Source organism: Phocoena phocoena, chromosome 15 (assembly GCF_963924675.1).
Source record: "Phocoena phocoena chromosome 15, mPhoPho1.1, whole genome shotgun sequence".
Taxonomy (NCBI): domain Eukaryota; kingdom Metazoa; phylum Chordata; class Mammalia; order Artiodactyla; family Phocoenidae; genus Phocoena; species Phocoena phocoena.
In genome coordinates, this window is record NC_089233.1 from 20,376,218 (window position 1) to 20,445,555 (window position 69,338).

The window sequence follows — 69,338 nt, forward strand, 5'->3', positions numbered from 1 at the left end:
TCACCAAGGCCAGTGAGAGCGACCCCGACTAGACCCACAGCTCTTCCTCTCCCGCCTAGTGCTCACGAGCAGCAGCGTGGCAGGAGGGAAGCCAGGAAAGGAAGTGGTGATGAGGTACAAAAGGAGGAACTGACATCTTTGGGTTTTTAAAACATAAATTCCAATCTAGGAAGTGGGAAAATAAAAAGGGAAAGAATTCATTCTGAATCAATGGACAGAGAAATATGGCTTACTAACCCCACATTCTGCATACAATTTCATATAAGAGAGGGAAAAACCCACCCCAACTCATCACAACGCAGTCCAAATGTTTGCAACCAAAGAGTCATGAAAATATTTCAGGTGAAATCACTTAAAAAAAAAAAGAAAGAAACCAGAAAGCTTTTGATCATTGCTTTCTAAACAAAATTGGTAGATCTACTCTCAAACACACTTAAGAGTATTCCACACAACATGTTCAGAATTCAGATTTATTGATTTCCACCATATTGACTTTTAAAAATGGTATGAAGCTGACTGCAAGAAAGGGAACTGGTGATTTTAAGTTAAAATTAAGCTAATGGTGAAAGTACATCACCTCTGGCTTCAGTCACCACATCACCTTAGATTGGATATAGATTTTTTTTGAACAAAGTTCCAGAACTCTGAAATCCAGGGATGCTGCAGGCCTCTCCCAGCAATGTCCTTCACTTTGGGTCAGTCTCCTGGGCCAGAGGTGAAAGTGCTTTCAAAAATACTGCCATTTCCCCAGCACAGTGTCTTTGATTGCATCCACATATTGAGTTGGAACCCAGTACACCCAGTAGTAAGAGGCTTCCGTGGGGCCCAACTGAAACGCCTGGAAGGGAAAAAGGAAAACCAAGCGGTACTTCAGAGGTCGGGAGACTGAGCAGACAGCACAACAAACAAGGGGAGGGCTGAGAAGTGAATTAATTAAAAGGGGAAGGGGAAAAAAAAACTGTGCACATGGGGAGCATTCTCCTGTCAAAAATAAACGGATAAATAAAACATAAAAAGGTGGGAGAGTTAAGCACAGCCGATCCTAAAGCGGTGGTTCCCGAACTCGCGCGTGCCGCAGAGCCAGCTGGGGGCTTGTTAGAACAGAATGCTGGGCTCCAGGCCTTCAAGTTCCTGGTTCCAGAGAGGTGGGGCGGGGCCTGAGGATCTGCATCTCTAACAAGTTCCCAGGTGATGTAATACTGCCCATCTAGAGACCAGTTTGAGAACCACTGCCCTAGGATAACTGTCACACATGCAGGAGGAAACAGACATGAGTGTTCAAAGCAGCACTGTCAGAAATGATAAAAACCTGGAAACAACCTACATATCCATCAGTAAGGGAACGCAAAATTAAAAGTGACCTACTCGTATGAATACTAGATTTACTTTTACAAGGTATGAACTGGATCTAGAGTTAATACAGACAGATTGTAATGTCGAACCAAAAAAATGCAAGTTGCAGAACGATACATACCATGATACCATTTATGAAAACTGAAAAAACACAAAACAATACTGTAGCTTGGTCATGGATATACGTGAAAATAAATGCACAGAGATGGGAAGGATCCACGTGATAAATCATGATAATGGCAATGGGGGGAGGGGAAGACAATGGGGACATATTCACTGCTGGTATATTTTCTTTTATTTAAAGCAAGATTGAAAACAAGTTACAAAATATTTACAATAGTCACTTCTTGGTGATGGATATATGGGTTTGTTATAGTACTCTCAGTCCTTTTCTATGCTTTTTAACATTCCTCTAAAGTGACATTCCCCCCCTTTTCTAAGGTGACCTGTGAATCTAGCTAGTGAGATGGCATCTGCAAAGAGGGAAATAAACACTCTCATTAGGACAAAGGCCAAGGTGCTACTTAATGGCGTTTAGAAAAGAAAGGGGGCGATTAGAACCCACCTCTGCCAGCAATGACTCCAGAGAGAGATCAGCATTTAAACTAAATACAAAGGCATTAGCCGTCCACACCACCTCCTTAAAAGATGTCCAAAATGGTCCACTCTACTTGTTTGAAATCCTTCTTCCCAGGCTGTCTGAAAACTGGGACTGCAAACCCTACTGGGTCAAACTGGTGAGACAGATGTTTCGAAAGGGAGTGAAGGGGCCCAACTGAAAATATTAAAATCCAACTTTTAAAACAGAAAAATTCACTGAGCAGGCAAAACAAATCACCTGCAATCCTTTAAAGACTACAGAGACTAGGGGCGGAAGGGCCGCCCGAGGGCCTGAAAGGAGCCCATGTCATCGTCGCCACTGCCCGGAGGACACCCATGAGCTGTGCACCCAGGGCTGCATGGCCAGCCATGGCCTGACGAAGCCCCTGAGCTGACAGACCCCGACAGGGCAGCAGAGGGGACACGACTGGCTGACCTCCTAGAGCCAGGGGACCTGTCATCTGCCCAGAGAGAACCGCCATACCTCGAGATCCCCTTTTCCCGGACCTCCCAACACCTCCCTGTGCCGTGAACCCTGGAGGCCAACCCACAGCTCAGACCACTGGCTCCTGCTCCTCCCTGGGCTGGGCCGCCGCCGCCGTGGCTACATCACTGTCACCTCCTTAGCGAGCAAGGGAGGCAGCCCCGCCCGCACCCTATCACCGCTCAGCTCAGGTCCCTGGCACAGCAACTTCGGAGCAAGGTGGCTGAACTTCCTTTTTAAAGCAGTCCCTTCAACAGTGCTGGGAAGACAGGTGTCTGCCTAAGCTGCTCGGGGAGTCTCGCCACGGAACTCCTGCTCTGTTCTGCAGACCTGGGGAATGCCTCCAGACGTGCTGTCTGGGAAAGAGCAGCCGCTCTCTTTAGAGCACAACTCCTTGCTTAACCAGGTCACAGACTCCACCCTCCCCACAGGGTCCTCGGCCACTCGAGGGCTGCCCTCTGGGATAAGCAACATCACTGCAGAAAGGGGCAGCCTGGTGCCCTCACAGACGCCAAGGCGAGTGGGAGGTTTTGTGTCATACGCAAGACAAAACTTAAAATGAAGACCCACAAGCCATTAACCTCCTCTTTATATTTATTTTCCTGGTCTAAAAACAAAACATTACAGATATGAGAGATGCAGCAGAGATAAAGTGTCTCCCCTTTAAACTGCTGGGGGCGGGGTGCGGTTTGCAAAATAAACAGAACGAGGAATAGGTCACGGAATAAGTTCTAAGAATGGGAAGACAACATGAGGGTCTTAACCCTGCGCGTCTTCTCAACACTGAGTACTCTCCTCAGTGAAACATCCATCCCCTGTTGGAGGAGCAGAAGCAGGAGTCTAGGGAGGGCCAGGCCACGCCGGCTACTTACCATCATGTGGTAGTCTTCGTGTCCTTCGATAGGTTCACTGACCACATTTTTAATGGAACCCATGGGCAATTTCTCAGTCCGCTCTAAGTTAAGAGGGATTACAGTGATTATTAAAGGCCCCCCTGCTCTACTCCTGTGACTCAGTAGTCCCTCCTCAGGGCTGGTGGCTGGGGGAATCTCTCCCCACCCTCTAGGGACGACGGGAAAGATCTGGTCAGTGCACCTCCAGCCCTGCTTGGGAGTTGGGAACTTCTCAGGAGCAAATGGGGAACTGGACTTGACAGAGGTATATTAAAGGTTTCTGAGAGCAGAGGTATAGCTTGCCTGGTGTTACCCTGTAACGTCTGATGATTAGTAAACACCCACGAAATTCCTCTGCACCCTTATTGCCAAGCCCAGCCCTGGCTGAGGTCTTTGGCACCTGGGATAGCCAAGGGGACCAAAAAGAGGCAACTGCATGCCCCTGTGACTTGTACAGGAAGGGGGATGCTTGGGGCTTTAAGACCAGTTTCTATCCCTTGATCCTGCTCACTCACCCTCCCCCCCATTCCCTCCCTTGGTCCCCCACCCCTCCAAATACACACACTTGAAGAAGTTCTCTGAGAGCATTCATAACCTCTTACGATTAACACTCTAAATGCCACTTATCACATGGGGTGAGAAGACATTTTGCAGCAAGTTTAAGGATGGCAGGTAAGAAAGGAGGCAGCGAGGGATGCCTGGAGTGAGATGAGACTGGAGGTGAGCCGAGGGCAGCAGGACAGGGCTGGCGGCAGGAGAGGTGGGGGCACCTACACAACAAAGCCACCGCCCAGAAGCAGCAGACACCTCAGGGAGGAGTTCTCAGCACATGGAGAAACCAAGCTGGAAAACTCATTACAGGCTTTGCAGAAAGCAAAATCTGGAAAACGAATAAGTTGACAAAACAAACCAGGAACTCAGAGCCCTGACCTGTCGTCTAGTTGGTGACTCGAGACATGTTACTTCCATCCTGTGGGCCTTGGTCTCTGAAAAATGGGGATGAGGAGATGGGACCTGAAGATGTTCATTCAGATTTTGACTTTCAGTGGCTCTAAAACAGTGACCCACAGGTAGGACCTGACCAGCACTTATCTTTAAGATGGAAACTTTTAAAAACATCAGCCATTTTGAATTGTCCAGAGATTTCACGCAAAAATATGAACTTCTGGCTTCTCTTGAAAACACAGAAGATTCAACAATCCTGGGCCCACATTCCTGAGCGACAGCAATCAGCTAGATTAGAGACTCGAGTTCCCTACGAGCAGGGCACATGTTCCCCCGAGGCGGCTCCACGTGGTCACAGGTCCCAGTTCCTGCCTGGAGCTCGTTCTTCCCCCTCCACTGGGCCTGAGGCTGTCAGTGCTGCCTTCTACACACGCTACCGCAGAAGCCCCTGAGTGCCACTCGGTAAAGCACCCCATCGAGAAAGAGGCCAACTAGCAGCTGGGATGGTCACGTCAGCAGAAAGATGAAGCCAGTGGCTGGCAGCCAACTCCCAGAACAAGCTGTCCTCCTCGGACAGTGCTGAGGACACCCAGGTGACAGGACTACTGGGCTCCCAAGTGAGAAGAAAGCCTGAGGTACACTGACACAGCAGTCTGGGTGGGAATGGAAAGCCCGGTCTTGGTCAACCCTTGAAGACATGAATGTTCACAGCCAGGCTCTTTAACAAGGCTAGTGAGTAATGCGGCTCTCAACAGCTCTGAAGCCCTGATACATCAAGATTCTTCTAGAGCTCTGCCTTTGTGCCAAAGCAGAAAGGCAGCTGCTCCTACAAGCTGAAATAAAACCTCTAACTCACGTGTGGGAGGTTCTCTTTAGCCCCTGCAGTTACGATGTTGGTTCCTATACAACTTCATAACCTGAAAACACTCCCTGAGGAACCAACGAACACTGACACACTTAGTCCTCGTCCAGCTCCCCTGCCTGCACCCACCCTCTGGGCCAGCATCCTTAGCCCCTGCCTCCCATTAGGCTGCCCGAGTGAAAGTGCAAGCCTAGGAAGAGGCAGGCTCTCAGCAAGTCAATGCAATGGTGGAGAACTAAGCAAAATCACCTGCAAGGTCATGAATAAGTGACGACCTGACAGAGGCAGGGCAGCTCACAATTAAAAAAAACTGATGATGTGACAGGCTCTGCAGAAGAGAATGACCTGCTAAAGGGTTCAAAGGCCCCTGGGAATGCTGGGAAAGCCCTGAAATATTATGCACAACTTGCTTTGCCCATGCAGTTAGAGTCGAAAGTGAAATGAAGACTATAGCAAGGAATCATAAACTTGTTAGAAAACTCAAGCATTTTGGCCATTTCAGTCTTTGTTCATTTTAAGAATCAAGATAGGGTTGAAAACAAGAAAGATTTTCATATTTCACATGATTAAAATCTCACTCCCCATCACCCCTACTCCAATTATTTTCCATAAAACTTTGGTCCCATTTTAAGCAGAACCATACTAAATGGCCTGTCTCTGAAACCAAGTAACCTCAGACGATGAGATCCCCTATACTTCTCTTTACCATTTACCTCGAACACTGAATACCTACAGTGCTGGCCAGAAACAGGTGAATTAGGCATGTTCGGTTCCCTCCAGGAATCTAACAGGGGAACAGACAAGTCAGAGAGTAATGAGTGCTCTGCGGATATAACGGGGCTCTCTATGAACAGAAGGGGCAGCAATTCATTTGGAGGGTGGGGGAGATATCAGGGAAGGCTTCATTAGGAGAGCACATTTAGGTAGGACCTCGGAAGACTTTGTTAACAACAGGAATGGGAAATAGGCATTCTGGGTAAGGGCACAGCAATGAGCAAAGACATGAGCTGTGCAAAGCACGGTGGGAAGCTCAGGGAGTGATGCAGTTGAAGTACGTAGGGCACAACAATGCAAGTGGGGCAGGAAGTGAGGTCAGAAACTTAAACTGGGCCCCATCGTTGAGAATACGGGACACTGTGTTTAGGCATTTGAACTTGGCCTTAAAGAGCGCAAGGTTTTTGAGCACAGGAACCAGTGAGGAAAAACCAGTACAGAAGATGGGCAGGACAAAAGAGATCCCAGATGGGGCAGGGATATAGGTTAATTTGCTTTAACAGACCAAAATTTGAGACGCTAGGAGTTAACAGGCACAACAGAGTGGCAAAGAAAGGGACACAGATAATTCTGGAATGTAACTGACAAGATTTTGAACCATCTGGGGGAAGGGAGAGGGAGGACAGTCAGAGACACTTCCCAGCAAAAAGCAAGCCTGATTCACAGGCACAGGCAGGGTAGGGGCGGGGAAGCAGAGGGCAACCAGGCAGGGAAGGAGGGGCAGGTCCCTAGTACAGGGGCAAACTCTGATCTACAGGAGCCAGGCAGGTGACATAAATTAATAAAGCTGGCTACAATAAAAGATAAATGAAACAGTGAGGACTACAGCATGGACCCCCTGAAACCACTGCTCAGCTCCGTCTGATCGTTGCCATGTGAAAATGCAGGTCCAGAATGGCTAGATCTTTTGCTTCTTTTCAAGAGAAGCACAAAAAAAAAAAAAAAAAAAAAAAATCAGATCCAGTGAAACCTCCCGATTTTCACAGATTGTGTGTAAACTCATAAAACCCTTGTCTGTGGACTAGACCTGGCCCTAAGGCCACACGTTTGGAACCTCTGGTTTTGGCTGCAACTGAAGAGCCAATGTCTGATGGATTGGTCCTGAGATCAGACTAAAAAGAATGAGGGAAGAGGGTCCAAATAGAAGGCGAGCATCAAAAAGCAAAACTGAAAGCCAGGAGCACACAAAGCACAGTGGAGAAGGATTTCAGAATGAGGAGCAGAATTGCACCCAAGGCCACGCCCTGCAGGGTACGAGAGGCAGTGAGCCAGGAAGAGGTGAGAGCAGTCCGTACCTTTAGTGCCGATCCACAGCTGGTCTTGTTCTAGCTTAAAAGTAAGTCTCACTTTTCCCCCGGACTTATTGTACATGCCAGATAAGGGTACAGCTGGCAGGCGCTCCTGGAGACACAAGAGCATGGTAAGAGAGGGAGGAACCAGAAACAAGGCGAGACAGGAAAAGAAGACGGGACAAGACTCGAGGACCTGATTGCAGGAACCTCGGGAAGTCAGAAGGTGAGCCTGGTTCCTTTTCAGAATGCTCACAAAGGAGTTCGGCTTACCTGGGCACCCTTAACAGACGGCATCACATCTTCAGGTTTTCCTTTATCCAATACTTTCCTGTGTTGCTATAAGTCAGAAGAGATAATTAAATGAAACAGCTGACTGCATTTTGGTCTATTATTACCTCTTTGAAAAAGAGAAAAGAAAGCCTTAATGTTTTGGTTCAAAAGCTTTTTGTGACTACAGATATGGGTCCTTTGACACTACAGAGCAGTGCTGTCCAGGAGAAATTTCCATGATGGAAATGTTCTCTATCTATGCTGTCCAAAACAGTAGCCATGAGTCACCTGTGGCTATTAAGGACTTGAAACGTGGCTAGCATGAGTAAGGAACTGAATTCTTAATATTACTGAATTTTAATCAGCCACATGTGGCTACCACATTAGACATCAAAGCTCTAGAGCAATCAGGATTTCCAGATTGCTAATTCAAATAAACTCTACTTCCTTCTCCCCCTCCCCCGAAATCACCACTGAAAGAATTAATAAACATCAAGATAAGACAGCCACAAAGGGTGCTTGCTCTCCTGGCATGTACAAAACAGGACAGCCGTTTCTGTCAACTTAAACTCCCAGAGAAACCTATAAGGATGCTGATAATCAGCTTAGCTGCCCTAGAAGGGGCACTCCTTCAACAAATGGAGACTCAGTCCATTGCACAAATCTTCCCCATAACCCCACCCTCAACCCCAGCTAAACAGAAAGCTCAGGAGCCACATTTCCAAAGAGAAATGCTGATAACTCTAAAGCCTGACATTAAGAAGTCTCTAACCCCACTCCCACCTCAGGAGTCTGAAGCAGCTCGTTAAGGGTTCTAATTAGGCTCATGGCCCCCTAAAACTGTTTCTGTCTGGCCCAAATGCCTGAGTCTTGTTTCCTCTCCATCTGTGGCTTTACAGGTACAGTCACTGTCTGGTCAAGCTAGAACTGTAGGGTAACAAGTGGGTAGAGGGTAAACATTTAATCGAAATTAAGGACCAGGTGGCCAAGAGCCAGCTTAAACCCGCACCGGCATGGTGGAAACCCTCTGGCAGGAATAAACTCAACACTGCCAGACTACTAGCAAAAGGCCACTCTACATATCAGCCCTAGATTCTTGAGCAAGCTGATGAAAAGCCAGGAGAACGGGTCCCTCTCAGTAGGCCACGTTATGCCTCATAACCGGCATCAGGAACAAAGCTGCGTGGATTAGAAGCCTAACTGGACTCACACCTCACAAGTACCTTTTGAAGAATTTTCCCTTCACTGTGGAGAACACTTCTAAAGCCTGTTAAGCTACCGTTAGTAACTCAAAACCTGTATTTAAGAGGCATGTTATGCTCCAAGGGTGTAACCAGTGGGAAGGCTCATTCATGTCTGACATATTCCTATTTGACAAATTCATACACTGTGGCAGGGGAAGATATGAAAATGGAAATGCACTCATTTAGTTACAAGACATTATCATCCCATATTTAGAGGCAAAAGTGTCCAAATAAACACATTTTAGATGTTAATATAGGTTTACAGCCTCTTATCTGAAACCCTAAGGACAAATGTTTTGTACTTTATAAAGTCTAAAACTTTTAAGAATTTTATGCACGAAATGCAGTTTTTCTTTTTTTTCGTAATACAGTTTTAAACTACACTACATAATATTCTTTGTGGAGTCTAGGATAGTACCTTGTTACCAAATATGTTAATATTTCGAGGGCAAAACATGACTATTCACACTAATTCTGATCAGGTTTTGCTGCCAAATTTATAAAAGCACTTGGGTTTTCAGACTCTTTTGGGGTTCTGGAAGCACATATAAGGGGTTACGGACCTGTAACAGAAAATTGTGTCCTTCTCACGCTGTTGGCCATGTGCCTTGGTGCCTAAGGTCACTGAAACTGATGTTGGTCAAGGTTGGTTTACTCTCCTCAGGATACAGATTAAGTTGAGAATATCTATTTTCCTGGAACACATTAAGAGTAGCCAGGAGACTCCATAACTACAAGTGGGGTTAGCTGGGTGATAAGATCACAAGTGATGGTTCTTCCAATCAGTTCCTTCCACAGTGAAACACGTTTACTTTTCCCAATCACAAAAAAGAATCCGAATGGCTACAATGAGCACAAAACAGGCTGGATCTCTTCCATCCAAAATGACCAACAAAGCATGTAAAAATTCAGGCCATTTCACAGACCAGGAAGAGGGAAAAAAGAAAATCAGCAGAGTTATCTTCCTAGTCAGCTTCATTTGGCTTCCTGAAACAGTCAGTTTTAGAGGAACCTCTGAAAGCTATTGATTTCCATGCCTATCCAGAAAAGGGCTTGTTGGCGTGAGGGAAGCCACAAGCCAAAAAAACAAATGCAAGCACTTGTGTAAAATGGAGGATTAATTCCAACAGTGGCATTTTTCTCTGGCACTAAATAGGAGAGAAACCCACATCTGCTTCATTTTAGTACCTGGTCTAAAGCCTGCCTTTACAAAGGCCTTATCCTAAAGTAGATAGACTTGAGACACACTGACCCGCCAGATGAGACAAAGATGCAAATCTCAGGTAGTTGTCACCTCCACTCAACAGCCAGCCGCACCCAACTGCTGCCATAAATTTCCATCATGGGCCCTGTCCAAAAAGGAGCTTATTCTAGAAAGGATACAACCAGCCTAGGCTTGAGAGGACAAAGCCTCACACTTCCCAGGACCAACAATCACACGACAGACTCACTTTCTGCCTGCACAGAGGCTCCTTCTTGTTCTCTTCGGCCTTTGCGTCCTGCTGGGCAGCATCTTTGGGTGTGTTCACTGCTAAAACATCATTTATCGTGGAGCCAACCACCATGATCTTGGCTCCACTGGTGACTTTTATTTCTCTCAACGTCTTATCCTCAGGGACAAGTCCCTTATACATGACTTTCTGCATGGCAGGCGGGAGACCTTGAGAAAAGGTAGAGGACAGTGAAAGGAAGAAACGAAAAACATTCTTGCACAACAGACCCGAAAGTGAATACTGCTCTACTGCCAATTACTTTTGTGCACTCAGGCAATTCACAACCTCTCTGAGCCTCCAGAACTTCATAAGAGTAATGACAATAGTACCTTCTGTATAAACTCATTTTAAGGACTAAGATATGATAAATACGGAGCATTTAGTGCAGCACCTGGTATTTAATAACTGATTAATAAATATCAGCTATTATTCATTCCAAGTTGTTCCTCAACCATCTTGTGACTCAAGTATTAAGTGAGAGTCCACAAACCTCAGCGACATAGAAACCAATAAGGTTTCTGTTTTTATGGAGCTTACAGAATACGTGCAGAAAATGTAAAAAGAAAATCATTTCAGATGGCAAACTGCTGTAAATAAGAAAAAACTAAGTAATACGAGCATCTGTGAAGGGACCAGCATGAGAGCTAAAAACAGTGTTTCCTAAACTTCCCTTATTAGAAGTACCTGAGGCATTTGCTAAAAATAATTCCTGGCCACATTCCAGACCCACTGAATCAAAATCTCCAGGGGGAAGGGCCTAGGAGCTGTAAATTTCACAAGCGCCTTAGGTCATTTTATTAGAGATGTTAGAAGCACGAATTAGAAACTTGGGCCGAAGAGTCAGAAATGGACTTGAATCCCAGCTCAGCCACTGACTAGCTCTGACTTCGGGTCTCATTTTCCCCACCTGAATAACAGGCACATTACTACTTACTTGGGAGGACTGTTGTGAGCATTGAGAACGCTGATGCAAGGAAAGAGGCCAGCGCGGTGCCTAGCACAGCGTCAACACTAGGTAGGTGAAGTGGGAAAGGCTGTCAGAGCCACGGGGATTACCTGTAATCGAGTGAATCTTCTGTTTTAGCTCGGAGCCTGTGCTATCCAGGGGAAACTTCACGTCGTGCTTAGTCTTGTTCCAGATGATCTTCAGGTCCACCAACTCCCTGCCCGCGCCGCCGCCCGCGTCCTCGCCGTTGCTGACCGAGGCCTGGGCCGCGAGGTCCCCAGGGGGCTGGGCCGGGGCAGGCTGCAGAGTGCCTCGCGCGGCGCAGGAGTCCTCGGCCGCCGCCCCCGCCGCGGCTTCGGCCTCCAAGCAGCTGAGGGACCGCGCGGGCCCCTCGGTCGCCACGGTCTCGGCCTCCGTGTCCATGCCCGGTTCCTCCATGCCTGCAAGGGGGTTAGGGGGTGGGCGCTCGCCGCTGGCTGGGCCTGGGACCGGATTCTGCCCGGGCGCCGCCGGACCGCCGCTCCCGAGCCAGACTGCTCCCCCCGCCGCGCCAGGCCGCATCCCCCAGGGGCTCCCGCTTCACCTCGGCCCGACCCAGGCGCCCGCCACCCCCTCCACACTCACCATCCGGGGCTCCGGCCGCCGCCATGATGATTGTGTACAACACCCACCGCTCCCGCAGAGGCCGCCGGGAAAAGGCGAGCTGGCTGAGATTGGCCCCGGTAACAGCCCCTAATCGCGCACAGCCTGGCCGGAAACAGGTGGAGGTTTCTATGGAGACCCGCCTCCTCCGCTTCCCCGGCCCGGCCCCTGCCACGCTTTAGCTTTCAAGAACCCGGGGGGCGGGCCCGGGAAATCGCCCGCTCGCTGGACTCTGCCCCCTAGAGGCTGAGTGGGACCGCAGTCATGCAAGGGGGCGTGGGCTTGTAGGCTAGGGGGCCTGCGCCTTTAAGGGGCGGGGTTGCGCCTGCTGTGGCGGAAGCGGATTTGATGGGAGGAGTCCCCGGAAGTGATGCACGGAGAAGCCCACGTGTGCAGTTCTACTCCACATGGCTGTGCTCCTGAAGAGGTTGTTGCATCTCCGGAGGCCCCCGGAGGCCGTGGGCCGCCCCCTGGGACGGCGCGAGGCCAGCCTGGGCACTCATGCCGGGCCTGCGGTGCGAGTGCGGTTCGCCCCCAGCCCCACAGGTAACCTTGGCGGACGTGACGCTGCAGGCCGAGGCCCACCGTCTCTTGCCCGCCCCCCGAACGTTCCGAGCGAATCCCTTCCGGTGGAGTCAGACTGGGCGGGTAGTGCGGCCTCATTATACAGAGGCAGAAATAGGTTTACGAGAGGAAATTTTTCACGTTGCCAGGAATTTCGTGTTTATTGTACTGTACCATTTCTTTGGGCCCCTTTTTTCTTTTGTGTATATAGCAAATGTGTATTAAGTACAAAATGTTTTAGGCGCTGGGGTACAGTGGACATGGAGAAAGTAGGGCCCCCGCTCCCAAGAAGCCTACACTGTAGTGGCTGCAACAAACACGTATAAAAATAACTAGTTTTAAACAGTCACGTGTGTCATGCGGAAAATGAAGCAGGGTAGGGGACTGGGGGTTGGGTAGGATGCTCAGGGATGCCTTGCTGAGGAGGTGTCATAAGGGCTGAGAACCAGATAACAAGAAGGAGCTAGGTATGTGAAACCTGTAGAAGGAACCTTCTGGGCAGAGGAAATTGGAGGTACAAAGGCCCTGTGATTAGTATTGGAGCCTGGCAAACCAGAGAGTGAGGCAGGGGCCCATTGTATACCCTAGCGGCGATCTTGTCAGGGCCTCCGCATCAGTTCCCCAAATTCTTTTCTCACCAAGGCAACCTGCTTGCCCTCTTCACACCAAGCGTGCCTGTCATTCTGAACTCCAGAGTCACAGAGCTACCTTTGTGACAAGGTCTCAGCCACACAGAGTGACAGGGATCTTTCTCGGCAGGCAGTATCGTGTAGAGCATGCTTCTCAAACCACCCCTGGTGAAAGGACTCGTTTCTGATTTCCAGTCAATTATGGACTAATACTTCTATAAAATCAATATAAAGAAATTAGTAGAAAAAGGAAACTCGTAAAAGCATACAAAATATGAGACTGTTTATTGAATTCAACAGATATAAAGTTATTCTGTCAAATTGGTTGGGAACTGCCAACAGTTTGCAGACAAGCTCTGGTTTGGGTGCCAAGGCCTAGAATTGTCTGGGCCCAAATTTCTGGCTTTGCCACTTCCTGTTTGTGTGGCTTGAGAAAATTATTTAACCTCTCTGAACCTCTTGAGTGTTACCATCTGTCAAACAGGGCTGGTAATAGTACCTGCCTCATGGTTTGAGCTAATGCACCTGAGGCACGGGGTAAGGACTGGTACTCATGGAAAGCACTTAATAAGCAGAAGGCTCCATTATGATGATTTTAATTCTCCTTTCCTTGCTGATCTGTGGGAAGAGCCCATGTTGGAAAGGCTGTTGACTACAGATAGAAGAATGTAGATCATTATAATAACTAAAATTAATAGGGTACTCTGGTCAACATTTATGCCTCACAGCAACCTTGCAAGGAAGGTTTCTATTTTTTGTTGTTAATCTCTCTAACAAGTTAAGAAATCGATGCACACAAAAGTCAAGTAGAGTGTCCAAGGGGTAGCAGAATTTGAATCAAGGTCTATTTGATCTAAAAGGTCTTGCTTTCAACTACTGGACCCCTGTCCTCTATCTTGGGGACCTCTGGTTTTGTGGTGGCCTTGTAACTAGCTGAAGGTCACATACATAATCAGTGTTGAGCTGGAGTCTACCTGACTCCAGAGAAGCATTTCCTATCCCGTGCTGCCTCCTGTACTTGGAGATGCAGACAAGCTCATTGTGGAGACAGGGCCGTAGCCTGGCTGTCGTAGTTTATCTTATGACAGGGCCGAAAGCAAGCTCATCACATGAGATGAATCGTGCCGAAGCACAGCAGTAGAGAGCTGCCATTCGCTCAGGCAAAGCAGCGCCGTCTGTCCTGCTGTGGTAGCTTTTATTAAAGCGTTATCTATGTTTACATTTTAAGACTTGTTTTCTTAACATTTCAGAAATGCCAAAGCAGCAACATATGTTTTTATTGATTATACAAGCAATAAAGGGCTTTCTTGAAAACATGCCGTGCTTCGTCCTTGAGCGCAAAAGCAGCACAAGTTTCCCACCATTATTTTGATTATACTGAAGTAGCACAAGGACATTTCCTTGCGTTCCCACCATTCTGATTATACTGAAGTAGCACAAGGTCATTTCCTTGCGTTCCCACCATTCTGATTATACTGAGGACATCTCATGGATCAGTGCCCAAAGCACTCAATGCTTCTTCGCAGGCCCCCGGTTTGCTGGGGGGGCTCAAAGCAATCAGGACTGTTTACAGTTCTGGCTTATTCGCCAGCCCCCAGTTTGCTGGGGGTGGGGGCATGGGTCATGTCTCCTTTCCATGTCCTCAGTTATTCCACTACACCTGGCCCAAAGAAGGAAGGGTAAGGGGGGAAATGACAACCCTGGGAAAACTGTTCACTTTAACTTTTCAGTCAGGAATGATGAAAAAGTAAAATATTAAGAGTTTAAACTTGGGTGAAGAGAGATACAGTGGCATCGAATATTACTTTCGGTTAGTATCTAAAGCCAGCACTTAAAGTGTCAAGTAGACAAAATTTAAAATGTATGATGTGGATAGTCACGTACAGTGCATAGAGGGTATGGGCAAAATGTAATCTTACAGTACTTTTAATTAGTAATTAATTTTTTTTTTTTGTCCAAGGACTTCATTGAATTTGCATAAGTTAGATGCACATGTGATGTGGCTTCACTGAATAACTGTCTGCTTCTCCTTTGGGTGAAACTTGGCCTTAAGGCAAATGTCAAAGTAGAATGATGGGTGCAGTTGGGGAGATTTGGAGCCATTTTACCCAATGACATGCTCCAAAACTTCAGTGTTCTTCCACTTCCAGGATGAGGGTAAATGAGTCAACCAGCCCAGTCCTCTTCTGTGGCAACCTGCCTGCCTGGGTGCCTGACGGGGAGATGGGACAGGGTAGCGCCATTTCTTAGACTTTGATGTTCCCTGAGACCCTGTGTCACAAGCAGAACTTACTTGCCCCTTGTCTTCCCCATCTTGTCTGAGCTGTTCTCTTCTTCCGCCAGGCTTCTTGCACCTGGGCGGCCTCCGTACTGCCTTGTACAACTACATCTTTGCCAAGAAGCACGGAGGGAGCTTCATCCTGAGGCTGGAGGACACGGATCAGACCCGCCTTGTGCCTGGGGCAGCGGACAATATAGAGGACATGCTGGAGTGGGCAGGTGAGGCTGGCTGGGAGAGGCCCCTTCTTCAAGGAAGGAGCAGGGAGCAGGAAAAGGAGCCTGAAGGTTTTCTCACATGGCCCAGGGTGGAGAACGCGGAGCCCCTGGAGGAATGAGTACATTTGTGCTGCCTGGGGTGGCAGGTTCCACCTGGAAAGATGCTGAAGTTCCTGGGGCAGGGCAGAATAAAAAGCTCCAAGGCTGTTTTGAGATTCTTGTTTTTCTCTCAGAATCTCACTTCCTACTGGGAGCGGGCAGGAAACACAGGCCAAGTGGAAGATGGACCGGGAGTCTCCAGGGGTGTGGTAAGCCCGAGAAAGCGCCAGCCCAGTTGATGTGGGACTCCTGGCCCAGCTTGTCAAATCTTCTGATTTCCGGGAGGAGCCGGAACTCTGGGGTTTTTTTGTTTTTGTTTTTGATGACTACTTCCCATTGTTAAATCTGAGCTCAGATTTTTTTTTTTTAAACCACATTGTACGAGCCAAACAAAACACATGCAGCTTCTTAAGTCAGTCTCTTTAAGGGAAGTTTAGCCCTGAGGCCAGCTCAGCTCAGGGAGGACGAGGAGGAGGGTATTTGTGTTCCCCAGGTCAGTAGCTGCCTTCCTGTCGGAACAGGTATGACTATTTAAGCTCGCCAAGGGAAAATGCCAAAAACACCAAGTCTGTCTTGACATGTGTATTCTAGTCTCAGGTAAATCATTAACTAAATTTTGGGTTCCTGAAGGGCAAAAACTGATTTCATTTCTGTCCTCTACTGTAGAAGCTTGTAGCAGAAACTCAGTTGAGATTAGTTGAATAAAAGAATTCATGCACCAAAGTCGCTTACTGTGGTCCAGGTAGTGATAGTGTTCAAGTACGGAAGCAAGACCCTGCACTCAGTAAGTAGGGGAAGACAGATAACTAACAGGTGAATTCATTCTTACTACAATATTAAGTGATGATAAGTGATGTGGAGGGAAGGGTAGCAGGCGAGGAAACCAGCAGGGAGCAGGTCTTGGAGATGGGGGGGGGGACTTCCCCAGGGAGGGGACGGTAGAGCAGAGAGTTGCACAAAGTGAGGGGCCAGCCCTCTGGTTACCTAGGGGGAGAATGCTCAAAGCAGTGGGAATAGCAGATGCAAAGGCCCTGTGGAAGCTTAGTGCTGGATGTATTTGAGGAGCAGCAAGGAAGCCAGTGTGGCCCAAGCACGGTGAGGTAAGCAGAGGACCTGGAGACGTGAGGACAGGGAGGTTGGCAGGAGCCCGTGCTAGGCACGAGGGTACCGTGATGAGCAAGACTGCCTGAGGTGTCCTGCCCCGAGGAGCCCCCAGCTCGGCACAACGGTGTGAGCCTTCTGGTGAGGCAGAGGGCAGGGATCCACACCCCAGGTGGCTCAGTTCTGGAACTTCTTGCTTTGGGCATCGGTATGTAATTTACATAGGATGAAATTTACCATCTCAAAGTGGTCTTTAGTATATTCACTGAGTTGTATATCCACCACCACTCTCTAATTCCAGAACATTTCCATCACCCCAAAACGAAACCCTGCACCAGGCACTCCCTGTTCCTCCTTCCCTCCTGCCGCTGGCAATCACTAACCTACTTTCTGTCTCTGTGGTGTGCCTATTTGGGACATTTCATGTCTGGCTTACACTTAGCGTAAGGTTCGTGTATGTTGTAGCATGAATTGGTTCTTCTTTCCCGTTTATGCCGAACAGTGTTCATTGTATGGAAATAACACTTTTTACTTATCCATTCGTCAGTGATTGGGCACTTGGATTGTTTCTCCTTTTTGGTTACGATGAGTAAAACTACCATGAACATTTACATACTATTTTTTATGTGAACCTGTTTTCAGTTTTCCTAGTGGAGTCTCTCTTAAACCCTGGAGCATTCCAAATGCTGGACACGTTAAGGGTAGATCAGGAAGGAGCCCCAGATGCACCTAACCCACCGCCCCCTTCTCTGACAAATGAAGAAATGCTAATACCAACAGTACCAACGATGGTCACAGCCAGGACCTGCTGAGCACCGAGATGTGCCAGGCAAAGCGCCAAACCCTTCCCGTAGGCCGTCCCATTCCAGCCTCGTGATGACCCTCAGCAGAAAGTAAATGTTTGTTTCCTTCTTTTGTAAAGGAGGAAATGGAGGCTCTGGTAGGTGTCTTGCCTGGCCTCAGAGGCCAGTGACTTGAACCCAGGCCCCTCAGCCTCCAGAGTGTGTGGGACGTCGGGTGTGCAGGGTTAGCCCTGTCCTCTTCCTAATTTGTTTGAAAGCCATTTCAGGGCAGAAACGCCGTCATCCAGCTCTTCTGTGTCCACTCTACCTCTCCCGGAAGCGTTTATAAGTTAAATCTATCCTTTGTGACCTGAGGAAACCAGACCTGGGGTTGGCGGTTCGCTTATAATAGGTCACATTTAATCTAACAGCATATGTTGCAGCTGTTCTACACGAAACCATTGCACTAAGCACTGTGTAAGCACTGGTGCGTTTACGTCTCGGTCACTCTGCACAGTAGACTCTCAGCTCCACTTTTCAGAGAAGGAAACCGAGGCTTAGAAAGGCTAAGGAATGCAAGAGGCAGTCCAAGTGGTTAAGAATGCGGACTTGGGGCCAGCTAGCCTGGCTTTGGTCCTTGGCCAGGTGACGTAACACAGCCCCTCTATACCCCCATGTCCTGCTTACTGAACGGGGGTAATAACGGCCCCTACTGGGTGGGGTGGTTTTGAGCTTTATAACAGCGATCACAAAACATAAAAGCAGCCTGGAAGGTGCATGGCACTATCCCTCGTGACAGCGAGTCAGGGGCAGGGCCAGGAGCCCAGCCGGGCTGAGTGGGCTGTCCCTGAACTATGCTGCTTCTCCCAAGTCCCCTGTTCCAGACCTGCTGGCTTCTCCCTCCCCAGGGCAAGGATGGAGGGAGAGGACATGCCTGTAAGAGCATGGACCGTGGAACCAGTGCACCTCCATCCGACTCCTTATCCACCAGCCACATGACCTTGAGCGTTAACCTCTCTGCTTTAACTCTTCATCTGGAAAAGGGAAATCATAAGAGTAACAGGCTCATGGATTGTCAGGAGGGTTAGACGCTTTGCTATATGTGTAAAGCGCTTATAACAGTGCCTGGGAACCAGTGTCTTGTGCATCGTAGTTATTACCGTTTGGTGATTATTCTCTGCCTGTGTTGTAGGCATCCCCCCTGACGAGAGCCCCCGCCGGGGAGGTCCTGCAGGGCCCTACCTGCAGTCTCAGCGACTTGCGCTCTACGCCCAGGCCACCGAAGCTCTGCTGAAGAGCGGCGCTGCGTACCCGTGTTTCTGCTCACCCCAGCGGCTGGAGCTCCTGAAGAGGGAGGCCCTAAGGAACCGCCAGACACCCCGGTGAGAGCCCCAGCCTGTCATGGGTGCCTCCCCAGGGGTGGATGTGTTCGTTAGCTCTTGCTGTGTAACAGATTATCCCCAACTGGCTTATCTCAGGGTTTCTGTGGGTCAGGTTTGGGCACAGCTTAGCTGGCTCCTTTGGCTCAGGGTTGCTCTCAAAGCTGCATCAAGGTCTTGGCCAGGCTTGCAGTTACCTCGAGGCTGGACTCTCAAAGGATCTGCCTCCATGCCTCTCCGAGGCTGTTGCCTGGAGGCATCTGTTCCAAGCCATGTGGGCCTCTCCACAGGGCAGCTCACAGCTTGGCAGCTGGCTTTCCTCAGGGCAAGCCAGGGAGAAGGCAGGGGAGAGCGAGGAAGGTGGAAGCTACAGCTTCTGCATAACCTAATCAGGGAAGTGACATCTTACGGCTGTGTTGTGCTCTTTGCATCAGAAGGAAGTCACTAGGTCCAGCCCACGCTCAAGGGCAGGGAGGACACGGGAAAAACACCATGAGGCAGGGATCATTCTCTTCTTCCCCGCTCAAATGGTAGCCCACAAGATACGTGTCATGCAGTTTACAGATCCCACTTACTGTCTTGAGGATCGGTCTGTATGAGTCCATAAATTTTCCTCTGCTTGCATAGTATTCCATCACAGGGCTGTGTCATCACTCACTTGATCAGTTCCTTTCTAATGAACATTTATGTTATCTCTAATCTTTTGTTACTAAAAAAAGGGAGCGGTGATGAATAATGTTGACGTCCATCATTTGGCACATGTGCAGTGTGTTTGTTGGATTACCTCCCTAGATTTGGAATTGCAGGTCAATTTATAGCTTTGGTAGATGCTGTCTAGAGGCACTCTGCTAGCTTGTACTCCCATCAGCATCATAACATTCAAGTTCCAGTTTCAGTGAACTATTTGGACAAGGGCTTGGATGTTCATACAAGGTCGTGCCATCCGCTGCAGCATTGCCTTTTTAATCATAAACGGTCTACTTGCCCATTGACAGAAGATTATTTTTTAAAATTACGATCATGCCCTATCCTGGATCCATACAGCCATTTATTTATTTATTTAATACATTTATTTATTTTTATAAATGTATTTGTTTATTTTTGGCTGCATTGGGTCTTCTTTGCTGCGTGCGGGCTTTCTCTAGTTGTGGCGAGTGGGGGCTACTCTTCATTGCAGTGCGCGGGCTTCTCATTGCAGTGACTTCTCTTGTTGCGGAGCACGGGCTCTAGGCACATGGGCTCCAGTAGTTGCAGCACACGGGCTCAGTAGTTGTGCCTCGCAGGCTCTAGAGCACAGGCTCAGTAGTTGTGGCACACGGGCTTAGTCGCTCTGCAGCATGTGGGATCTTCCCAGACCGGGGCTCGAACCCGTGTCCCCTGCATTGGCAGGCGGATTCTTAACCACTGCGCCACGAGGGCAGTCCCATACAGCCATTTACGATTGAACGTTTAGCTCAGTGTCAAGGATGGTACTTACAAGTGTTACATTTGTGTATCATTTAGGATGCTTTTGGGAGCAAGTAACAAATACTCTGTTTAAAAGGGACAAACCAGAGCTTCTCAACTTCAATGTGCAGAAGAATCACCTGAGGGTCTAGTTAACGGCAGCTTCTGATTGAGCAGGTCCAGGGTGGGTCCAGCAGGTCCTGAGATGCCGCATTTCTGACAAGCTCCCAGGTGAGGCTGACGCTGGAGGTCCACAGACCACGCTTTGAGTAGCCAAAGCATAAACCACATAGACATTCATCTTCTTCTGCAGAAGTCTGCAGGTGGGTGACTCCAGGATGAAGCCAGCAGCTTTGAGAAGGCGGGACTCTATTTTGGCCTGTTGCTGCCTCCCTTGCTGCCCCCCTCCCCCATCAGTTACAAGTGGCTGCAGCACCTTGTGGCTCGCCCTCCTCTCACTTAGAGAGAAAATCTTTGCCAGAACCTTCATCCTCCGCTACCCCACAAGCATACTTTTTTTTGAATCTCAGTGATGGGTCAATGCTTTAGGGGAATGAGATTGCCTGCTTGACAAAATCAGTCATGATTCACCCCCTTGGGTGACATTTGACGTTTCCTCATTAGCGAGGAAGAAGGGAAACAGGCTCGTGACTGCTGTGCTATGTTATCTCACTTAGTTCTCCCACGCAATAACCTTATTATCCCCATTCAAGACTGAGGAGACAGCTGTAAGAGGTAAATGACTTGCCCAAGGTCATACAGTTATCAGAGGCAAAGGTAGGGCTCACGCCCGTCACCACTACTCTTAGTAACTCTTAGTCACTGTGCTGCTCTGCTTCCCAACAGGTATGACAATCGGTGCCGGAGCCTGAGCGAGGCACAGGTGGCCCAGAAGCTGGCCAAAGACCCCAAGCCTCCCATCCGCTTCCACCTGGAGGGGGAGGCACCAGCCTTCCAGGACTTGGTGTACGGCTGGAATCGGCATGAGGTGGCCAGTGTGGAGGGGGACCCAGTCATCCTGAAGAGCGACGGCTTCCCCACCTACCACCTGGCCTGCGTGGTGGACGACCACCACATGGGCATTAGCCACGTGCTGCGGGGCTCCGAGTGGCTGGTCTCCACCTCCAAGCATCTGCTCCTCTACCAGGCCCTGGGCTGGCAGCCCCCGCGCTTTGCCCACCTGCCCCTGCTCCTCAACAGGGATGGCAGCAAACTGTCCAAGAGGCAAGGGGACATCTTCCTGGAGCATTTTGCTGCTGCCGGCTTCCTGCCAGATGCCTTGCTCGATATCATCACCAGCTGCGGCTCAGGGTTTGCAGGTACCCACTCCCCAAGAGGTCCTGGTGGGACCATAGCACTGAAGAGCCAGGGCCTTGGGTCAGGCCGCCTGGCCTTCAGTCCCAGCTGTGCCGCCCACTGGCTGTGTGATCTTATACGTGTTCCTTCTCTTATTTGACAAGTGTTTATTGAGCCAGACACCGTATTACGTGCTAGGGCTACAAAGGTGAACAAGGTAGATGTAATCCCTGTCCTCAAGGATCTTATGATCTGTGAGCCTCGGTTGCCTCATCTGTAGAATGGGCTAAGTGTCTACCTCACAGGGTTAAGTTAGGGTTCACTGAGCTCCTGTCTATGAGGCACCAGCACAGTATCTGCCACACAACAGCACAAAAATTACAGATCCTGTGATTATTGTAATTACATTATTAGTAGAAGTACAATTAGGTACCCTGACAGTATTACTAGGATTACTATGACCCTAGTTTATTCCAAGCTGACCAAAGACTTAGGGCCCACATCTTGATGATGCACAAAATAGGATGACCTTTTGGAGGGGGGACGATTTCTGAAAATGTGGCCATAGTCTGCTTCCTGCTTTTTCTGCTCGTATCTCATTTAAACCTTAAAATATCCTTGAGGGGTATTTATTATCCCCACTGTTTGTTAGAAGCTTGTGAGGCTCAGAGAGATTGAGTAACTTGCCGAAGTCACACAGCTAGTGAGGGCTGTGGCAGAGGCTCAAGCCTAACCAGGATGCCCACTGACTGCGTGAGATGGGGCCACCGCTCGTGAGAAGCAGTTCGTGGCTCAGCTCTTCTCACTCTGGCTGCACTTTGGAATCCACCAGGAAGCTTGTGAAATACAGTCCTGCTCAGACCCCATCCAAAACCAGTCGAGTCAGGATCCCTGGGGCGCAGCCAGGCAGTGAGCAGGCTCTTCTTGCAGCTCGTGTCTTTGAGGGCCATGAGGGTTGATTTAGCCGGATTGTTTTCAAGCTTTTTGTTCTTTAGTGACAGAACCCTTTCTGCAAATGAAAGCTCACTCGGGCCCTTGGTATATAAAATAACTAGAAGTTGAATCTGTTTGGGCAGCCTCCCTTGTGATTGAAAGTAGAATGGCAGGGTGAGGGGGTGGGTGCTGAGCAGCTGGGCCTGCCTCACTTGCAGAGAACCAGATGGGCAGGACCTTGCCAGAGCTGATCACACAGTTTGACCTGACCCGGGTCACCTGCCACTCGGCCCTGCTGGACCTGGAGAAGCTCCCAGGATTCAACAGGTGAGCGGGGAATCTGGAGCACCCCCAGGAGAAAAGGGCTCACCGACTGATGCTGGGTCCCCACGGTGGAAGGTCTAGTGGGCTCTGGAGTCACACACACTTGATTTTGACTATGGGCTCAGGTGTCTGGTGCCATGTGACCACGGTAAGTCACCTGACCTCCTCAAGCCTCTGTTTTCTCTAAAATGTTTTCTCACCTTAGGCGATTGTTCAGTTAAATTAAGCCTCAAACTATTTTGCACATAGAAAGTGCTCAGTAAAATGGCAGGTACGGTGTTTGTGGTCACCATTATTCCTGCTCAGCCCCTCCCCCACCCAGCCAACACAGTAACTGAGTGCTGTCTCATGGCATCTGTTTTACATTTCAAGTAGTTCTTCCCTGCGAAACCTCCAGCCACAGTTACAGTTCGGATCACTGTTGCCACGTCTCAGGCTAAGGGCATTAGAGGGAAAGCCAGAGGACAGGTCCATACTTAAGGGCCAGGGACTCTTTGATGCCTTCTCTTGAGCCTTGGTTTGGGGGCAGGCTCTTCTCGGTGCTTTATGGCATGAGCCCAGGGGATTCACATCGACTGCGGGTGTGTCAAGGATGTTACTTCATGTACTTCCCGCATCAGACCTAAGGTCAGTTGTATGATTTTGCTCTAGTGTGCATACGAGGAGAGCAAGATGTCAGGAAGTTGAATAACCAGCCCAAGTTCAAGTTCACACAGTAATGGTGGGCATCTTTTTTTTAATTATTATTTTTATTTATTTATTTTTGGCTGCGTTGGGTCTTCGTTGCGGTGCGCAGGCTTCTCATTGTGGTGGCTTCTTGTTGTGGAGCATGGGCTCTAGGTGCATGGGCTTCAGTAGTTGTGGCACACGGGCTCAGTAGTTGTGGCTCACGGGCTCTAGAGCGTAGGCTCAGTAGTTGTGGCACACAGGCTTAGTTGCTCCACGGCATGTGGGATCTTCCCGAGATCGAACAGGGATCGACAGGGATCGAACTCCTGTCCCCTGCGTTGGCGGGCGGATTCTTAACCACTGTGAGTGGGCATCTCTTGAGTGGGGCATTCAGGAGCAAACAGCGTGCACATTGAATGCAGCCTGTTCTCTACCTTTCTTATCATGGAGAAAGCGATATCCCTGGGAGAAATGGAGTCGGAACAGGGGAGATACTTTGTGACCCATTCCAGTCCTCCGCAAAGCGTGAGGGGGAGCCAGAGGGAGACGGCAGTGGGCTTTTGCTTGGGATAGATGCCCTCAGTTTTTGTGCAGCCGAAGCTGTTCTCTTTAGTTGTTTCTGTAATCAAGCCACTGCTATGATTATTTCAGTAACAGTTGTAAAGATAGTAGTTGTCATAGCAGTGCTAGTGGTGTGGTGGAGGTAGTGATGGTAACTAACATTTATCTAGCACTCGCTACGTCCCAGGCCGTGGACTATCTCAAGCCTGATTTCTTTCTTCCCACTGTCTCATCTAACTACTAAGGAGGTCCTAGAAACAGTTTCAGTACAAATTTCATGTGATTTCTCTTCATGCGTTTTAGAAAGTGATGGTTTTGGGCCAGTGAGTGCTCCAGATGGCTTCCCAGACGGTCTCCTCCTTCCACCCTCTGTTCAGACTCCCTGCCCGTCTCCAACTGCCGGGTGTGGCAGTAACACAGGCCTGGTACTCAGCGCTTTACAGACAGCTCCTCGTTTACTCTGCCCAGTGCCCTGTGAGGGAGGCCCCGTTGTTCCCACAGTAACAGACGAGCACCCTGAGCTCCAAACGGTTGTGTAACTTGCTGCAGACGTCTGGCAAAGCTGGCTTCACCCACAGGCCTGTGCAGTCCCAGAGCCCATGAGATGATCATGAGTCCCTCGCTGCCTGCCTTTCTTCTACGTCAGGGACAGGGGGCCAGGCGCCTACAGAATGGCCCTCGGCCCCTCGCTGCTCGCTCTCTTGGGTCCCTCCAGTCGTGCTGGGGACAGGGTGAGGGCAGCCCAGAGACAGGACTGACAGGGCCTGGTTTGAGGCTTGGAGTCTTAGAGGCTTTGCTGCTTCTGAAGGAGGGAACAAGGCGGTTGGAAGAATTTTGAAAAGGGAAAGATTTGACCTGACAGGAAAACTTGAGCTTTTTAACTGTGAGCTGTGAATTCAGAGAACTGTGCCATCTGGACATGGCTTTGAATCCTAGAAATCCATATTCTTGACCTGTGCCCTTTTGCTCCAGAGCCCCACGCTTTGAACTCTGCGAGGAGGCAGGCACCGCCAGGTTCTGCTTTGTAAACTCAGGTGCCTGTTGAGGCCAGGCAGGTAGCTCAGAGGAGGGTGGTGGGCCATGTGAGAGGCCCTGGGGAGCAGAGGGACGGGCAGACCTTCGGCACCCTCCTCTGTGCTCCAGCTGGAAGGTGTCATTCTTCAAACCCCACCCACTCCACTGGGGAAGAGGGTTGTCGAGGCTGGAGATGCCCGTGGCAGGACGGTCCCTTGGCTTCCCCGGCAGGCTGCACCTCCGCCGGCTGGTGAGCGATAAGACCCAGAGACGCCAGCTGGTGGGGAAGCTACAGGCTCTCGTGGAGGAGGCATTCGGGAGCCAGCTGCAAGACAGGGATGTGCTGGACGCAGCCTATGTGGAGAGGATCATCCTGCTGAGACAGGTGTGGTGTCGGGGGCTTGGGGGGGACCCAGGGAGCGGGTGGCGCCCCACTCCTCCCCCTCCCGCTGCGTCAGAGCCCCATCCCAGGGCGTTCAGTGACCGCCTCTTCCCCCAGGGTCACATTTGCCACCTGCAGGATTTGGTCTCCCCAGCGCACTCCTACCTGTGGACTCGCCCTGCTGTGAGTCGAGCGCAGCTGGGTGCCGTCTCAGAGAAGGTGGACGTCATCGCCAAGCGTGTGCTGGGGTGAGTATCCGCAGGCTGAGTTCAGGGTTCTGCACCTCCCTTCCCTCTCTCCCCACCAGGGCCCCTTCACTCCAGGGCTCGGCTGTCAGGCCTGCAGTACAGCCCCAGAGCTAGCGAGAGGTTCTCGGTGAGACGATCACTCACGGCTCTCTTGGCGGAAGGGCTGACCCTGAGGAGCCCAGGCTCTCCCGGGAAGAGGCGGTGGTCTGGCGCTGGGATCGGACCCACCTGGGTTCGGTTCCTGCCCCACCCCTCGCTGGCCCAGTTAGTTCACTTGCCCAGGGGGCTTCGATTTGTCCAAGTCACTGCACGTCCTTGAGCTTCCATTTCCTCACCTATAGGGTGGAGATGATACTAGGTCTTATTTTAACAGTAGCAGAACTCTCCAGATTACGAGGGCACAAAGTGCAACCAAAACGGGCTTAAGCAAGGGGGGAATGATTGGTGTACGTAATTGCAGAGGCTAGGAGAAGAGCCAGCTTGAGGTCCAGCTTAAAGCTGGGGCCAAAAATATGGCACCAAGACCTAATTTCTCCCTCTGCCCCTTTGACTTTCTCCCCCACACTCCTCCACGCCCACTACTCCTTCTGCAGGGGTTCTGTATCGGGTAGATGGAGCGTGGGATGCTCTACCAGACAAGACAAGCGCCTTTCTCCCTTACCTGCATCCAGAGCAGGCAGTTTGGGCTGAAGAGCTTTCTCCACATCTCCAGGGTCCTGTCATCCCTGGGTTTTGCTCTTGTCCCCATGGTCCGTGGTGGCTCACAATTCAGCCAGAGGAGGAAGGAGGGAAAGGGAGAGGGGGACGGGATACTCCTCCCCCTTAGGGACTTGACTTAAAAGTGACACACTCGTTTCCACCCGCATCCCACTGGCCCGAACGCCTGTCTTACGGCCACTCCAAGCTACAAGGGAGTCTGGAAAATGCAGTTTTTACCTTGGGGACCAGGTGCCCAGCTGAAAATTGTGTCAGTACACGAGAGGGAGAAAGGATACCAGGGGTCAGAAGCAGCCTCTCACAGTCTCCACTGTAGTGGTTAAGACAGCAAAACCTTAGCTTCCGGCTCCAGCTGTGTCCTGAGATTCATTCTGATGGGGCCTGATTGGCCTGGTTTTTCTGTCTCCGAACTAGTCACTGAGGCCTGGAGAATATGATGTGCTGACTGGCTTAGGTTAGGTCATACGTGGGACCCTGAGTGGACCCCCCCCACCCCCACCCAGCCAAAGCACATGGGCTGAGGATGGAGCCGGGTAGTTCCACCGGGAGAGTTAGGGCCTGTGGAGAGAGTTACAAAGATTAAATTAGATAATAATAGCAAACACTCGTGTGGGTTTGCTTACACATGTGCCTACAGCATGCTGTGTTATATGTCATATACATTAGATGTGTACACGGATACGTGTGCATGCTATGTGTGTGTGTGTACGCTTGAATTCAGAGCAGCCTAATAAAGGAACTCCTGTTAGCCCCATTTTAACAGGTGAGGAGAGCAAGGCACAAAGAGGTTAAGTAACTTGTGTAAAATAATACAGCTAGTAAATCGAAGGAGCAGGGACTGAGACTGAAGCTGGCTGGGGCGAGAGACCGTATGTCCATCATATTCTCTATTGCTTACCTTTGGTGTAAAGTACTTGGACAGCCCCTGACAACGAGCAGCCATCACAAGTCTTCCCTCCTACTCAGCCCCCAACAGAAAGGCAGTCCCAAACAGCAGTTTCCTTTGTGAAATGTCTGTGTATCAAGGAAGTGTGTATACAGCTCCATTCTTCCAGTTTTTTGAATTTAAAACTTAATTGTTATTAATATATTCAAACCTCTTGAACCTCGAGGTTTAAAACTTAGAAATTATTTTGAAAGGTATATATCAGGAGTCCCATTTTTAATCCTTGTCCCCTGTCTGCCCCGTTCCAGAACCCTCTCTGGATGTTACTACTATTCATAATTATATCTAAATAACCCTTAGTTTTCAGCTTTTTTACATAAAAGGTACAATACAGGGAATTCTCTGGTGGTCCAGTGGTTAGGACTCAGTGCTGTCACTGCCAAGGGCCTGGGTTCAGGCCCTGGGCAACTAAGATCCTGCAAGCCGAGCAGTGTGGCCAAAAAAATACGATATGATAACACTGTTGTCTTTGGGTGGGATTTTTGTTTTATTTTTATTTTTTTAGTGAAGTATAGTTGATTTATAATATATTAGTTTCAAATGTACAACATAGTGATTCAGTATTTTTATAGATTATACTTCATTTAAAGTTTACAAAATAATGGCTGTATTTCCCTAAGTGTCTTTATGTGTTTTTTTGCTTGTTTGTCTGTTTGTTTTTCCCTTAACAATTTATCTTTAGATCTGTCCAGGGCTTAGAAGAGCATCCTCATTCTTTTCTCGGCTACAGCTATTCCCTTTTTATACCACTTTACCATGATTCATATAATTCATCTCCTATTGATGGACATTTGGATTGCTTCCAAATTTTGCAGTTACAATCACAGTGAGTAACCTTGAATAGACATCATTAAGCACCCTTACAAGTAAATCTCCAGGATAAATTCCCAAGAGGTATTATTAGTAATAATACTCTCTTAACTTAAGACATTCCACACGAGGCTGTTAGTTCTAGTTCACTGGGCTAATGTCTTACCTCCCCACCCCTGCCATGGGATTAGATTTTAGAGACCCTCTGGGGATCCCACTGAAGGCAGGAAAGCTGACGCCCAAATATTTAGAAGCTGCCGGATCTCTGGAAGTCCCTCTGTGCCCACACCAAGGCCTGGACCAGCTCTAACATGCCCTGGCTGCCAGTGTTGGCTGCCTGGGGCCTGTCACTCTCACCAGCTCCTTGGCAGCCTGCTTCCCCACAGTGACATTGAGGAGTGTGTTTGGTTTTTTCCCACATTACATTTTTGGGTTTTTATGAAGTATAGTTGGTTTACAATGTGTTAATTTCTGCTATATAGCAAAGTGATTCAGTTATACATATTCCTTTCCATAGTCTTTTCCATTATGGTTTTTCACAGGATATTGACTATAGTTTCCTGTGCTCCTGTGATGTTTATCCATTTTATATATAATGGTTTGCATCTGCTAGTCCTAAACTCCCAATCCTTCCCTCCCCCCACCCCGCCCACCCTTGGCAACCACAGGTCTGTTCTCTATGTCTGTGAGTCTGTTTCTGGTTTGTAGATACGTTCATTTGTGTCATATTTTAGATTCCACATATAAGTGATATCATATGGTATTTGTCTCTTTCTGAGACTTACTTCACTTCGTATGATAATCTCTAGGTCCATCCATGTTGCTGCAAACCACATTACATTTCATATTTTCAATATTTCCTCTTCTCCATTTCATAAATAGCAGCAATCATGTGGTCCGGTTTTAAGATGCAACAAGAATGATTATGTTTCTCAGATTGAAACTGAGTTGCTCAAGTACTGGAGTGAGTAAGGAAATCTGCACTAAAAGGCTTTTTGTTTCAATTCCTCATGAACCCAGTCCCTGAGCCGGTAGCCCTCCATCCTGAGCTGATGTGGGGAATGGAGTGTCTGGGCCCTTTCGGGAGCAGATGGTGTCAGAGGTGGCATCGAGGATCGTCTGCACTAGTGAAGATCTCCAGCCTCGGTCCCTCTTCCGTGTGGAATGACTCCCCCTGCCCTGCTCCCGTCTCTTGCTCTAACTCAGAATCAGGGCTGGGACGAAGTTTTTGCAAGTCGTGCTCTGACTAACTGGGGACTTTCTCTTGACCTCAAACATGCTTTGGGGAGAGGGTCTCAGCTGGACTGCCAGGAAAGTGGGGAATGGTTGCTGGCTTGTTGTAGTTCCTTAAGTGTTTCATTTGTGGGCAAAGAATGGTTGTAGCAAGTTGGCGGCAGGGACATTACTGGAGCTGGGGTCTCCTGATTTCCTTCTTTCTGCTCTTCTCTGCTACATCCCCCAGAAGTCTTGAAGCTGTGTTTCAGATCATTTCCCAGAGGGCTTCATTCTTCCATCCTATGTGTAACCCAATACTAAGTTTCTTTTTGGATCCTCTTGCAATGTCTCTGAGCTCTTGGATGTAATCAATATTAGCTAATATTTAACTTTTTATTGAAATATAAGAGCTCATACTTTCAAGTACTTACCATCTGTTCAGGCAATGTACTTAGTGCTTTACAAGTTTTAACTTAGCCCCACCATAGCCCTGTGAGGTGCAGACACTATTATTATTCCCACTTTACAGGTGAGAAAACTGAGGCATGGAGATTACATGGCACAGGTAGTAATCAGTAAATCCTCTTACGGTTTCCTCTTAGTTTCCCTATTTTATGCCCACTTGCTTGGATTCTCTGTGTTTGTAGTCTCTTGGTTGTTTCTTCCGCAGCTAGGATGGGGATGGGGGTAGTAGATATCCGCCACCCCCAAGGCAGGCTTGAACATTGGTTGTGCTGTTAATGTATATTGTAGCTGATGGATGAATCTTCTGAAGTCCTCCTTTCCACCCACTTGCCACTGGCCCATGCTGGCCCCTTATAGACTGGCCCTCTTCTAGGCTTTTAGAAGGACCCGGTATGAGTTTAACTCAGGACATGCTGAACGGAGAACTGAAGAAGCTGTCAGAAGGTCTGGAAGGCACCAAGCACAGTAACGTGATGAAGCTCCTCCGAGTGGCCCTCAGTGGACAGCTGGTGAGGCGGGTGGCTGGCCTGTGCCCTGGAGCCCTCATTTATCCACTCAGCTAACATTCACCGGCAGCACTAAGCTCAGTTTGGGGACTGCAAAGATGAATGGAACATGACCACCCCCCTCATTCAGTCATTCAACAGACAATACTTACTGAGTACCTACCGTGTGTAAGCACCATGCTAGGTACAGTGGATACGGTAGTGAGTGAAACACATGTGCTCCCTGCCTTCATGGAGCCGGCGGTTGACTGGGGCTATTGGACCTACCAACCCAGCAAGATCAGGCTTCTGGGACCCATCCTTAGAAATTAAAGCCCGTAAAATGCAAACTCTGCTCCTTGGGATGCAGGCAGCAGTGCTGGGGTTGGCCTAGGGTGTAACTTCTGCAGACCAAGGTTGGGTGTCCATTCCTCAGGCATCTTAAGGCAATGTTTTCTCTTTTTGTTCTTAGCAAGGACCTCCTGTAGCTGAGATGATGTTGTCCTTGGGACCAAAGGAAGTGCGGGAACGAATACAGAAGGTGCTTTCCAGCTAGAGAGAAGGTGTGCAGGACAGCAGAGGTGGCCACAGGAACTGTTCTTGTGGGACCTGCCCTCAGAGGGGAGGAGCAGGAGGCCTGGGGCCCATCGGAAGCTTGTGGAAGGAACCAAGAATGGACACACAACCTCTGGGTGCACAGGTGCATTTATGGCTCCACGCCAGGCCCATCCTTATCAGTTGGCCAGGGTCACCCAGCCCCCCTCACCTCCCTGACGCTGGAAAGGAAGGCCTCATGTATGGTTCTGACACCACAGTACACAGCAGAGGTTAGGAGCTGGCTCACTGAACAGTCGCAGCTCATGTTTTAGTCTGCTCGGGCTGCCATGAAAAAATATCACAGAATGGTGGCTTAAATAACAGAAAATGATTTTCTCACAGTTGTGGAGGCCAGCAGTCCAAGATCAAGGTGTTGGCAGGTTTCATTTCTCCTGAGGCCTCGCTCCTTGGTTTGCAGACTGCTGCCTTTTTGCTCTCTTCTCACAAGGCCTTCCCTCTGTGTGTGCCCTCGGTATCTCTGTTTGTCCAAAGGCCCTCTTAAGAGGACGCCAGTGAGATTGGGTTAAGGCCCACCCTCACGGCCCAGTTTGAACTTAATCACTTCTTTAAAGGCCCTGTCTGCAAATTTGGTCACATTCTGAGGTACAGAGAGGATAGGGCTTCACATGTGAGTTTTGAGGGGAACACAACTCAGCCCATGCATAACAGCTTGGCAGCAGCCTGGACTCCCGGGTCCCAGTTCTCGGGCCCAGTTTGACTTTGTTTTTTCGTTTTGTTTTGTTTTTTAATTTATTTATTTTTGGCTGTGTTGGATCTTGGTTGCTGCGCACAGGCTTTTTCTAGTTGCGGGGAGCGGGGGCTACTCTTCGTTGTGGTGCGTGAGCTTCTCATGGCAGTGGCTTCTCTTGTTGTGGAGCACGGGCTCTAGGCACACGGGCTTCAGTAGTTGCGGCACGTGGGCTCAGTAGTTGTGTCATGCGGGTTTAGTTGTTCCATGGCATGTGGGATCTTCCCGGACCAGGGCTCGAATCCGTGTCCCCTGCATTGGCAGGTGGATTTTCAACAACTGTGCCACCAGGGAAGCCCCCAGTTTGAGTCTGGAGCAATGACTGACAAGCTGGGCTGAAGTGGCTTGTTAGACTTTCTTTGGGGCTTATAAGGGAAGAACCCACAAATCTGCCCGGGGGAACACTTAACCTTTTATACTACTCTTCGTCCTCGGGCTTGGAGCAGCCTGTATCTCCCTTCCCTAAAGGTTGTCTCTTCCTCTTTTCCAGTTCTCTCCCGGTCCTTGGACTGGAGACCTCTACCCTGCCTGCTTTGCATCTTTTTCTTCATATTTGCCTCCTCCTTCCACCCATCATTTGTAAATCACTGTCTGTGGGTTTCTGAAATGAGATGTTCTTCCTGGGGTGAATAGGAATAGCTGAAGTGGAAGGAGGATGGTGGCCAGCTACAAAGACCCCTACACAGCTACTGGGCTTCCCCTTTGTAGCCCCCAGTCATCGCTACCTCCTGGCATTCACACCGAATAGGGCTGACGTCTGTGTGGTGTGTCATGGCTTCCATGTTGTTCTCTTCGATCCCTTACTCTGTGGGAAGCCAGCTTCCACACTGTGAAGACAGTCAGAGAGACAAGGATCGGAGGCCTTTTGACAATAGCCGTATGAATGGGCCATCTTGGAAGTCAGTCTTCCAGCCCCAGTCAAGCCTTCAGATGACTGCAATGCTGGCTGACATTTGACTGCAGTGTTCTTTCTTTTTTTTTTTTTTAATTGGAGTGTAGTTGCTTTACAGTATTGTGTTTGTTTCTGCTGTACAGCAAAGTGAATCAGCCACATGTATACATATATTCCCCTCTTCCTTGGATTTCCTTCCCATTTAGGTCACCACAGAGCATTGAGTATAGAGTTCCCTGTACTATACAGTAGGTTCTCGTTAGTTATCTTGTTTATACATAGTAGTGTATATGTGTCAATCCCAATCTCCCAATCCATCTCACCCCCTCTTCCCCCTTAGTATCTATACGTTTGTTCTCTATGTCTCTGTTTCTGATTTGCAAATAAGTTCATCTATACCATTTTTCTAGATTCCACATACGTGTTAATATACGATATTTGTTTTTCTCTTTCTGACTTACTTCACTCTGTATGAAAGTCTCTAGGTCCATCCTCGTCTCTGCAAACGGCACAGTTTCGTTCCGTTTTATGGCTGAGTAATATTCCATTGTATATATGTACCACATCTTCTTTAGCCATTCCTCTGTTGATGGACATTTAGGTTGGTTCCATGTCCTGGCTATTGTAAATAGTGCTGACTGCAGCCTTCTTGAAAGATCCTGAGCCAGAACCACTAAGCAAAGTTGCTCCTGAATTTCAGACAAACAGTTATGAGATAATAAATATTTATTGTTTAAAGCCACTTAGCTCTGGGATAATTTGTTACACTGTCCTTTTCCAGGGGAATAGGGAAAGGGGATTAAAGAATTTGCTGAGTTTCACAGAGACCTAATCCTTGCTTGAAAAGTACATCAGATAAAGTTCTTTGATGGCAAGCGATGGAAACCAGCTCTGCCTAACTTAGGTTTATTGGAGACTTTAAGTTTATGGGAGTTTAAATTTGTGAGAAAGTCATAGACTCTATGGGAAAGCCAAAGAACCAGGTCTTGGAAAAGACAGGAACCAGGGAAGCTCTGAGCATGCAGGCAGCAGGAGCTCATGGCCAGTCTTGTCTGTGTTCTTCAGTGGGAACACATGAACCCTTAACTATTTTTTGTTATGGTTTCTCTATTTTTTCGCCTTCAGTTTTGGATGATTCAGCTAAAGATTCAGATTCTAAGAAGAGAGTGGTAGGGCTAACTGAGGTCATGTGACCATTCCTCAGCCAGGAATATATCCAGTGGAGGAAAAGTTCCCAAGGAGAAGTAGGGTGGTTTTTCCAGAAGAAGGGGCAATGGCAGAAACAACAGGTGTTCCGCCAAAGGGGACACAGAATAATAATGCTTGCAATTTATTTCGCGTTCACATGAGCCTCAACCACTTCTGGGTTTCCAATTATGCTGGTAGGGGACTTCCCTGGTGGTTCAGTGGCTAAGACTCCATGCTCCCAATGCAGGGGGCCTGGGTTCGACCCCAGGTCGGGGAACTAGATACTGCATGCATGCCGCAACTGGGAGTCTGCATGCTGCAACTAAGACCCGGTACAACCAAAATAAATAAATAAATATTTTTAAAAAATTATGCTGGTAAACACTTTAGTTCATCATCTCTTTAAATCTTCACAACCCCATGAGACAGACATTATTATTATGGTTGTTTCTGTGTTTTAGATAGGGAGACTGAGGCTCAGAAAAGTTGATCAACTCTTCTGAGGTTTTAGTATGAGGCTTACGACAACCCAGAGTCCAACCTCAACTCTTGTCACTCTGAGTGACATCAGAGCCTTTGATTCTAAGACATCAAGTATGCTTACAAGAAACTCTAGCTCTTGGTTAGGGAATCTGACTGTTTTAACAAAATGAGTGATCAAATTGCTGAGTCGATAAAGTTGTGGCCACTTCCTCGGTTGGAGGGAGTTGTCTGAGAAGCAGCATGTATCCTCTGCTCTGGGGTTTTGCTCAGGATCAGAAGGAATGTGTAAAAGGACTTCACAGAGTTTAAATAACCTCAAGTCCATCCCCCAGTGTTTTTTCAGAGTATAGTGAAGTGAAGGCCATAGAGGCCAACTGTCTAGACTCAAAAACTGGTTCTGCCACTTACTGTGTGACTTCTGTCGCTCAGTTTCCTCATTTGTTAAAATGGGGATAACAGTTGTATCTGTCTCAGCAAATTGTAAGAATCAAAATAGATGACATATGTAAAGTTCTTAAAACAGTGCCTGGGACTCAACAAATGTTATCAATTACAATCATCCTCTTCACCAGTATTTTCATCCTTAGAGATGCTGATCTTGGTTGCAACACATAGAAACACACTCAGACTAACTCAAACCATGAAAGTAATTTACTGGAAGATTTAGGACCCACAGATCCCAAGGGCAGGACTTCCAGCTGGACCTTACAAGAGACTGGAGTCTGTACCCAAAAACCTATTAGGACCCAACACACTCACCTTTATCCTTCTGAAACTGCAGTTTCTAACCTTCATCTCTGTCTGCTACTCTCATCTGTCTTCTGCAGGCTGGCTTTCTCTTATCTCTGCAGCTGTTGAACAACTGCCCCAGCCCTAAAGCTGAATCATCTCCCCTCTACTACACTGCCAGTTCAATAACTAGTATTCCATGTCCAAAATCCCAGGAGAGAATCTGATTGGCCTAGCTTGGGTCAGCTGTCTACCCCTGGTCCAATCAACTGTGGCCAGTGGGACAGAGTCATGTAGGCAGTCATGGCTGCAGGAGACCACTCTAGTGATGGAGAGGGCCGTTCCTCCCCCTGAGCATATTCTCTTTCCATGGAGTTTAGAGTATACCCTTGCCAGAAAATTACTATTTTTCTGTAGGCAACTTTGGAATCTCATTCATATTGCCTTTATCCTAGCTTATTTTTTTCCTCATAATGCTTATTACTATATGAAATTACATAGTGTATTTGTACATGTTTATTGTCTTACTCTAAAGAAGATAAGATTGAGACAGGCAATAAGTTTTTCTTATTCTTGGTTGTAACCATAGCACCTGACACATTGTCTGACACATAGTAGGGAGTCAGGTAAAGCTCTCATGATGAAAAAAATGTTTGAGGCCTTCATCAGTCAGATCAGTTTCTTCAGAAGTGGCAATTATCAGCTGATCTAACTCTACCAGGTTCCAACAGTTCCCCAGTTTCACTTTCATTGACTCTGGGGAATCACTCTCTTGCAAGATTTGCAGTTGTAGTTAGCTATCTGATCTATTGCCTGTAAATTGCACCAAATCCAGCTATCTGTGAGAGATTGACCTTTGACAAAGACTTTGAAGACTGAGATAGATGGAATACTTCAATATAGAGGGGTGTTTAGTGGGACCTAAATTAGAAATTGTCTAATTGATTAAATATGTTTGTCTTATGATGAAATTCCCTATCTTCCCAGGGACCAGGATAATAAATACTTAGAAAATGAGGACTTCCTGGGTGAGGGCAGAACCTGGAGAGGGTAGTTCATGCGTTCATGTTCATAGATGTCAGAGGACTTTACAGATGAAGTGACCTTTGAACTGGGTTCGGAGGGATGAGTAGGAGTTTCCAGATCAATGGGGGTTGGAAGGTATTCCAAACAAAAGGATGAAAAAGAATTTCACCAAGTTGGGTGGAGCCAAGGGTAGGAGTTGAAGGAGTGGGAGAAGTAGCTGAGAAACCAGGCAGAGGGAAATCCAAACAGCCCTTCTTTGCCAGGTTAAGGGTATCAAGGTGCCGTCTGATGCAAATAGCAAAACATCCAGATTGAAACCAGCTTGAAAAGGAAGATTTAGTATCCTGCAGAGCAGGAAGTTCGGGGGTATGGCAGGCTCCGGGGTTGGTTAATTAAGCGTTCAGTGACCTCAGTGAGGACTTAGGGTCTTTCCATCTCTTTGTTCTATTGGCCCCAGCATTGGCAACAGACTTGGGTTGGTTCTCTCTGCTCACAATTGTCTGCCTAAAGTGCTCGGGCCTCTCTGCACTTCATGTTGTCAGAGAGAGCGTGGCTTTCTGTGTCTCTCTCTCCGAAAGCAAGGAAACTTTTCTCCAGCACCCTCCCCTTCGTGACTTCCCCATTCTTCATTCAACCTGTCCCTTCGGGGAAGTGGGCGGGGGAGTCCCCATAGATCAGTCAGACCCAGAGCTGGGGGCGGGGCCAGCTCTTCTCTGGGTTCCTGGACAAAGTGGGGGTCCATTAGCGAAGACATGAGTTGGGCCTTCATGAAGTGGAAGGTGAGGAGCCACTGAAATGCTTTAAGTAGGGAAGTGACAAGATCAGATTTGTGGGTTTTTTTAAAGATTATTCCGGCAGCTTTGATGAAGAGAGATTTGAGCAGGGCTGGCCCAGGAGCGGGGAGCCCTGGTAGGAAAATGAGACATGAAAGAGGGAAACACGATAAAGCCATGTTTCATCCTCACAGCCTGACCGCCGCCCCCCAACCCCATCTACCTTTCCTGCTTCACTTCACTCATTCCTGCCACACGCGCCCCCTTCTCTTGTATCTCGCCATGTAAGCCTTCCTTTGTGCTGCTATTCTGTCTGGAATACTCTTGTCCATATGCTTTTTTTTTTTTTTTTTTTTGCGGTACGCGGGCCTCTCACTGTTGTGGCCTCTCCCGTTGCGGAGCACAGGCTCCAGACGCGCAGACCCAGCGGCCATGGCTCACGGGCCCAGCCGCTCCGCGGCATGTGGGATCCTCCCAGACCGGGGCACGAACCTGCGTCCCCTGCATCGGCAGGCGGACTCTCGACCACTGCGCCACCAGGGAGGCCCTGTCCATATGCTCTTCTGCCCTTTTGCCTGGTCAGCTCTTTCTCAGCCTTCAGATCTTTTTAATTAATTAATTAATTAATTTTTTGGGCTGCATTGGGTCTTCATTGCTGTGCGGGCTTTCTCTACTTGTGGCGAACAGGGGCTACTCTTCGTTGCAGTACACAGGCCTCTCATTGCAGTGGCTGGCTTCTCTTGTTGTGGAGCACGGGCTCTAGGCGCGTGGGCTTCAGTAATTGTGGCACATGGGCTCAGTAGATGTGGCTCGTGGGCTCTAGAGCGCAGGCTCAGTAGTTGTGGCACACGGGCTTAGTTGATCTGTGGCATGTGGGATCTTCCTGGACCAGGGCTCAAACCTGTGTCCCCTGCATCGGCAGGCGGACTCTCAACCACTGTGCCACCAGGGAAGCCCCAGGATATGCATTTTTTAAAATACAGAAGGCTGTAGAAGCTTGGCTTGGTACTCATTAAACTCATTATCACGCCCTGGGTATCTCCACCTTAGCCTTCATATCTGGGCAAAATGTTGGGGTCCCAGCCCAGGCCCGAGTGCCCTCCCCTCTGCCCCCTACCACCCCTCCCCCAACCCTGATTGCAGTAGGACAGCCTAGCCAAGGAGGGGGCAGCCTTCTCTATCTAGAAAACTCCTCTTGTCTTGATTTCGGAGAGGCAGTAGTGAGTGGTGGCGTGAAGCGAGATCTTAACTCCCTGCCCAGGAATTGAACCTGGGTAGCCTGGATAAAAACCAGGAATCCCAGCCACCACACCCCCTGGCTCTTGTCCCCATTGAAAAATGCATTTCTCACAGAGGCAAGAGCTGTAAAAACAGGTACAAAGTTTATTATTAGAGACATAGCACAAAAGGGAGGGCACACAGAGAAACAGTTTGTTAAGACAGAAGCAAGGCAGAGATGCCCCCAGAGAGAAAGGGTGTGGGCGTCCTCCCGAATGAGGACTGCATGTAAAGAGGCGGTTGGGTCATTTATATAGAGCAGTTCTTCCAGGTCTTAGTTTACCTTTGGCCAATTACCTGGTTTCTTTTTCCACACCTGATGCCTTAGGAGCCTCCCCAACGTATGTATGCACCTTTTTTCCAAGATGGATTCCAGCCCAGGGGCCTATGGGACGGCCTTAGCATCACATATTATGGGGTGGTGCCCCTCCTTTTGACCCCCAAGGAGCTTTTATGCGCATGTGCAGTGTTTCCCTTGCCCCAAGGATGGGAAATGTATGACCTCTTAATCTTTTAACAGGGTTTAGTCCCACTCTGTCCCTGCCATAAAAATGTCCAATGTCTGACAGATGTAGAGAACAAACGTATGGACACCAAGCGGGGAAAGTGGCGGGGAGGGGAGGTGGTGGTGGTGTGATGAATTGGGAGATTGGGATTGACATATCTACACTAATATGTATTAAATGGATAACTAATAAGAACCTGCTGTATAAAAAAACAAAATTCAGGGCTTCCCTGGTGGCGCAGTGGTTGAGAGTCCACCTGCTGATGCAGGGGACACGGGTCCGTGCCCCGGTCCGGGAAGATCCCACATGCCGCAGAGTGGCTGGGCCCGTGAGCCATGACTGCTGAGCCTGCACGTCCAGAGCCTGTGCTCCGCAATGGGAGAGGCCACATCAGTGAGAAGCCCACGTACTGAAAAAAAATAAATAAATAAAAAATAAAATAAAATTCAAAAATTCAAAAAAAAAAGTCCAATGTCTGGTTATTTACCCAATTTCTGTTGCTGGTTTTTGTTGTTGTTTTTTTGTGTGTGTCTTCCTGGGACAGAATCATTTGCACGTCTATAGACAAGAATAATTTTCCATTGCTTTCAGTTATTTACAGTTTACAGAGAGGTAAAATAATTCCCAAGGAACCAAAATCAGATAACACAGAAGGGCTGCTGTAAACAATGCTTAGTTTTCACTGATTTCATACAAAATTTCCCAAACATGAATAATGTTACAGACTGAATGTGTCCCCTTAAAATTCAAATTCACACGCTGAAGCGCTTATCTCCATGTGATGGTATTTGAGGTAGGGCTGTGGCAGGTAATTAGGTTTAGATGTGGTGCTGAGGGTGGGGCCCTCAGGATGGGATTAGTCCCCCCATAAGAGGAAGATATCAGAGCTCGCTCTCTCTCCACCCTGTGAACACAGCAAGAAAGCTCTCTGCAAACCTGGAAGCAGGTTGTCACCAGGAACCCATCAGCAGCACCTTGATCTTGGACTTCCCAGCCTCCAGTGAGAAATAAATGTCTGTTGTTTAGGCCAACCAGTCTGTGGTATTTTTTGTAGCAGCCCAAGTTTACTAAGACAGGTAACAACTGTAAAAGAACCTGGCACACAGGGAGGAGTTCAGTCGGATAACTTCCAAATAGAAGGCAGCAATCTGTCAGATGGAGATGTGTGTCTGTACTTACTTTGGAGCTGAAATAGCACAGCAAATGTACATTTAAACTTAGACCGTGTGTTTATTTGGGGTAGGGATGGGACCTAAAATCCTGTAGCTACCTCTTACTGCTTCCACTGTTCATCTGGCCATTCAACAAATATGTATTGGTACTGGTGTGCCAGGCACTACCCTAGGTATTGGGGACATAAAAGTGTACAGAATTCCTGCTTATATTAGTGGGGTGAAGCAGGTAATTGAGTATAGAGAATGTGTGCTTCCAAAGAAAATTACACATTGTCTAGAGAGCACACCTTTCCAGTTCCTATCCTTCCTTTAACTGCCTCAGAGATTCTTACACTCTTAGCTGTAGATAACAGAGCAACGCAAATAATTCTTGCCTGTAAACCGGCAAATTGGGGAATTCTCTGGCGGTCCAGTGGTTAGGACTCCGTGCTTCCCTGGTCGGGGAACTAAGATCCCGCAAGCTCCATGGCGTGGCCAAAATAATAATAATAATCATAAATAAAAATTTAAAATGCAAATTAATTCTGAGCTAGTTTTGTGTCCACCTGCACATCTGTTCCAACATTCGTTTATTCTGTATAAACTTGCCCTTTTTCTGACTTCCCTTTTGAACGGATTATGACATCCGCTTGGTTCTCTCGTTTAATTAGAGTTAAAATATTTAACACGCGTTCATTTCACAATGCATGAGAACCATGACTTTTTTTTGGGGGGGGGAATTACCCTTTGACACAGTAAATATCTAGTACGCTCATGGTGTAATGTGTTACGGAGAAAATAAAGCAAAGTATGGAAGGAGGTGATGGTCCATAAAGACCGTCCGGAATAAAAATGCTAGAAGAATTCGTTACCTGAGACTCAAATTTAACGGGGCGTCCTCTAGTTCATCTGGTAGGCCTTGCGAGGTCGGCTTGACCAACTTTGACCTGGCTGCGGGTCTGGAAGACCAGTCCGCGAGCCCGACCCGCGCGTGGAGGAGGGCTGTCGGGGAGGCGGCACCCCCGGCCCGGGGCCTGCGCGGAGGCGGGGCCTGGTGTGTGGGCGAGGCGCCACAGGCCCCGTCCCATCACGTGCCGACCCTCGCCTGCCGCGTCGGCAGCCCAGGAACACTCCAGACACCGGCGGCTGAAGGGCAGGGGCGGCCGCGGCCTCGGCTGCGGGGCTGGGCCTATGGCGGCGACGGCGACGGCGACGGCGGTGGCGGCGGGGGCCGGGGCCGCGGCGGGGGCCGAGTCGGCCGAGGGGCCCCCGGGGCCGGCGGCGGCGCTGGAGCTGTGGCTCAGTGAGTAGCCAGGGCCGCCCCTCGGCGCGGGCCCAGCGCCCCACGTGAGGCCTGGCTTCCCGCCTCCCTGGGCCTTTCTTCTGAGGCCGGCGGCCGGACAGGTGGCCGCGGGGAGGCCGGCGCCCGGGGAGGCGGGCTGGGCCCGGCGCGGGTGGGAGGATCGCCGCGGGGAGGCCCCGAGAGGAGTCCCAGGAATCCGCCAGGGCTGCGGACCCGAGGCTGGGCGCTCTGCTCCCCCTCCTCGCAACCTCCCCCAGTCGCGGTGCATAAACACTGTTAACAGCATAATGGCCAAGGTTTATTGAGCTTTGCTTTTATGCCAAGCACTGTGCTGAAAAGCATTTCAGCCACTGTTAATCCTCATTACGACCCCAAGAGACAGCTTCTGTTTTTAACCTCGTTTTACAGATGGGGACCTTTCGACTTCCTCAGTTGTGCAACATACCCATCCTCCGGGAAGGAGCTGTCTCTGGCTGACGACTCTAATGTCAAAACAAGCCCTTTACACCTTTTGTGCATGTTGGTTGTGGCCGGGTTTCTTACGTGTATTGTCTCCAGGAAGACTCACGGCAGTCCTAAGAGTCGTTTTTGTTCCTACGTTACCGGTGGGGACTCGAAATTCCAAGAGAATAAAGCATATGCTCCTTGTATTGGGCTCTGCTGGGTGCTGGGAGTACTGAGATGCGTAACACAGGGTCCTTGCTCACAAAGACATTTTTAAGTGAGTGGTACAAGCCGACAATAACAGCACTTTGTTACATTAACTGAAGATTGGGAGGGAGCCGGGTTTAAAGTGCGGTGGTGGGAGTTGGGTTTGTTTACCTGGGGATTGTCTCAGGGGACATAGCATTTGAGTGGACAATGGAGGCGACAGCGTTTCAGAATGTGCAAAAGCTGGGGGAACAGGAGGGTGTGGAGCATTCTGGGAAGAAGGAGGTCATTACTGCAGGAGTGCAAAGCGTAAAGAGGCTGCACTGCTAATTGGGGTGAGATCTTCAAGGGTCTTGTATGTTGCAGAAAAGAGTTCAGTTTATCCCTGATGCAGTAGGGGAGAGGATGTTGGCCTTTTCAGCCTGGGACTCTGATCAAGTACACTTGTTAAAAGCATCACCTGCAGCCGTGAGAAGAGACGAATTGGTTAGGGATTGGGGAGTTCAGGCAGAGAGAGATGAAAAGCTCTTCTGGTAGTGTGTTGGGGGTGAAATAGGACAAAGGTATTGGGATGGAGAGTAGAAATAATTAGCTAGTACAATCAGCAGGCTTGATGCATTAGAATAGAGGCAAGAGACCAGGAGGCATTTAGGATGGATCCCAGGTTTCAGGCTCAGGTAACTGGTTGGTTACAGATGTCTCACTTGTTGACTTGTGGAGTTTGAGGTGCTTGTGGCACAAAGAGAACCTTTCTGGGCAGTTGGTTGGCTCCAGAGAGTGTAAAAGAGCTGGAGGTCAACTTGGGACCTTCAGTTCATTGGCAGTGAGCTTGTCCAGGGAGGCTGTGCCCGTTAGGAAGAGTAGAGGTTTGCAGATGGAGCGTGGAGAATCTCAACATGGAAGAAGCAGGTGGGAAAAGCAGCCTGGAGACTGAAGGCGGAGGCTACAGGCTGGGCGTGGAGGGGGAAGCTTGGGCGTTGGGGAGCTGCAGGTGGATGCAGTTGGTAGGTGGTTTTGCTGCTGAGAGATAGAGTAGGAGGAGGAAGGAGGAGGGGGAACTTCGAATTTGGCGACTAAAAGGTTACTGAAATACCTTAGTGCTAAATGGTGGGGACAGAAGGTGGTTGACTAGGAGGCAGTGGAGTTGCAAAATCAAGTGGGCCGAGTTAGAGGCCAGCTAGCGGCCGACACAGGTCGGGGAGAAAAAGGGAACCGTGGCTGCTCAAGGAGGAGGTCCTGAAGCTCCAGCTGTTTTAGGCCAGCCAGTGTGGTCCCAGAGTTGTGAGATCTTCCAGTTGTTCAGGTAGGGCTAGAACCTGTACCAATAGCACACACCCACTCCCCAGTCTTGACAACCAAAAATGCCTCCAGACGTTACCAGATGTGCCCTGGCAGAGAAGGCAGACTCACCTCTCCCCTCCCCGCCTGAGATCCTCTGAGTTTGGGCTCTGGAGTGTGGAGTGGACTTCAGAAATGTATCTTGTAGTCTTCGTGGTTGTGCGACTTGCACCTCCCCGCCCCCGCCCCTCCATAGGGCAGAGAAAGTGAACTGTGTAAACCAGACTTCTGGGGGGCTGGGGCGCAGTGGAGGTGGTATGTGGGAGGACAAGGGGTAGAAGGGCTGGTGGTGGGGCAAGGACAGGAGTGTCGTTGAAGGAAAGCACTGTGAGTCTGGACTGGATGGAGAAGGAAGTCACTCTGGGGACCGCCGAGCTCAGCTCACTGGCAGGTCTTACCTCAGCAGGCAAGGCAGCTGTGCCTCTAAGATCGGAATGTAATACCATGTCTGTCTAGGGGCTTAAGAGGAGTGAGTACATGTGAAGTGCTCAGGATACTGCCTGGCACACAGTGTTGGCTATTATTATCATTAGTCTTCTTAGTTGGGAGTGGCAGAGACTAACTCATGTTGTGTTACCAAAAAAGAAAAGAAAAAACGTCAGACCTAGGAAGCTGTTTCAGCAGAAGTTCATGCTTTAAAAATACAAGTAGCAGGTGTGCTAGCTTTCTGTGTGCTTTGGTGCCCAAGCTACTGAGGGTCTAGGTCCAGGCAGCTGAAGAGTGTGGTTAGCAAGATGAGCAAAGATGCGCAGATGAGAGCAGCCATTAACCAAAAGTTGATAGAAACTGGAGAAAGAGAACGCCTCAAAGAGTTGCTGAGAGCCAAAGTAATTGAATGTGGCTGGAAGGATCAGTTGAAGGCACACTGTAAAGAGATAATTAAAGAAAAAGGACTAGGGCTTCCCTGGTGGCGCAGTGGTTGAGAGTCCGCCTGCCGATGCAGGGGACATGGGTTCGTGCCCTGGTCTGGGAGGATCCTACATGCCACGGAGCGGCTGGGCCCCTGAGCGGGGGAGGCCACAATGGTGAGAGGCCTGCATACTGAAAAAAAAAAAAAAAAAGAAAAAAAAGAAAAAGGACTAGAACATGTTACTGTTGATGACTTGGTAGCTGAAGTCACACCGAAAGGCAGAGCCCTGGTACCTGACGGTGTAAAGAAGGAGCTCCTACAAAGAATAAGAACATTCCTTGCTCAGCATGCCAGCCTTTAAGATTGAATTAGATTGTGTTGTTTTGTGGTTTTATTTCTGAAAGTAAAACTTGCCATAAATTAGGAATCGATTTCCCAAAATAAAATCCTTTTTTGTATGATGGGATACAGTTTTCAGTAATGATGTATACAATTGTATTGATTTTTTCCCCCTGAATGTATTATTTTAATAAACGTCTCAAGAATGAAAAAAAAAAACAAAAGTAGCAGCTTCTGGGCATTTTGCAGCTTTTCTTACCCCACTTAGTTTATTTTGGGCATTGTTCCACATGACTGCATTTAGAGCTGCCTCGTTCTTGTTAATGAAACGCCTCGTGTGCCCCATTCCATGGGGTGCTATGCTCTGTTTAACCGATTCCTTGTTAGTGGACACTTCGGGTTGCTGGGAGTCTTGTGCTATTAACAGCAGCCCTGGGGCCTCCTGGTCTCTAGCTCTGGTAGTGCTGCCAAGGAGGCAGTAGCTTAAGTAAAGGTAAGGCAGGCTGCTCAGTAAATCTCTCTCTTCTTCCACTCGGACCTACTCCCAGGTGAAAAGTCCTGTCTCCTAGCCTCGCTTTCATGCCTCCTTTGGGGATAGGAGTGGCTCTATTTATACTCTCCCAGCTTCTCAAGGGTTGTCGTGGAGCCCAAGCGTAGGTCATTCCTGTGGTGGGTCTTGCTTGGGCTTTCAGCGTGTGCTTAACTGAATGATTGCTGGATACAGGGGTCGATGTGTACCCCATGTAGGATTCCCCCATGCAGTGAGCACTGCTACGGGGCTGCGTTCTAAGTGTTCTCAAAGTGAGTGCTCCCCACAGCCTCAGGGCTCCCTTTACTAGCACAGGCTGCTCTAGCGCCAGGGTCATGACCCTGGTGGTTGGGTGGCAGCTGATGTGAGATGATTTGACTTTTGAGTTAGTCACTGTTAGATGAACCATTTCAGGGAATTCCCTGATGGTCCCGGGGTTAGGACTCAGTGCTTTCATTGCCGTGGCCAGGGTTCGATCCATGGTCTGGGAACTAAGATCCCACAAGCCCACAGCATGGCCAAAAAAAGATGAATCATTTCATTCACAGGTGGAGGGCTCAGCTGTTTTCTTTCCTTCTTCTTCTTCTCTTTTTTTTTCAATCTTTCTTTTTAAAAAAATTTTTTTGGTGGGTGAGTGCACCGTGCTGAACTGCATGGCATGCACGATCTTCCCTGCGGTGGAAGTGCAGAGTCTTAACCACTGGACCACCAGGGAAGTCCCCCTCAGCTGTTTTCTTAATACCTCTCACCCTGTAGCACAGTGGTCCCCAACCTTTTTGGCACCAGGGACTGGTTTCGTGGAAGATGGTTTTTCCACGGACGGGGGGGTAAAGGGGGGCTGGGGATGGGTGGATGCTTCAGGAGGTAATGCCAGCGATGGGGGAGCGGCAGATGAGGCTTTGCTCTCTAGCCCGCTGCTCACCTCCTGCTGTGTGGCCCAGTTCCTTACAGGCTGAGACCCAGTAAGGTCCACCCGGAGGTTGGGGACCCCTGCTGTAGCAGACTTGAAATGCATACAGACATTGCTTTTATTAAGCAAATATATGGCAGTAGTCCTATATTTGTCCTGCCCGAGTGCCAGCTAAATAAACCACCTTGGTGCCCAGGATAGCCATTCTTTTTAATGATAAAGGCATTTGTGGTGAGATAAATGCTTTTATTTTATTTTATTTATTAATGGCTGCATTGGGTCTTCGTTGCAGCATGTGGGCTTTCTCAGTTGCAGCGAACGGGGGCTACTCTTCGTTCCGGTGTGCAGGCTTCTCATTGCGGTGGCTTCTCTTGTTGCAGCGCACGGGCTCTAGGGTGTGCGGGCTTCAGTAGTTGTGGCGCATGGGCTTAGTTGCCTCGCGGCATGTGGGATCTTCCTGGACCAGGGCTCGAGCCTGTGTCTCCTGCATTGGCAGGCGGATTCTTAACCACTGCACCACCAGGGAAGCCAGTGATAGCCATTCTTGATGGGGCGGTGATAGTCAGGTGAAGCAAAGTAGGGTGGTTTTTTTTTTTTTTTTTTGCGGTACACGGGCCTCTCACTGTTGTGGCCTCTCCCGTTGTGGAGCACAGGCTCCGGACGCGCAGGCTTAGCGGCCATGGCTCACAGGCCTAGCTGCTCTGTGGCATGTGGGATCTTCCCGGACTGGGGCACGAACCCGTGTCCCCTGCATCGGCAGGCGGACTCTCAACCACTGCGCCACCAGGGAAGCCCAGGGTTTTTTTTTTTTTTTGGCGGTACGTGGGCCTCTCACTGTTGTGGCTTCTCCCACTGCGGAGCACAGGCTCTGGACGTGCAGGCTCAGCGGCCATGGCTTACGGGCCCAGCCGCTCCGCGGCACGTGGGATCTTCCCGGACCGGGGCACGAACCCTTGTCCCCTGCATCGGCAGGCGGACTCTCAACCACTGCGCCACCAGGGAAGCCCTGTTTTTTTAAAAAATTAATTAATTAATTTTATTTGATTGCGCTGGGTCTTAGCTGCAGCTCGCGGGCTCCTTAGTTGCATCACGCGGGGTCTTCATTGTAGCATGCGGGAACTTTGTTGCAGCATGCGGACTTCTTAGCTGCGGCATACATGTGGGATCTAGTTCCCTGACCAGGGATGGAACCTGGGCCCCCTGCATTGGGAGCGTGGAGTCTTAATCACTGTGCCACCAGGGAAGTCCCAGAGTAGAGGTTTTTAGAGTTTTTACCTGGCCAGGTCCTGTCTGGCTCCTAGCCACTCCTTGGGGCAAATTGGGAGTCAAACAGACGTGGAGGGTTGCTCTGGGCTGATCAGACCGAGCTACTGGTCCTCTGGGGGTCATTTTCTCTGGAGCTGCTCAACGCCACTGAAATAGCTTGGCAGGATGGAATGAGGTGTTCAGAGATCCAGTTAGTTCAGAACTGGAATAGCCATCGCCTGGTGTCAGCCGTATGTGCTGCCAACTGGCCAGACTCTGCACGGTAAAAGATGAATCGTTCATTCACTCGTAGATAGCCATGCTGATGACTCTTCTGGGTGCTGGAGATGGGAAGGTGAATGAGACAGACCTTCTTCCGGCCTTAGGGAGCTGATAACTTAGTGGTAAGAAAGTCAAAGAAGCTAGTTCCCAAAAGAGGCCCTGCCTTTGCCAAGGAACTTAAGACTTAACCCTGAGAAACATTTGGGCCCTGGAATCAGGCAGACCTGGGATTGAATTTTGGCCATTTTCTAGCTTTGTGGCTGGGCAGGTTTCTTCAGTGGTGAGGTAATAGTGCCAGCTTCAGTTGTTCTGAGGTTTACAGGAAAGGATGCTTGGAAAACACTCAGCATCATGTCTGACCCACAGCAAAAACAAAGCGGGATGGGAGGGCAGCTACTACTATTATTGCTGTTATTTGGGAGCTCTGAAAAACCTTGAGGGAATCCTTGTCATATGAGATATAGCAAATAAAATAACTTACACTTTATAGATCTTTTTGCTGCTTTGCCTTGGTTAAGGGTTTAGAACATTATTTAACCTTATAGAGATTTTTTCCTTCCTTTCTTTGGAAAAACTGGTGACCTGGCAGTAGGGGAGGAGGGAGAGGGCTGGATTTTGCATGGTGAATTGGGGTCCTGCCTGCTCTTCTCTGCCACTGGGGCGTAGAGTCAAGTGTTGAGGTCTGAATGCCTTTTAGGTGTCAAGCTTGACCTTGTAGTGAAGTGAAACTTAATGAAGCTTAAAGGGTAAAGAATTATCTTAGATGAGTGAGATCTCCTTAATCAGACTCTCTGGAAATCACTGCCTTAAGTTTACTTCATGAGTAATTATTTTGTGCCTATGGGTATGACGTTGTACTAAGCACTATAGGAAACATACGGCTTCTGCCTTCGTTTTTTTTTTTTTTGCGGTACGCGGGCCTCTCACTGTTGTGGCTTCTCCCGTTGCGGAGCACAGGCTCCAGATGCGCAGGCTCCGGACGCACAGGCTCAGCGGCCATGGCTCACGGGCCCAGCCGCTCCGCGGCATGTGGGATCCTCCTGGACCGAGGCACGAACCCGTGTCCCCTGCATCGGCAGGCAGACTCTCAACCACTGCGCCACCAGGGAAGCCCCTGCCTTCGTTTTTTTTTAACATTTACTGAATATGTTGCTACCAACTTTTAAAAATATTCATTTATTTAGGCTCTGCTGTGTCTTAGCTGCGGCATGCAGGATCTTCATTGCGGCATGTGGGATCTTTAGTTGCGGCATGCAGACTTCTTAGTTGTGGCATGCATGCAGGATCTAGTCCCCCCACCAGGGATTGAACCTGGGCCCCCTGCATTGGGAGCATGGAGTCTTACCCACTGGACCACCAGGGAAGTCCCTCTGCCTTCGTTTTGAATAAACTTTTGAAGTTTAAGTGTAGTAAGTCATGTGTACATACTAAAGTAAAAGGCAGAGACTATTATAAGATTAGCTATCTTTTATTGATTACTTAATGTTTGCTGCTATACTGAGTACTTTAGACACTGTCTATTAAAAATCTCATGGCTATCCCATGAGGAGGGTACTATTTTCCTTATTTTATAGTTGAGGAAACTGAGGCTCAGAGAGCCCAAGGACATGTAACTAGTAAGAGATGGAGCTGGAGATCCCCATCCTGAAAGAGCAGATTAGATGTGGGCCTTCTGAGAAGAAAGGGATGGCTTCTGTTTTGTGGGGGTGGGAGATAGAAAGATTAAGAAAGTCTTTATGAAGTGGCATTTGAATTGGGACTCGAAAGGTGAACAGCATTTTGAGAGATGGAACATAGGGAAAGAGCTTTGAGGACGAAAAAGGTGAGGGGCATATGGGAATTGATCATCTAATTCCTTTGCTCTCCTTTGTTGTCTTTTTTCACTTAGGATGGAGTTGGTGGGTGGGAAGATGGGGGATTGAGTACCTGTCCTCTGAATCTCATTGTTGAGTTGTGGGGCACATGACTTCTGTGTGAAATAAAAGTGACTGCTGTCTGGAAAAGTTAAACTCTGGATGACTGTGTAGTCTTAAGTGATCAGAAGGGAGGAGAATTAGTAGGGGCTGGAGCAGTGGGAGGAGGGTTTTGGGAGGAGACGGAAATTCAGAGTGGCCTTGAAGAATGGATAGGATTTTGAGAGGAGAGAAGTGGACGTTCAGGCAAGAGGAATAGTGTCAGAGATGTGACCATAAGAATTACTTATTTGCAGAGCTTGAAAGAGCTTCTCTGTCAGGACCAGTAAGGTATTTCACTGGAGAGCCAGGTAGGCCAGGACAGGCTGGACAGTGGGGAGTAAGGGAAATGTTATGAAAGGGCAGGACGAAGACAGTCTCAGCAGCTCCTTTGTGAGAATGTGGCCTGGTTCAGTCTGCGGGCGGGGCGTGTGGAATGGGCATCCTTGTTGGGTTGCTGGCTGCAGATTCTAGGCAGCAGCAGTGGGAGGAGAGGAAGAAGCTGCTACCATCAAGCACCAGGAAGGATACACACAACCCCTTATTCCAGGAAGTCAAGGATTGCCCCTCCCTTCCGTGGAGCATGGTCTCAACATTAGGCCTTCTGACAATCCCTCTTTCTCCAGGTATCTCCTGCTCCTGGCTGTGCCCTCGTGCTCTTCATGCTCCGTGTCCTCATATTTCATCCGAATATGAATGTTCCAATGGGGGAGACCCTAGTGTGACTAGATCTGGGTTCCTTGGCCATGTGTATGGTAGCAGAGAGAAATAGCATTTTGAGGAGTGAAGACAAGGAGGTCCTCTTGTCAGACTGGATAAGCCACTGACATGTGGAGAAGCTTCTTACATAGGATGGTCAGGAGATTTCAGAAAAAGGAGGCTCAGATTTAGGCCTGTTACTTTGAGGATATGGTGGGAGCCGCTCAGGGCTTCATTGTATGTTCTAGTCTTCCTGTCACATGGCTAAGAAGCTTACAGGTTCTGGCCCATGCCCAGATGCTGGCCCAAGCCCGTCCTCATTGCAGGGCCAAAGTGGGGGAGTCCTGACACGGGCATGAAGAAGGTGCACATAGGCCATCCCCTGCACTGGGAATGGAGCCCCTTTCAGGACAGTGGCTTGTTAACCAGTTGAGCTGTTCATTCAGTCAGCAAACAGTCGCTGAGGCCGTGTCATGGGCCAGACACTGTGCCTGACAGTGATGATGAGTACAAGCCCCTGTCCCTTTCAGCTGTCTGCTCACTGGGTCTGATCCCTTAGAGGTGATGTCACAGTCCTTGGCTGTTGTCATATTTGGGGGGCTAGTGGTGTGGAGAGGTGTTTGTTTCTCTTTATTATACTTTAATTTTATTTTTTATTTCCTTGACAGATAAAGCCACAGACCCAAGCATGTCAGAACAGGATTGGTCAGCTATTCAGAATTTCTGTGACCAAGTGAACACTGATCCCAGTGGGTAAGGTGACTTCACACACATGCTTGACTTTGGGGGCACCTCAGACTGTGCATGCCTTTGTTTCTCAGGATTGTTTCACGTAGCGTAGATTGTTGTTTCGTTTTTTTCTACCTCCATGATCTACTGAGTATATTATTTTTCTAGAAATAGCAAATTCATGTGGTTTTCTAAAAAACAAGTAGTCAGTTTGGAACTGGCAGCTACTTAATACATTTTAAATAGTGTTAAGAAACACTGCTCCTGAGGAGGTCTCTGAATGTTAGGGATAGAATGTAGCTAGGGTACGCAGCCATGTGAAAGATCAGTGTGTTCTCCGTAATTTAAATGCAGTCTTTCTTAAGGAAAAGCAGGGGGAAAAGGGGTAAGATTTTGTTGAATTTGGTTTCTAAAGTATCTGGATAGGAACTTAAGAAATGAGTCAGTCATCCGGATGTTTTATCTCCATGTTGCTGAATATTCATTTTGAAACGAGCAAGAAGGTTGATCACATTTTCTGCTCTAGTGTTAACTGAGCAGTTGTCATGTGACAGACAAGGTCTGTGCTGCTCACGACCAAGTTACTCACAGGTCTGGAAGTTGTAGGGGTGGGTTGACTGGGGAGAGGATGGTGTGCCCTGGAAGTGTAGCTATGAGAAGGGTGGGTGGGAGTCGGCCGCCTTCAGGGGCTCATGCCTGGCCGTGTGCAGTCACATCCCACCTCTGCTCTGGGACCCGAGCTCCTGGAGGAGAGGGGACTTTACCGGGTGTGCTCAGCCAGACTGGTGTGTTCCTCTCCGCCCAGAGTCCAGGTGTCTTTGTTTTCCCTTAGCTCAACCCATGCACCTTGGCTACTAGCCCACAAGATCCAGTCTCCACAAGAGAAAGAAGCTCTTTATGCCTTAACGGTGAGTTCGGCTTGACCATTAACCTAAGCTCTCCTGTCCTGAGGCTAGTATTTCTGTGGGGAAGAGGCTCTGAGAGGTTCCCCTTCACTGGCCTTGAGAAAGCAGGTTGGAGGGAGTTCTGGGCTCAGATTGCCCCATTCTAGATCTGTTTCTGGAGAGTAGTATTGAGCCCGCTTTGCGAGAAGGAAAGGAAGGCTTTATTTCTTTTTGCCCTTTTTAGACCCGGGCTGGCAAGGTCAAGTCCCACAGGGCCAGATTGGTAACATAAGTGAATGAGCTGCTGGGGGGGGGACCAAGGAACTGGAGAGCCCATGCCCAGTCTAAAGAGGGCAGCTACAGTGCAGGACCTGCTGGCTGTTGCCAGGCGTGAGTTTGGGCCCAGTGTTGCTAGGACTTCTGTTTAAGAGAAACTGGGAATCTAGATTTTTAAATATATGAATTCTCTGAATTTTTCAATATTGGTGACTGATTGTGGACCAAAGAAGACATTTACAGGCCCAATTTGTCACTCAAGTGCCAGTAGGTAACCCGTAGTTTAACAGTTCTTGGGTATTCCGTGTCCAATTTCCACCTCTAAGGAGAAAGAAGGAAGTGATTCTCTGACTGCTTTCACCTACCCGAAGGGTCTCCTTAAAAGGTGGAGTGAGGGACTTCCCTGGTGGTCCAGCGGTTGGGGCTCCATGCTCCCAATGTAGGGGGCTGGGGTTCGATCCCTGGTCGGGGAACTGGATCCCACATGCCGCAACTAGAAGATCCCGCATGCTGCAACTAAAAGATCCCACACGCCACAAAAAAGATCCAGCACATGGCAACGAACATCCCGCGTGCCACAGCTAGGACCTGGCACAGCCAAATAAACAAATAAATATTTAAAAAAAAAAAAAAAAGGTGGGGTGACCTCAGAGTACCCCACTGAGCTATTTCCTGGGCACAAACCTGTCAGTTACAAGAGCAAACACGTTCTTTTTTTTTCTTAATCTAAAAGTGTCACCCTTTCTCCCAATCTTTAGTGTCCTCAGTCTTGAGTCATGATTTCAGCAAATACTTACCAGGTTTGAAATGAGCCCTGGAGCCAATGGTTTCCCCTTCTCATGGGGGTCCTGTGTCTGCACAGGTGCTGGAGGTGTGTGTGAACCACTGTGGGGAGAAGTTCCACAATGAGGTGGCCAAGTTCCGCTTCCTGAATGAGCTCATCAAAGTGTTGTCCCCAAAGGTGAGTACCCTGGGCTTGGCTTTGCTCACTGTTCTGCATGCCCCCCGGGTTTCAAACTCCTGTCACCCTTCTTGGTCCAGAGGCAGACCTGCTCATGGATAGAACCTGCCAGGCTGTCCCAGGTTTGTGAGAGCTGAGAGGTGAAAGCTTTCCTCTCCAAGGTGTAGGATGATGGTCATGGTCATCAGCTGATCCCCGCCCTTTGATGGTTAGCATTTTCAAATTCTCCCTTTAAAAATGGCCTTGTAGACAGGTGGTCTAGAGGGGCGAGCACAGAGGGGCCTAGCTGGTGGGCACAGGTTTCCTGGTAGAGATAGCAAGACATGTTGGGTGTAGCTTTAAGTTTCCTTCTTTCCTTGTCTTCTGTAGCTTTCCTCCTGGTACCTGTCTTAGCGACACCATTATCGGGTAACTAACATTGGTGGAACATTCCTTTGCTGCTTCCCAGCAATTCTGATACCAACTTGGTGTCCTGTGATTTAATTCGTTTCTGAAAATAAGTACTCAAAGTTAGGACAGACCGTACAGGTTAAGAGCTCAGTCCTACCTAGATTACACCTACTTCAGACACCAGTCGTAAGTCTCGGGGATGGCCAAGCTACTTGCACTTCTGCCCGACCAACTGCAAGTTCAGAGCTTCCTCTGACCCCCTCTGCCAGGTTCCATAATTCACTAGAAAGATTCACAGAACACAGGAAAGCATTATACTTACTAATATTCTTTTACTATAAAGGATGTAAATGCAAGAGATACATAGGCCAAGGTCTTGGGGGTGAAGGGGGAGCAGAGCTTCCATGCCCTCTCCCGTGGAACCTGAGCATACCACCCTCCCAACACATCCATGTGTTCAACCAGAAGGCTCTGTGGACCTGGTAGTTTTGGAGTTTTTATCTGGAATTATGTGGGCATGATTGATTTAATCACTGGCCATGTTATTGAACTCAGTCTCCAGCCTCCCTCTCCTCTTGGGGAGGTCAGGATAGGGCTGAAAGTTCCAACCCTCTAATCACATGGTCAATCCCTCCCTTGAAACTAAGTGCCCACCAGGAGTGTTTAGCAGAAACTCAGGTATGGTCCGTGGGGGCTCACTGTAAATAAAAAAAGACGTTCCTGTCACTTAGGAAATTCCTAGGGTCTTTGAAATTCTGTGCCAGGAGGAACTGAGGACAAGGGTCAAATATATATATATATATATATATATACATATATGTATATATATATATGTATGTATGTATATATGTATATATATTTTTTATTTCCATAATCCTTTAATTTTAAGAGGATCTTTTATAATGAATCAAAACATTTGAGTTTCAGCAATTCCTTTCACTTTACCTTATTTTCATTCCAGACTTGCCACAGTCAAATAATGAGTGTCCCCAGTGGCTCTAACCTAGGCCAATATATGGTAGGATTTAATTTTAGTGGCTTTATGGGTTGATTCTTTGAAACCCAGAAAGAGCCCTGGAAACGGGTGCCAGATAATTCGTCTTCTAGCTGTGCCTCAACTCTACCAGCCTTGGGCAGCTCACTTCCCTGGGTCTCAGCAGCCATCTCTTTAGTGATAGTGTGGGCTGGGCAGTCTACTAATGAAACTGCACAACTAGGATGGGATTTGAACCCACGGGCTGGGACTCAAACCCACTGTCTTTTTTTTTTTTTATCATTATTATTAATTAATTAGTTTATTTTCAGCTGCATTGGGTCTTCGTTGTTGTGCGCCAGCTTTCTCTAGTTGTGGCGAGCGGGGGCTACTCTTGGTTGTGGTGCATGGCCTTCTCATTGCGGTGGCTTCTCCTGTTGTAGAGCACAGGCACTAGGTGTGCGGGCTCCAGTAGTTGTGGCATGCGGGCTCAGTAATTGTGGCTTGCAGGCTCCCGAGCACAGGCTCAGTAGTTGTGGCGCATGGGATTAGTTGCTCCGCGGCATGTGGGATCTTCCTGGACCAGGGCTCGAACCCGTGTTCCCTGCATTGGCAGGCGGATTCTTAACCACTGCGCCACCAGGAAAGTCCCAAACCCCGTGTCTTTTAATTAAAATCAATCACCTGGTGTCAGGACTTACTGAAGCTCAGGTTCATTATGTCTCTGCACAGAAGGAGTTCAGCAAGAGGCAACGTGATAGGCAGGAAGTAGATTTATTAATATAGGACGTCTGTGAGGGATACAAGTGCGCAGGCAAGGTGGCTCTGCCCCGAGAACTAAGTGGGAAAACAGATTTATTTAGAGAGATATACATTCCAAAGGTAGAATGTCTCAAAAGGTGAGAGCAGTCCTGAAATATGGGGTGGTTAGTTTTTATGGGTTGGGTGATTTCATAGGCTAACGAGTGGGAGGATTATTCCAGCTATTTTGGGGAAGGGGCAGAGATTTCCAGGAATTGGGCCACCACTCACTTTCTGGCCTTTTATGGTCAACCTCTGAACGGTCATGGCACCTGTGGGTGTGTCGTTTAGCTAATGTATTACAATGAGCGTATACTGAAGTTCAAGGTCTACTGGAAGTCAAATCTTACACCATCTTGGGCCTAATCGGTTCTAACCAGTTTATGTCGTATTCTCAACAGCTGTGTCATTCTCTAAAGGTTACGTCTTGCCGCCCCCTCCTGTCTCACCAAGTCCCTTCCGGCTCTGTAATTCCCTTTCCTTTTTCAGTACCTAGGCTCCTGGACCACAGAAAAAGTTAAAGGAAGAGTCATTGAAATACTCTTCAGTTGGACAGTGTGGTTTCCAGAAGACATCAAGATCCGAGATGCTTACCAGATGCTGAAGAAACAAGGTCTCACTACCATTACTTATGTTGCATTCCCTTTTCACAGTAGTTGTTCCTTCTTGCTTTTTTGTACGCTTTGTCAGTTTGGGGTGAAAGCTGGAGATCTTGTGTCCAGTGGATACAACAATAGAGGCTGACGCAGTAATTTTGATCCCTGGAAATGGGCAGATCGTTCCTTCCGGTTGACGGGAGTTGAGCTAGGTTTGAGATGGTTGTTGCTGTAGTTACCCTCACTATGCCAGGTTCCAGATTCCTCTAGTGCTAGCTTGTGTTGAGGGTGGAGGCTGACTTGCTAGAGCGTTTCTCTCAGTATCTGCTCTGCTCTCAGCTTTGGGTCTTCCTGTTGCTCTACACCTCAGAGGGGGTCTTATTCCATCGCCTTTCCTGACAGTAGACCCTTACTACTTGTTCCTCAGTGCCCGTAGCCTGGTGGTGGTGGTGCTGGTTCTGCTGTGAGTAAGCCTCAGTCTCAGGCAGGCACGTGTCCCTGGTCTTGGTGGGACCTGTTTGTGATCCTGTTGCATCCCGACTCGGGTCTGGGCCAGGACACATTGCTGCCCCTCTCCCAGGGACACAGGCTTTTCTTTTTTTTCCAGCTGCAGTAGGTTTTCACTGCAAACCTGTTCTAAGGACAACAGGTTTGGTGTCCTTCCCCCAGCAGTGTGAGGCTTTTCTGTCGGGAGAGAAGGATTTCAGTGGGCCATCAGGCTTCTCCCATTCTCTTTTTGTGAGGCCTTTGGAGAATGAGCCTATTCCTCTTGTGTTGTGAGCCCCAGAGTGTGTCCTGTGTAGAAGCTGGGAGTCCATGTTCCTTTTCTCTTGGGCTCTGTGGGAGGAGCCTGGATTCAGCATGGACTTATTTTTCTCCCTGTCGCACGCACTCACTTAACATTTTTAGGAGTATTAGGGATTCTACACTAATTTCTGGGCTCTGGGAGGTTGTATACCTGCATTAAATGATCAGTATTTGTATAGTGTAAGGCCCGTTGACCACTGGCATTACAGTCCGGTTCTGCTCTGATTTAGTTGGCTCTGACCTCCCCAACTTTGTACTGGTTCCATGGATTCTTTCATGGGAGGATGCAGAGCCTTGATCATACCCTGGGTGTATCTCTGTAAGGTCAACCAGTGTTTTCCTGGTGGGACATCAGGAACCAGGAGTTTCTGGGCTTTATACTGGATCCTGCTGAAGTCAACGGGTACCCATATCCGTATATTCATGAGTTGCATGTTTTAGGAATCATAAAGCAAGACCCTAAACTACCAGTGGATAAAATCTTGCCCCCACCTTCTCCCTGGCCCAAGAGCTCCATCTTTGATGCCGATGAAGAAAAGTCAAAGGTAAGGAGCTTCTCCCTGACCTTGGTGGCCTACCTGGAGTCTGACCAGACCCCTTCTTTTTTGTGTTTTGAATTTTATTTTATTTACCTTTTTACACAGCAGGTTCTTATTTGTTGTCCATTTTATACATATTAGTGTATATATCTCAATCCCAATCTCCCAATTCATCCCACCTCCACAGATCCCTTCTTTTAGGGACTCTCCTGCAATGTCCCGGACCCTAAACCAAAGTGTGGGAGAGTGTGGGGAGGTGGGTTTTGAGTTCCCTGTGGAGCAGAGAGAGGTAGCTGAAGGTCTGGATGTTTTCTTTGTGGATAGGCCAAATAATAAGTGTCCTGTTCTTTATATCTTTCACTTTATCTGTTCAGTGTTCCTGAGGGAAAGAAGGTATGAAAGGATAACCCTAGTAGGTAATGTGGGTGGTCGGTCATATCCAGAGTGTGGTGTCGGGGGAGGAGAGTGGGCAGTAAAGAATCGGTTGTATGTTGGCTCAGATCTTTTTAGTGTCAGTAAGCATGATCTCACCCATTTTCCTTCCATTTTTGTCTCCCAGAATTGTTGCTCCTCGGACATCAGTAAGGAGAGGGAAGGGAAAAGCAAGGTGGTCCAAACCTAGGCCAAGACCCAGGGATAACTCCAGGGTGCCCCTAAAGGTGGCAGTGCTTTTGGTCATTAGCGTTCTTGGTCCCTCACAAGGTCTGGTGAGTGTAGAACCAGGAAGACTCCAGTCCGAGGATGGGTATCTTCTGGTACCCTCTGCCTTCCAACTGCAACTGTCAGCTGTACTCTTCCCTTGGATCTAGTGCTCGCTGTGGGCAGAATGAGCAGGGCTGTGCTGGGTTCTGGGCGGCTTTCCCTCTGGCTCCTCTCCTACGGGTGCTTCACCATTGCAGAGGGTGGGAGGAGCAGGGGAGGAGGTGTGGCATGGACTTCTGAGAAAGATGGTCTTGTGTCAGCTGCTTAGACTCCCTGGCACTCAGTATCTCCACCTGTCCTGCCACCCATCCAACAAAGAGTGAATGACTCCTATACCTATTGGGAATAAGGTGGACAAGATCGCCAAGGTCTGTCACATCCTAGTATGTGGTCCAAGACAGCCTTGGCACTGTTGACATTTTGGGCCAGTTAGCTTTCTTGTTGGAGGTCGTTAGGCACTGTAGGATAGAGTGTGTACAGTATCCCTCTACCCGCTAGATGCCAGGAGTACCCCCAGTTGTGACAACCGAAAATGTCTGCGGACTTTGCCGGAGGTTCCCTGGGGACATCCACCGCCCTACCCCATGGAAAAACCAGTGGTCTGTGGGGATGGTCCTAATCCTTAGGTTACTGTGTCGTTGTGAGGATTTGGTAAGGTAAATGCGTATAAAGTGTGCGAGCTCTTATGAGTGCTGATTCTGCTGTTGCTGGTGCTATCAGTCTGGGCCGTTTGACACAGAGGGAATTGGTTTCACCTAGTCTTGTTCCCTCTTCAGCTTCTGACAAGGCTTCTGAAGAGCAACCATCCTGAGGATCTTCAGGCTGCAAACCGGCTGATCAAGAATTTGGTCAAGGAGGTGGGCATTTTCCAGGGGGTTCTGCAGAAGCAGCACTTGACAGGGGCTGGACAGTGTATATGTGTGTGTGTGCTTGAGGGTGTGGGTACACAGTCGTCTGGGAGAAGGGATGGCCACCTAGCCCTGAACCGGGGAACAGCTGTGGGCTCCCTGAAGGGCAGCGAGGTGGTGACTGGAAGCAGAAACTACTGTGTGTTTCTCTAGTACTTCTGTCTAGGAACTCACAAAGCGTTTCACAGACACCAGTTTCCGTCCCAGCGACCGGTATTGGTGTGGATAGAATCCAGGTTTGGGAATTTCTTTTCCAGAGGGATTAAGGCTGGTGGTACAAAGGAGTAGTCCCAGCTCCCCAAACTGAATTGTCTGTCCCAGGAATTCCGGGCCTTGAGCATCTTCTCTACCCGCTGAGTGAACACTCCATTCGCTCCGTGCTTGTTCAGGCTTTCTTCAGAGCTTCTACTCCCTCACTTCATCCTCTTTCTCCCAAAAGGAACAAGAAAAATCAGAAAAGGTGTCTAAGAGAGTCAGTGCTGTGGAGGAGGTACGGAGCCACGTGAAGGTGCTGCAGGAAATGCTGAGCATGTACCGCAGGCCAGGGCAGGCCCCGCCAGACCAGGCAGCCTTGCAGGTACTCTTTTTAAAACTAAATTTCAGGTGGCACTGAGTATCACTGACATACTAGGAATACACATATATTTCAAGAAGTCATCATACAATCAAAATTTATGTCCCTCACCCGCCCCCAACTTCCTCATTCCCTTCCCTTCTGTTCCTGCATCTCTCCCCATCCCCAGGCAACCACTGATTTGTTTTCTGTTCTGATTAGTATATTTTTCCTAGACTCTTATATAAATGGAATGATACAGTATTACACTTTTCTTTTGGTCTGGCTTCTCTTCTCCCCCTTGGCGTTATTATTTGAGACCCGAGAGCCATTCTTTTTTTTTTTTTTTTTTGGCTGCACTGCTTGGCATGTGGGGTCTCAGTTCCCTGACCGGGGATCAGACCCATGGCCCCTGCTTTCGGAGCGTGGAGTCTTTTTTTTTTTTTTTTTTGATTTCAAAGCAGTGTTCATTATTATCATTTTTAACATTTTTATCGGAGTATAATTGCTTTACAATGGTGTGTTAGTTTCTGCTACATAACAAAGGGAGTCAGTTATATGTACACATATATCCCCATATCCCCTCCCTCTTGCGTCTCTCTCCCACGCTCCCTATCCCACCCCTCTAGGTGGTCACAAAGCACGGAGCTGATCTTCCTGTGCTATGCTGGGGAGCGCAGAGTCTTAACCACTGGACCGCCAGGGAGGTCCCAGTAGTGTATTCCTTTTTACTGCTGAGTGGTACTCCGTTGTATGCGTATACCACCATATGTATATCCGTTCATCTGTTGATGGATATTTGGGTTGTTTCCAGCTCTGGGTGATGATGAATTAACCTGCTGTAAACAGTTGTATACAGGGTTTTGCGTGAGCATACACTTCCCTTTCTCTTGGGTAAATGCCTCGACGTGGGATTGCTAGGTCATATGCTACATGTACGGTTAACTCTTTAACAAACTGCCAAACCATTTTCCAGAGTGTTTGTGTCATTTCGTATTTCTGAAAGCAGTGTAGAGATTTCCCATTTCTTCACATTTACACATCTTGGGATCTTTCTTTTTTTATAACACACTTACTGAGAATTTATATAACAAGCTCTGTTTTATAGGTCGTGTATGAGAGGTGTGAAAAGCTGCGGCCCACCCTGTTCCGGCTGGCAAGCGATACCACCGATGATGACGATGCGCTCGGTATGATGTTTTTTTTCTTTAATTAAAAAAAATTATATATATTTATTTTTGGCTGTGTTGGGTCTTTGTTGTTGTGTGCGGGCTTTCTCCGGTTGGGGCGAGTAGGGGCTACTCTTTGTTGTGTTGCTCAGGCTTCTCATTGCGGTGGCTTCTCTTGTTGTGGAGCACAGGCTCTAGGTGTGCGGGCTTCAGTAGTTGTGGCTCACGGGCTCTAGAGCGCAGGCTCAATAGTTGTGGCGCACGGGTTTAGTTGCTGCGCAGCATGTGGAATCTTCCCGGACCAGGGATTGAACCTGTGTCCCCTGCATTCGCAGGCAGATTCTTAACCACTGCACCACCAGGGAAGTCCCTTGGTACAGTCTTATTCTTTAGGCATAGACAGCACCCAGGAGTACAGGACAGACTTGGGGCTTCCTGCCTTACTGCTGACGCAGAAACAAGACAGTAGCCCCTAGGTGTTATGGTAGTTGGGCTTGGGGAGGGTGTGGCCTGAGTTGATTCTTCTGATTTCCAGAGGAATCTACTATGTTTGAGCAAGAAATGAGCCGCAAGTCTGAAAGCATAGAAAAGGGTGGAAATTTACCATGTAGATTGGGTGTGAAGGGGATAGAAGAAAGAGCGGCTACAATTGAAGGCTTGAAGAAAGGCTGAACATTCTCAGAGGTCTGAGAAACAGCTGCGAGGGACTCCTTGGAAGGTTTCACACCCAAGGTGCCTTCAGGGGCTGGGTGGGGAGTCTAAGTGGGGATACCAAGTGGAAGGCACAGGGGAGAACTGTAATCCTGTACACAGGTATTGAAACGTTTAAAACTATTTTATTTTATGGAAAATCTCAAAACACACAAAAGGGATTTATTCTATCCCCATGTACTCTTCACCTTTTGTTAATAATTACCAACTGATGGCCAGTCTTTTGATCTTCTTTTATCTGTATTGCTTTCTCCCTCCATCTTCCCCCCTACATCCCCAATTCTATTTTTTTTTTATTTTAATAAGATCTGGCACCTTATTAGATGTCTGTTCGATGACTGTCTATGCATTTACTTTTTAAAATTTATTTATTTACTTTACTTACTTATTTTTATAGGATCTTAGTTCCCCGACCAGGGATCAAACCCGTGCCCCCTGTAGTGGAAGCGCAGAGTCTTAACCTCTGGGCCACCGGGGAAGTCCTCCCAATTCTATTTTTAAGCAAATTCCAAACATTTCAAAGTAACCAGTCAGTGTTCAGATTTTCCTGGGCATTTTTCCCTCTAATCATTCCTTGTTGACCCTCTTTCTTTTTTTAAAGTTTGTTGTAAATCAGTATCAAAAAGAAAAACCACGCTTTGTAATTGGTTGATATTTAAGTCCCTTTTAATGGGTAGCCCCTGTTCTTTTTTACTTCATGCATGAAAAACATGTCCTTTGACTTGCAGAGTTTCTCTTGGTCTCAGTTTTCCGATGGCATCTCCCATGGTATTTAATGTTTCTCTGTTCCTGAGATTTCTGAAATTCCTGCTTTCTTATAAATTGGATCAGGAGGCTTGTTCAGATTCAGGTTCAAATGGCAGGGCGTGTGCTGGGGAGCAAGAATGCTTTGCAGGTGATGTGAAGAGGCCCATGGTATCTGGTTTTCTGGGTTTTTTGTGATGTAATTATTGTCTAAACCCGTTATTTCCTCCGGTTGCAATGAAGTCAGAGGTCACAAAATTTAAATTTTAATCACCTTGCACATGCCAAATAAAACACTTTGCCAGGTGAATTCAACCTTGTGTTAGTTCACAACTTCCATCCAGTTTAAAAATTGACAGGAAATGAATAGTTGGTCGCTCTTGCAGTGTTTTCCTAGTACCATGGCCTGCAGTGTTATGCATAGCCCCTGGCCCTGTTGCTGTTCTGTCTGTCTCCTAGGAGAGGCTTTCTTGCAGGTAAACCAGATCATGAGATACTCTTGACATTTTTGAAATCGACTGCGTATTTTATACTTACAGGATGTTTCAATTTGGATGTCAGATTTTCATCAGGAATACTTGATCTGTACTTAGATTTTATAAAATTTACAGGTGAAAAAGTAGATTCGTGTACCAACTTGTTTCCTACATGCTTCCCAATAACTGAATAAAGTACCAAAAAATTTTTTTAATATTTGCATCCACATTGACAAAATAGCTTTAAGTTTTGAATTAAAATTAAAGTTTTAGTTCCTCACTTGAAAGACCCATATTTCAAGTGTTGGCCATCATATTGGACAGTACAGACAAAGAAAGTGAAAAAATTTGGTTCCTCCTACATCCTGCGAAGAAAGTGTTGAGGTTCAGGGGTTGAGTGACTGGGTGTGCCAGGGGACTGATCTCATGATCTGGGGGCAGGAGGCATGGATATACTGAACCTGGTAGAGCCGTGTGACAGCTGCTTTGTGGCGTGGCTTAAAAAAGACTGAGATTGTTGGTAGCTAAACCAGGGGATTCTGATTTTTCTCTCATTCTTCAGCGGAGGTTCTCCAGGCAAATGACCTCCTCACCCAGGGAGTTCTGCTGTACAAACAGGTGATGGAGGGCCGTGTCACCTTTGGGAACACAGTGGTCAGCTCTTTGGGAGACATACCTGTCTCCAGAGGTATGTGCGGAGAGCCTCTCCCACCCTCTGCCGTGGGGCAGCCTGCAAACACCGGGAAAGAAATGGATCCCTGAACACTCTGGGTTATGGTATAGAAATGAGAGAGCATGTCCTCTTTTCCCTTTCCCTTGAGAATTGGTTTTATATAGCCAGCCTCTGCCCCACGTGCCATCACGGGTTGACTGCTAGGCTGGAACTAGCTTTGGCTGTAAACAGAAGCGGTGGCTATACCGTGCCCAGGTTTGGATTGCACCTCTCATGAGTGCTTACTTATGGGAGCTCACACCAAAAAAAATATGACCTTCTTCAGATGTTTCCTAGTGTCAGGCTAGCTAAATCGGAATCATCTGGAGTACTGGTTAAAATGCAGATTCTTGGACCTTCTGAATCAAGACTACTTAGAGCTGGGACCTGCATTTTTATCAAGCACTCGAGATGATTCTGATTCACTGTGGTCAGAACCTCAAAGGCCTCTGACCTGGAGCAGTCAGCTCTGCTACTGTCCAGGTTGAATGGACCATTAGAGGATTCTGTGTTTACTGGGGTGGGAAGGCAGTTCCTCTGGTTACCTCGTATTTCAGATGCCACTCAAGGCTGTAAGTCAAGCCAGTCAGCTGAGGTGGAAGGTTCATCTGGGGTGTGCTTAAGGGTGGGGTGATGTGATGTCTTTTGATTGGGAGGAGGCCTGAGGGAAACTGATAACCTTTACGTGGAGACTTTGCTCTTATTCTGACTGACTTGTTTTCCTAACTGTCTGTTTTCTAGTCTTTCAGAATCCAACAGGCCGCATGAAGAACTGCCCCCTGATTGACTTGGAGGTGGACAGTGGATCCGAGCAGGCTGGGACTGTGGCGCCATCTTTACTGCATCACGACCTGGCAGCCTTAGGTGAGGGTGCTGTTTAGGGGCAGCAGGCACAGAATGGTCCTGATTCCCAGGGAGAGAGTAAGCCCATTCCCCCTGGTGAGAGTGTGCCGGTTCTTAGAAGGAATTGGGTATACCGGGAAGTTCAGAGAGGTCCTCCCGGTACTCAGTTTCAGATTTGCCATGAATGAGTTGAATGACTTTGGGTAATTTGTTTTGTCTAGGCTTTCTAAATGTTCTAGAAAGGATGATGGTATCAGTCTCCATATCGGGTAGAGCTACGGATGTGCATCTCACTCTGTTCCTTCTTTACAGGGATCAGTGATGGCCCAGTTACCAAAAAGGTAAGGAAGCTCTTCCTAGGGACCGGAGAGGAGAGGGGAAGTCCCTCAAACCGACCTTCATGAGGGCAGCAGTGCCTGGGGGAGGGTGGAGGGCTACAGCATAGCCTGGTGGCACCGTGGACTCGGAGGTCCAAAGCCTCTTCCTCATCCTCACCTCTACTGTCTGGCTTGAACTCCTGGAGGGATTTTGCTCTCCTTCTTCCCTACCCTTTTCTGTTGTATCCAGGCTCCTGCTTACTAAGGGTCTGCTGAGGAGTCATGTCCTCTTGACCTTTCTCCACCTGCCCCAGGAAGTGTAGTAAGCCTGGGCTTTGGGGTCAGGAGAGCTGTGCCACGATGTCACCATGGCTCATAGTCACTCATGCCCTGGCCTTACTTTAGTCATTCCTGGTTTTGACAGGTTGCGAGTCAGAATTGCGGTCAGGAAAAGAGGAACCCTGCCACCAGCACACTGCCGGGTGGTGGTGTCCAGAGCCCTTCTGCAGAAAGGAACTTGCTGGATCTCCTCTCCCCACAGCCGTCTCCGGGACCTCTGTGAGTCTTGTGGGCAAGGAGCGTAGAAGAGTGGCTCCTGTGTGCAGTGCTCGCTCACTGCGCGAGGCCAGGCAGCGGGGCCCAGGGATGCTGCTCCCCCTGAAGGGCCGCTTCCTTTCTGTCGGAGTTCAGTGTGTTCTCCTTTTATTCCGCATCCTAAGTCAGGAAAGTACACGTTTGACCAGGACCTCCAAAACGCGGTTTAAGGAGCAACAGCAGTAGATGATGATGATGTTTTTTGTCTTTATAGGTTGTTGTTTTTTTTTTTTTTCCTGATTTCAGTGTAATTTGAAGCAAAGCTTGATTACTAGAGAAATAGATAATACAGAAAGTCCCAAATATCACTCTCTAAAGACAATGTTGAATGGTCCTTCTTTGCTTTTTTTCTACACATGTAGTAATGTGTTGCTGTGGCTTATTTTTACACAAATGAGATAATTTACAAACTGTACTCCACTGTGGTTTTTTATATTACACATCTTGGATACATTTTCATCAATTTATGTAAACTTGCCTGATTCTAATAGTTGAATAATAATTCATATACATATATATATTTAATCATTTTCCTCTCGTGGATATTTACATAGCTTCCAGGTTGGAGGAACCTGGAGTGTTTCTATAGTACAGATTTATAAAAGTAGAGGTGCTCTACTTTTTTTATACTCATGTTTATGAGTATAAACATATTTTCATAGATCCTGTCCCTTTGCCTCTGGCAAGGCTGGAACACTTTGCCTTCCCCCAACAGCCTGAGAGCCTGTGTCCCTGGTGGAGACCACAGAGCTGGGTGGAAATGGAGATGTGCTGGGAGGTCATTCTTGTTAGTACCCGTAGGGGGTTTCTTCCTAGTTTACTGTTTATAACCACTTGACATGGGGTCAGTAATAATTCTAATTTTGGTGGGTTACTTACGTCTGGAGTTTGGTTTTCCATAAATGTTTTTGATTTGTATTCCAAATGGACAAAATCATGAAGTATGAATGAATGGTCAGTGTAACTTGTGCTGTCATCTTCCTAGCTTACGTCACGCTGGTGATCATGTATGGGAAACCATCTGACTGAGCTACTTGTTGTCAGAGACTGCCTGACAGCTACAACGTTAATTACTTTATTGGGTCCTTATTGTATGCACACATTCCGCTCAGTGCTCTTCATATACTTTCTCATTTAATTCTTGTAACAGCCTATGAGATAGATACTAAACTGTTTCTATTTTACAGTAAGAAAACTGAGGCATGGGTTAGATTACTTGTCTAAAGTCATACACTCGTAAAATATATACATACACACATATACACATGCATATATATTTATTTTTTTCCCCTTATTTTTCACAAAACCTAATCAGATTCCTGGAATTCTCTACAGTTTTTGCCAGTCTTGATATTATTTCTTTGCAGGAATTATATTCCACAGAAAAATATCCCCAGGGAAGTGCCACCAGGTACTAAGTCCTCTCCAGGTTGGTCCTGGGAGGCTGGCCCATTGGCTTCTTCTCCGTCTTCCCAGAATACACCTCTGGCTCAAGTGTTTGTCCCTTTGGAGTCTGTTAAGCCCAGTAAGTACAGTTTCACCCTTTTTTCCCCTTTCTGTTAGATGCCCAGCTTTATCCACTCTGGATTGGTATGGGTGGCTCTTAAACTGGGGAAGATGAGTCGGGGAGAGATACTGCCTGGGGACAGAGGATAAGGCGGGTGGCCCATGTCTCTTAGCTAATAATTTTTTTAGTTTTCTCTGTCTTGGAGTTGACACTGAAGGATATTGGCAGGCGGAATTTAATTAGGGGCCTTGAATCCACTTACGGAGATGATCTTCATTTGGAATTCAAGAAGGGAATGTTCAGTGTGATCTGAAATAACTCAGAAGAGGTGGAATTAGAAAGAAAGGAAGAATTTGGCTGGTGATCCTCTTCCTTTCTAATGATCCTCATTAATGCAGGAAAAGTAGCTATTAACCTCCCTTACAAAGAAAAGGAAACGGAAGGCCCAGCTAAGTAAGGTGAGACTGCCTGTAGTCAGCACACTGGTATGTGAGCGGGAAACAACTGGGGTCTTTAGATCTAGGGCCTGGGCCCCTTCCTTGGGCACAGGGCCTTCCTGTGGCTCAGTGTGGTGAGCTCAGATTACAGAGGGCCCTGGAACCAGGCAGAGGAAATAAAGTCAGCAGTGGGGGCCCTTTGCATACTTACTTTATTAATTTTTATTTAAACATAATAAATGTTCATTGTTAATTTCCTGGTTTTGATAATTGCACTGTAGTTATATATACTACATGGGAATTCTTTGTGTTTTTGTAACTTTTTGTAAATCTGAAATTATTAAAAAACAAAATTAAAAACAAAATTCAATATAGTTTTAGAAAAGATAGAATAGAGCAGAAAATTTAAATCATCTGTACCGTTACCACCCAGAGATGAAAGTTCTGTTAATGTCTTGATGTATTTTCCTGTTTTATCCATGCATGTATGTTTAGTAAATTGTCACCATAGTATATATACTGTTTTATATCCTGCTTTATTTAATATTTTAAGCTATAGCATTGTTTCATGCCCTTATTCTTCAAAACCTTGATTTTTTAAAAATGAATTCATTCTTATGCCACTAACATGTACTGTAACTCATTTATTCAGTTTCTTTCTGAAGGATAATTTGTTTCCAGGTGTTTACTGTTGTAAACAGTGTTACAGTGAACACCCATTGCAAAAAATGGAGATCCATTTTTGAAACTTCCCTGATTATTTCATTAGGATATATACTTAAAAGTGGAAATGCTGGGTGTAGACATTTAAAATTTTGATCTTCGTCACCAAGTTCCTTCCTGGAAGGGTTACCTTTTTCCCCATAACCTCACCTCCATACCTCATGAGTATTTTCAGTCTTTTAAATCTCCGACAGTTTCATTGTTAGACTATATTCTTATAATGTGCGTTTTGATAAGTGATGTTTGGCATGAAATAAGGATTTTCATTAAAATTTTTTCCAGTTGGTTAGCAAGCTGCCTGCCATTTATTGAATCAGCCAGTGATTTTCAAATATATGCTCTTGACATGTTAAATTCTCGTATTTGGGTCAGTTCTGCATGCTGTTTTCAATTGCAATTTTGTACATATCCGAGTATTTGTTAATGCAAATAGCCCTACTCTCCCTTCTTTTTTTTTTTTTTTTTTGCGTTACGCGGGCCTCTCACTGCTGTGGCCTCTCCCATTGCGGAGCACAGGCTCCGGACGCGCAGGCTCAGCGGCCATGGCTCACAGGCCCAGCCGCTCCGCGGCATGTGGGATCTTCCCAGACCGGGGCACAAACCCGTGTCCCCTGCATCGGCAGGCGGACTCTCAACCACTAAGCCACCAGGGAAGCCCTCCCTTCTTTTTTAATGGTTAGTCTAACGTATCTTTTCCCAAAATTAACTTACGAATCATTTCTTAGCTAAAGTAGAACGATCCCTTTAGTATTTCCGAGACCTAATTAATTTGAAGAGATCTACTGTCTTTATAGTTTTGTAAACTTAAATATAAGAGATGTTATGTGTATGTAGTCATACAAGAGAAACCAGAAGAATATAGGCCCAGATGTTAGCAGTGCTTATTTCTGGGGAGTATTAAGGGTGTTTTTTATTTTCTCCTTTATGGTATCCTATATTTTCTGTAGTGTTCATACATTATTTTAATCGTAATCATTTCTTGCTCAAAAAAATGCTTGTTTTTTTTTTTCTTAAACTGGTACTGGATGGTCAGATGGAGGGGAGAGATCAGTTTGGAATGTCACAGGAGTCCAACTAGAGGTAACGAGGACTTGGATTATGGTGATGCAGAGGGTTAATTCCAGGAGCTGTTCTGACTGGAGAAGCAACAGGATTTGGTGATAGGTGCACATCTCTTTCAAGCATGGCTGCTCTTTCAGGGGAGTCTGTAACAGTGCTAATCCTTTTGGTCGGGTCCTTCTCTACCAGGCAACCTGCCTCCTCTTATCGTGTATGACCGGAATGGATTCAGAATTCTGCTCCACTTTTCCCAGACTGGGGCCCCTGGCCACCCAGAGGTACAGGTGCTACTGTTGACCATGATGAGCACGGCCACCCAACCTGTCTGGGACATCATGTTTCAAGTAGCTGTGCCAAAGGTGAGTCAGCGGCTGGCCCGCTCCTTTGAATTTTTCAATAAAGGCTATCATTTTTGAACACCAGGTCCTTTGCTGGGATGTTATCTATTAGGTGGAAGGGCTAGAATCTTTACTCGAAGTAGGTTAAGATAAAATGGGGGTTTTGTTGGCTCATTTAACTGAGGATTCCTGAACGTCTGACTTCAGATATGGCTGGATTCAGGTAAATTCTTAAACAGTTCCTTAAGAATCTGTCACTTTCCATCTCTTGACTTTGTTTTTCCTCTCTGGACCCTGTTCTCTCATAGACTCCCTCCACCAAGCAGGAAATGGTTACCAGCAGCTCCAGAGTTACATGGTCCTTATCGCTTTTTATCTCAGAAGGAAACTCTCCCCTGACATGAGGCATGCATATTGATTACCTAAGGAAGGGCTAGGATTGGCCTTGTTGGTGTTACTTGCATACCTTGGACCAGTAACTCATGTTAAGGGGTATGAGGTACTCTGGCCAAGTTGCATGTTATGTTTTTTTTCTCGAGGGACGTAGCTCCCCACAGATTAACAGCCATACCAGAATCACAAGAAATGGGCAAGGGGCCTGTCCTGAGAGGAAGGATTCAAAGCAGACAAAAATAAACTATGTGTTTTCTAATACTCATGGTAATTTTGTAGGGCATGTGCTATTATCACCTCTATCTTATAAATTAAATTATCAATCCAAGGTTCAGAAAGGTTAAATATTTTGCCCCAAATCACAG

At 48.0% G+C, this 69,338-nt stretch overlaps 4 protein-coding genes across 4 annotated transcripts in view; 3 read left to right on the forward strand and 1 right to left on the reverse strand.

Moving 5' to 3' along the window:
* Positions 1–456: 456 nt before the first annotated feature.
* UBFD1 (ubiquitin family domain containing 1) lies at positions 457–12,024 on the reverse strand. The gene is made up of 7 exons (XM_065892606.1): positions 11,781–12,024; positions 11,267–11,596; positions 10,169–10,377; positions 7,474–7,539; positions 7,207–7,312; positions 3,310–3,392; positions 457–838 (listed from the first exon to the last, which is right to left on the reverse strand). Exons 1-7 carry the CDS (start codon positions 11,803–11,805, stop codon positions 728–730), a joined length of 930 nt encoding a protein of 309 aa, XP_065748678.1. The 5' UTR covers positions 11,806–12,024; the 3' UTR covers positions 457–727.
* A 181-nt stretch (positions 12,025–12,205) lies between these two features.
* EARS2 (glutamyl-tRNA synthetase 2, mitochondrial) lies at positions 12,206–30,915 on the forward strand. Its single transcript, XM_065893142.1, has 9 exons — positions 12,206–12,344; positions 15,335–15,490; positions 18,662–18,851; positions 21,141–21,613; positions 22,742–22,850; positions 25,323–25,476; positions 25,591–25,721; positions 30,248–30,383; positions 30,832–30,915. The coding sequence occupies exons 1-9, from the start codon at positions 12,206–12,208 to the stop codon at positions 30,913–30,915; spliced, it is 1,572 nt and encodes a 523-aa protein (XP_065749214.1).
* A 12,844-nt stretch (positions 30,916–43,759) lies between these two features.
* Positions 43,760–44,236, forward strand: LOC136135574 (transcription and mRNA export factor ENY2-like). Its single transcript, XM_065893485.1, has 2 exons — positions 43,760–43,943; positions 44,109–44,236. The coding sequence occupies exons 1-2, from the start codon at positions 43,760–43,762 to the stop codon at positions 44,234–44,236; spliced, it is 312 nt and encodes a 103-aa protein (XP_065749557.1).
* Positions 44,237–50,519: 6,283 nt separating this feature from the next.
* Positions 50,520–69,338, forward strand: part of GGA2 (golgi associated, gamma adaptin ear containing, ARF binding protein 2) — a 20,751-nt gene continuing 1,932 nt past the window's right edge. The window contains exons 1-14 of the mRNA XM_065893193.1: positions 50,520–50,584; positions 51,393–51,468; positions 52,583–52,681; positions 55,335–55,458; positions 56,690–56,793; positions 58,266–58,346; positions 58,837–58,974; positions 60,059–60,140; positions 62,613–62,738; positions 63,522–63,626; positions 63,918–63,946; positions 64,347–64,480; positions 65,884–66,041; positions 68,432–68,601. Of these exons, the coding sequence (XP_065749265.1) occupies positions 50,520–50,584; positions 51,393–51,468; positions 52,583–52,681; positions 55,335–55,458; positions 56,690–56,793; positions 58,266–58,346; positions 58,837–58,974; positions 60,059–60,140; positions 62,613–62,738; positions 63,522–63,626; positions 63,918–63,946; positions 64,347–64,480; positions 65,884–66,041; positions 68,432–68,601 (1,491 nt within the window). The remainder of the gene's footprint in view (positions 50,585–51,392; positions 51,469–52,582; positions 52,682–55,334; positions 55,459–56,689; positions 56,794–58,265; positions 58,347–58,836; positions 58,975–60,058; positions 60,141–62,612; positions 62,739–63,521; positions 63,627–63,917; positions 63,947–64,346; positions 64,481–65,883; positions 66,042–68,431; positions 68,602–69,338) is intronic.

Coding starts and splice junctions, on each gene's coding strand:
- UBFD1 (XM_065892606.1), bottom strand. CDS start 11,805: ATGGCGGCGGCCGGAGCCCCGGATG. Junction 7,313..7,473: donor CGTCTGTTAAGGGTGCCCAG/GTAAGCCGAACT, acceptor TTGTGTCTCCAG/GAGCGCCTGCCAGCTGTACC. Junction 839..3,309: donor ACGAAGACTACCACATGATG/GTAAGTAGCCGG, acceptor TTTCCCTTCCAG/GCGTTTCAGTTGGGCCCCAC.
- EARS2 (XM_065893142.1), top strand. CDS start 12,206: ATGGCTGTGCTCCTGAAGAGGTTGTTGCATCTCCGGAGGCCCCCGGAG. Junction 21,614..22,741: donor CTGCGGCTCAGGGTTTGCAG/GTACCCACTCCC, acceptor CCTCACTTGCAG/AGAACCAGATGGGCAGGACC. Junction 30,384..30,831: donor TGGCCCTCAGTGGACAGCTG/GTGAGGCGGGTG, acceptor TTTTGTTCTTAG/CAAGGACCTCCTGTAGCTGA.
- LOC136135574 (XM_065893485.1), top strand. CDS start 43,760: ATGAGCAAAGATGCGCAGATGAGAGCAGCCATTAACCAAAAGTTGATA. Junction 43,944..44,108: donor GCTTCCCTGGTGGCGCAGTG/GTTGAGAGTCCG, acceptor AAAAAGGACTAG/AACATGTTACTGTTGATGAC.